This window comes from Sorex araneus, chromosome 11 (genome assembly GCF_027595985.1).
Source record: "Sorex araneus isolate mSorAra2 chromosome 11, mSorAra2.pri, whole genome shotgun sequence".
Classification (NCBI taxonomy): Eukaryota; Metazoa; Chordata; class Mammalia; order Eulipotyphla; family Soricidae; genus Sorex; species Sorex araneus.
Window position 1 is genome coordinate 722,564 of NC_073312.1, and position 55,644 is coordinate 778,207.

Here is a 55,644-nt window from a genome sequence, read left to right on the forward strand (position 1 = left end):
AAGAGTAATTCCTGAGTGCAGCGCCCTGTGCATCGCCGGGTGTGACCCAAAAAAAAGCGAAAAAGAAGAAAAAGATTCTGGAGATGAAGGTGCGCAAGCTGGAGCGCCTGGTCAGTCTGAAGGACCGGCGGGCTGGCGAGCTCCTGGGCCGGGCAGGCCAGCCCAGCCCAGCGGCCAGCCCCTGCGGCCCGGGCGGCCGTGCGCTGGGAGCTGCACAGCCCGGCGGCCAGCTTCGCTCCGCATGGTGCCGGGGTGGGTCCAGCAGGGCAGACCGGGCCAGGACCCCCAGACGGGCTCGGATGAGGACGCAGCTCCGCCCCCAGCACCAGTCCCAGTCGTCTGGGCGGCCCGCGCGGCTCTTCACCCCCGACGTGAAGACGCGGAGGTTGCCGGGGTCAGGCTGTGTCCTGCCTGGCTCCCGGCCTGGCACAGGCCCCGCCGAGGGGCTGCCCGCCCCGCCCGGTGCCCACGGCGCGGTGGGCGTCAGAGTCAGAGGGGCGCGGCCGCCCGCGGCGAGGCCACGCCCCCGCCGAAGACCACGCCCACCGCGCAGCCGCCCGCGGCGGGGCCACGCCCCGCTCCTGTCACGTGACTCCGCAGCCAGGCCTCTACCCCAGGTTCCCATCCGTCTGGGGAGCCCGGGAGGGGCGTTGAGAGGTGTCCTTGTCGTCTGTGGAGGGCTCGGCCACACCCAGCGAGGCCTGGGCGGCCAGACAGTGAGGGGGCCCCGGGGGTGTCACGGGCCTGAAGATCCTCCCGGCCGTGGGGAGGGAGCCCAGATCCCAGGCGTCTGAGGGCTCCACAGCCCACACCCGAGAGTTGGGGATTCCCACAGCCCAGCCCAGACCCCGGGGCTCCCACAGCCCAGACTGAGGGGGTGTCTCACAACCCGGACCCAGGGGGCTCCCACAGCTCAGACCCCAGGACCCCCACAGCCCAGACCTGACCCCGGGACTCCCACAGCCCAGACCTGAGGGCTCTCCCACAGCCCAGACTGAGGGTGCTCCACAGCCCTGACCTGAGGGGGTGTCTCACAACCCGGACCCAGGGTGCTCCCACAGCCCAGACCCGGGGACCCCCACAGCCCAGACCCAAGGGGCCTCCACAGCCCAGACCTGAGGGGGCGTCTCACAGCCCAGACCCCGGGGTTCCCACAGCCCAGACTGAGGGGGTGTCTCACAGCCCAGACCCCGGGGCTCCCACAGCCCAGACTGAGGGGGCTCCACAGCCCAGACAGGAGGGCTCTCCCACAGCCCAGACATGAGGGGGCTCCCCCAGCCCAGCCCAGACCCTGGGGCTTCCACAGCCCAGACTGAGGGGGCTCCACAGCCCTGACCTGAGGGGGTGTCTCACAACCCGGACCCAGGGGGCTCCCACAGCCCAGACCTGAGGGGGTGTCTCACAACCCCCAACCCAGGAGGCTCCTACAGCTCAGACCCCAGGACCCCCACAGCCCAGACTCAAGGGGCCTCCACAGCCCAGATATGAGGGGGCTCCCCCAGCCCAGCCCAGACCCTGTGACTCCCACATCCCAGACCTGAGGGGGCGTCTCACAGCCCAGACCCAGGGCTCTCCCACAGCCCAGACCCAGGGGCTCCCAGAGTCCAGGCCTGGGCATGAGTGTTGGGGGTGGGGGTCCTGCAAGCACAACCCGCGGCTCTGCCCCAACCTACACCCATCCTCTCCCTGCACCCCCAGTTGCAGTGACCAGCAGGGCAAGGGGTACATGAAGCAGAGGAGGGAAGTGGGGTGCCAGTGAGAACCCAGGCCCTGCCACCGCATGGGGTGCCAGGAGTGTCCCCCAAGGCCAACTCTGAGTGAAGATGTGAAGAAAATGTCTACAAGGAGAAAGACTTGCCCGCAGAGGGCCCCTGGGAGTGGGCAGGGAGCTTGCCCTGCAGGAGGCTGACCTGGTGCAATCCCCAGCATCTCACACAGGTCCTCTGAGCCCTGCCAGGAGTGATCCCTGAGCACAACCAGGTGTAGTCCCCAAACAAAAACCAACAAAACAATTTACTTAGAAAGCAGTACAGGGAAGGGAGTTCCTGGGAGGGCAGAGCCAGTCCACAGGTGGCAGTGGGGTCTCTAAGGTGGAGAGTGATGGAAGGGGCAACCGTGTGTCCAAATAGAGACAGGGCAGGTCAGCAGGAGGCCACCCAGGAAGCTGGCTTGTGTTCCGAGACCCGGGCAATCCCTGGGGTTCAGACATGCTCCGGCCTTAGAGAATGGCTGAGCCGCTGGGCATGTGTCTTTCACTCACCTACCTGCGCTGGGGACCAGCCATGCAGGGTTCCCAAACTGGGCTCCTCAGTCCTGTCTCAGACCCCAGGAAATATCGTCTCCAGGTCTCACAGGGCAGGGCTCAGGGGACCATGCAATGCTGGGATCAAACCCGCGCCTCCAGCTCACAAGCTGCTCCCGGCTGCTAAGCATCTCTCCCACCCCGGAAGGCTTTGTAAGAGAAGCCCGTCTCCAGCACAGCAATAGGGCACGTGCCCTGAGCACACCAGCCCTGCTGACCCGGCACCACCTGGCCCGGAGCACTATCAGGCAGCCCTGGCCGCTACAAGGCACTGCTGGTTGGCCCCTGGCACCCCGGGGTCTGTGTGGCATCGTGTCCATGGGCCCCCGCATTCAGCCGGCCGCCCTTGCTGGGAGTCGTTCCAGGTGTCCTGAGCACCGCTTGGCATCTCAGAAGAGAGAGAAGACTGAGGGCTGCAGAGAGCTGGAGGGGAGCTGATCCCCAGGGACACACCCACTACTTTGGGCATGTCCCAAAGCACAAACAGAAAAAGTATTCAGCCGCAGGATCAGACGCACTGCTGGGGGCCCGCACCACCACCCCGAGACAGAAAAATGGCTTCCCACAGAAAAGCTCTTTCCCAAAGCCCAGAACCTCAGTGCCCATAGGGAGTCCATAGGGATGCCAGCACGGAGCTGGGAAAGGAGGGGGCCAGGCCACGTCAGAGCAGGCCTGAGCCAGGTGGGCCTAGCCCTGCCGCAAAGGTGCCAGCACCCCAGGGGCTTGTGGGGGGCTGCACTGGAACCCACGCTGCAGTGGTCAAGCGTCTTCCAGCAAACTAGGGCTCAGGGGCTGTTGGGAAGACAGGCGCTGGAGCCCGAGCGGCAGGCCAGCAGGCCTGGATGTGGCTGACCTGGCTTTGATCCCCGCCACCCCATCTGGTCCCCCAGTACTGCCACCTTGATCCCTGAGGACAGGACCAGGAGGCCAGGAGTAAGCCCTGAGCATTGCCAGACATAGCCCCCAAATTTAAAAAATAACCAGAAGAGGCAGGCACTGCTGCAGAAAGGGGGCAGGCACGTGTGCGTGAGGGTGGCACACGTGTGTAAGAGCAGGCACATATGCGTGGAAGGCAGGTCCACATATATGAGCAGGCACACGTGTGGAGGGCAGGCATGTGTGTGTAAGGACAAGCACACGTGTGTGGAGAGGTGATGCCTGGTGTCTGCACCTCTCCCCTTAGCATTCTGGCTCTGGGTGGGCACCAGCTCGCCCTTGCCCAGCTTGGCCATGGGTGCTGGACTCTCTGAACTGCCAGGGGAGGTGCCCACCCTGGCCCTTGGGAACCAAGCCCTGGGGGCAGTGCCAGTCAGGGCTGGTTCCCCTTAAAGAGCCCACACACCTGCCTCCTGCTTTCTTGCCCGTGGGTTTGTGACTGGGGAACTCCACCCCCACCTCATATATCTCTGCCCCAACCCATGGCCACCCAGCCAAGCCGCATGCCCCCAGTCACACACACTCATACGACCACACTCATGCCCCACAGATACAGTGACCCCCCTGAGTCCCTGTGGCAGGGCTGGTCAGCACCCCCACGCCTGACTGGCCCCCAGGTCCAATGGGCAGGCCTGCCCACGGGGTTAGTACTGAGGCCCGAGCTGGCCATGGGAGAGTCAACAGGGCTCCTGCCTGTGGGACAAGGGGGTGCAGTGGGTCCACCTGGGGCCGCCCCTCCCCAGGAAAGAGAGACATCTGGGCCTGGGACCTGAGGACAAGTGCCGCCCGAGTCTGGGAACAGGCTTAGCTCTGGGGCAGGGGCACCCCTGCCCACTTGGGCATCTGTGGTGAGCCTTGGGGAGGGCCTTGCTCTTTGTCCTTGCAGAGCACAGGAGGGTTCCCAGCTCCGGGGTGCCTGCGTGATAAGAACACGCAGAGAAAGGAGATATCAAGCCCGGCCACTATCTGGGAGGAGACACCGGCTCAGCCTTGAGCCTGACACAGAGAGCTGTGCAGACCTTGCTCGCCTCCCCCACCTGGCCCTCGGCCACAGCCTTCCCTGACCTCCTCCTGCCGTGTCCCCCGCCCCTGCAACCCACACAGGGCCTACCCCCGTCTTCCGTCAGACACCACCTGTGAATGTGGTGGAGGAAGGGGTGCACACCCTCTACCAGTGGCGATCCCGTACGGAAATCTCACCATGCCAGTTGCAGGGGGCTGGAGGGGGATGCAGGACATTTCGATCCTGCCCACACCCAAACTCTCCATGGGAGTCCTGTGCCCCAGTCCTCCATATGGCAGAGCTGATGCCCATCTGGGCCACTGGTGGCCTCCGAGTCCCTGCATGCCCTGTCTCCACAGTGCAGCAGGCTGTGGGAGCACTGTCCTCTGGTCAGCACCATCCTGCCCCTGAGCCTGAGAGCCACAAGACACATGGGCAAGTGGCCGTGTGCCAAGACCACTCCAGGGCATTGCTGGCAGTGACCAGCACCCAGACCCCTCAGTCCTGCCCAGGCAGAGAGGGATGTGCTCCCACGTCACCATCACCCACCTCCCTGCAAGGCCCCAGACCCCTGCTGGTGCTACCAGCACCCCAGAGAGGTCCAGCTTTCAAAGGCAGGTGAAGAGGTCACATGGTCCCCATGCGGTGGGCAGAGGGCTGAGGGCACCAGGACAGGGAGTGACAGCCTCCCTTCCATGATGGCTGGGCTGCCCAGCACTTCTTCCTGCAGCGAGGACCAAAATGCGGAAAGAAACGAAGGGACTTGGCATCCATGTGAGGTCTCTCTACTTCCCCGTATCTGGGTCGCTGTCTCTAAGTCCCCCTGGCCCTGTTTCTTCCTGCCCCTCTGCCTCTGGCCAGCCCTCCTCCAGACCAGAGGCCCAAGGAGACCAAGGTCACTTTGATCTTTCTCCCAGCCCCTGTGAGGAGAACTTGGTGGGGGAGGATCACGGGGCAGGCGCAGGATAAGAAATGCCTCAAGGGGGCTTACAGAGGCAGTGGTCACTAGAGATAACCCTGAGGCTGCCTCGTCACCCACCCCTGGGTACAGCTTGCTGTGAAGGCCCACCTGCTCCCTGTGGGTTGTCTCTGGCAGGGCCTGAGTCTGGTTCTGAGGACTCTAAGGACTCTGACCCATGCACGTGCATACATGAATGTGTGAGTGTGAGCAAGCTTGAGTGAGTGTTGTGTGTATACAGGATAGTTATAAATGTGCACATGTGCGTATGTGTGAGTGTTCATACATGAGTGAGCACTGTGAACGTGAGTCAGTGCACATGAGTGAGTGTATCATGTGCTTCACTGGGGCAGGCCTGTCACTTCATTATCCTCTGGGGGCCTTTGTGCCCCAGTCCACCATAGGTGTACCCTGTGCATCCAGGGCCCGGGGACATTGAGGACAAGCCCTGGGCAGGGGATGCTCACCTGCTGTCCTCCCAGCTCTGTCCTTTCCATCTTGTCCCCAAGTATCCAGTCCCTGTGCAGCGTGAGCACGCACGTCCTGAGACCTGCCTTCTGAGGGGTCCCGGGTCTCACCATGAGCTCCCTCCCTGGGAGACGGGGCACACCAGTCCACGGGCTTGCTGCATGGCACGGAGAACCTGGGGCAGCCACACACAGACACAGACACAGCACAGATACGCGCGCGCACACACACACACACACACACACACACACACACACTCACAGAGGCACTGACGTACTTAGACACAGCCACACATGTACACACAGAGCAGAGACCTCAGGATGCACAGGAAGGGAGGACGCTGGGGTGCAGTGCTGAGGGGGCAGTGCTGAGGGGGCAGTGCTGAGGGGGGCAGAGTTGAGGGTGCTGAGAGGAGGCTCACGGGACCCAGGGCAAGTGGGCCCAGATGTGCAGGTACCTGCCACCCAGGGTCTGTCTGAGACGCCCCCCGGCACTGGTGTGGAGATTACACATGGAGTAACTGTCACCTATTCTGTCCCCAGCATTCTGGCCCTGGGAGCACCTCTGTGAACTCTGGACCCTAGGCCGCCTCTGCCAGAGGGGCTTCTCCAGTGCCGAGACCCCAGGCAGGATGGGTGGGGGCACTGCCAGCTGGGTCCTGGTGGGGATTGACCCCACTTGCCACCTCCCCCCTTGCTGCAGGCCCTGACGCTGGGGCCCTGGGCGGCTGGAGGAGGGGTGGCTGGGCTGGCCTGGGAGGTTCCCGGGGCTGAGGGAGGCTCTTTGTGCCCCAGTCCGCAGGTGCGGGGGTGGACAGGCCTTGGCAGGGAGCGCCTGGGCTCACATGTGACAGGGGAGCTCCAGGCGCCGCGCCAAGGTCTCTGCCACCCATAAATTGGGTCCGGAGGAGAGAGGATCCCAGTGGCTCTGGCAGGAGGAGACAGGACCTCAGTGGACGCAGCAGGAGGACACGGGACCCCAGTGGCAGCAGCGAAGTGAGGACCCCAAAGAAGCGGCATGAACACGGGCCGTCGGCAGCGCGGCGGGAAGATGCAGGACGCCAGCGGCCACGGTGGGAGGACGCCGGGCAGGGGCAGTACTGGCGGCCCGGGGAGGCCGGCCAGTCCTGATGAGCGCTGCCCCCCCAGACTCTCTCCTGGGAACCCGCTGGCCACCGGCTGCCGCAGCACGAGGACAGACCGCCCTGCTCGCTGGACCTTCTTCCTATGCACATACTTCTTTGAGGGTCTGGCCTAAAGAGGTGTGGACATGGGAAGGAGGGGCAGCGAGGTCCACCTCAGCCCCTGGCCTGGGGTCTACGAGGGCGGGAGTGGGCGAGGGACCCCCGGCGGGGGAGGGGCGGCCAGGTGTGGCGTGTGGGGGAGGGCCGCGGGGATCCGCCCAGCTGGGGCTGGAGCGAGGGGAAGTAGCAACAAAGTGACTCTCTATAACCTTAATCGCTGGAGCTGAAACAATAAGGAGCGAAACAAAGCCGCTGCCGGGGTCCCTGTGCTCTCGCGCTGGGGGTCTGCGGGAGGGGCAGGATCAGCTCCGAGACTGCTGACCTTCCTGGGGCTCCCAGGCAGGGCCAGGGGGGGGATGCTGGGTGAGGGGCAGCGCCCTGGGCTGGGGCTCCGGCTGCTGTCTGTGCCGCTGCCCTCAGAGCACTGGGGAGCACGGCTGAGACAGAGCTGGACTGGCAGCCCCGGCCTGCTCTCTGCCCACCTGGCCACACAACAGGCTGCAGACAGGGGCATCTCGCCCTGCCCTTGTTCTCGGGCCTGTGGGCGGCTCACAGGACCCTGGGAATGGGAAGCAGGAGACCCCCGCAGGGGCCCTCGTGCAGGACTCAGAAGAATGCGGGGTAGGGGCAGTGGCACGTGTGAGCAAGTGGGGACAGCATCCTGGCCACAGGGGAGCGAGACCCTCGGCTTTGAGAGCCCCGTGAGGGACCTGCCAGAACGAAGCTGTTTCTATCTTGTTCCTCCGGCCCCTTCCTGACCAGGCCAGCCACAGACAGGACGGTGCCCGAAGGTGGGGCCCTGGGATGGCATGTCCAGGGCCTGTGCAGACACTGTGCTGGCCACTGACACAGTTCTGCTCACCCGACCCACACTGCTGCAGCAGATGCCCTCTCCGTGGCTGCGGCTGTTTGCCTCTGACCAACACCCCTGTGGCAGGAGGCGGAGGGAAAGAGGCGTAAGCGAGTCACACCCACAGACCCACAGACCATGCTTCTTGTGGGCCAGACATGGCCATTCCACTGGGGCTTCAGAGCCCACGTTGGTAACTGACCCGTCCCTGTGTGGCACCTCCTGGGCATGGGCCCACCTGCCTGCTCACTCCTGAGGAACAGACAGAACTTTCCAGAAAGGCTTTGCAGGCCTCTGCTCACAGCACTGACAGGCCCCAGGAATCAGATACCGGCTGCTCTGTGGGGAGGCTCTGACCGGGCCTCTCCGGAGGCCAAGGCTAGGCCCCTTGACGTGGGGTTCAGTCCCTAGGTGTCCCTGGTGCGGGGTACTCAGCCCTGCAGGTGTGGTGTGGCCACCCCCCAGCGTGGACCCACTCTTCTGTGGACAGGGGACTAGGCTATGGCCCTGGCTGCTCCCCAGCACAGGGTCCCTGCAGAACACAATCTCCCAGTCAGCAAAACTTAGGAGCAACGGCCGGAGAGCCCACCTGGAGGAGGGTCCCTGTCCTGAGCAGAGTCCTCCACACCAGCCTGGAAAACACCCAACCCTCACCTCTGAGGATGGTGAGAGGCTTGGGTTTAAGGGGCCTCCTGCGTCTGCTCAGGACCCGCACCTGTCCAGGCTGTGACATGAATGACAGTTCCCTCCTAAAGAGCCTGCTGGCTCTGAACACACACACATACGTGCATGCACATGCACACACATACATGCATAAACATGCGCACACACATATGTGTACACATAACTGCACACACAAACACATGCACAAACACATGTAAGCACAAACATGCATGCACACACATATATGCATGTGCACACACATGCATGCAAACACATGCACAATACACAAACACATGTGCACGCACATGCATGCAAATGCGTGCACACATGTAGGTGAGCATACACACATGTGCACATGCACATGTGCGCATACACACACAGTGAGGTCAGTGTCTACGCCCCTGGGATGGGGGGCTGGGAGCTGGTCCCACTCAGCAGAAGGCCCAGGAGGGGCAGCAGGTGTGGCGGAGCCTGGGCCCCGGGGAGCAGAGGGTGCAGGGCAGAGTGCAGAGCCCAGGGCTGCCAGAGAGCCCAGAGCCAGCATCTTCCAGCGCAGGCCTGGAGGAACGCGACAGGCTGCCAGAGCGGCCTGGCTGGCCCCGCCCAGCACGTACCTGCTTGCAGCGCCCAGGGCTAGGAGGAAGGAGCTCTCCAATGTGCTGACATGCCTCCATGACCCTCGCCTGAGTGGGCCGCTCAGGATTCTTAGGGAAGGAGAGGCCAAAAGTGCCTCCCCAGGGGAGACCTCCGCTCTCCCAGGTGCCAGCTCTGCTACTGCAAGTCAGTGCTGGAGACCCCCACGCCCACCCTGCACCTTGGGCCTCTGCTTCCCCAGACTGGACACAGAGAGGTTGCTGGGAGGGGCAGAGGCCCCACCTTACACTCTTCCCCTCACCTCCCAGAAACCAGTCTCTTCCTGCAGATAAGGAGGATGGGGGGTGAGGTGGGTGTAGACAGACTGCAGATCACTCTTCTCTGGGGCCCCTCATGTTCCCTCATCAATGGCAGGCACTTGGTTCCAGCATCGCTGAGCACCCCCAAGGGGAAGGGGCCATGGGTAAGGGTCACCTCGGCCGTTCCAGCAAGCAGCATGGCTGTGCTGGCGTGTGGGAGTGCCCAGAAGCAGCAGTGTGGGAGCCGGGCTGAGGTGGGTGCAGGACCTTCTCATGAGGTCTTCGGGGGGAGGGCTCCCCAGGGGTGCCCAGTGACCTCCTTAGCCAGGCTGTCAGGCCAGTGACTGGGGTGGAGCTGGGGTTGGGATGAGCAGGGCAGCACTGCCCCCTGCTATCTCCGAGCCTGCTGAAGTCTGGTGCAGGGCTTGGCTTCTCTGGGGAAGGTGGGTAAGTCACAGAGAATGAGCCAGAGTTCCACCCCCTCACCGGGCCATGGCTCAAAAACATACCAGTCTGGCAGGTGCAGTGCCCCAGGTCCAACCCTGGTACCAGTGGCCGAAGTTCCACTGGGGTAGGCCTGGTGGTTCCCAGCACCACCTGCAAGGCCCCAAACATACAAAATACTGGAACACTTTCACCCCACCAGTGTATAAAGTTGTTGAAAAGATTTAAGCAGAATTTAAAATGTCCTCACATTTTTGGGGGGCCTCCCAAGGTGCTTAGGAGTGGGGGGCCATCAGCCAGGTGCCGTAGATTCAAAGACGTGTTCAAAGATGTGGTGCTGTGTATTGCCCGGGTACAGCCTGTGACATTTGGGGGACCAGGTCAGGTGACGCAGGCAGGACCCCCACGCCCTGCACTCACCCCTCTGACCACACAGCATCAGCGGCTTTTGCTTCCGGAGTCCCATTCCCATGCAAGAAACAGGTGGGTTTCACCGGAGTGAAGCCAGCCTTGTAGGCTCCCTAGAAAGGGAAACCCTGCTCCTCCCGCTGTCCGGAGCTGGGAGTGGACACCACACACACACACACACACACACACACACACACACACACACACACACACACACACACACACACACACACACACACACACACACACACACACACACACACACACACACACACACACACACACGACAGGGTCCCTCGAGGGCTCAGGAGTAACCAGGCTGCATTTATGGCTGAGGGCCAGGGTGGGGCAGCACTCAGCTCCATGCCCCTAATGGAGCGGACGAGCCCACTCACCCCCAGTCCACCTGCGAGAGCTTGTCCTGGGATGCTCCAAACCAAAGCCCGACAGGCGCAGTGGCAGCTCCAGCGCTGGGGCAGGTGACCCCGAGCAAAGGGCCTGCGTGCAGGCTGCACACGCCCTTCCCGGAGTGGCTTGTACACAGTGGGCTTTTCCTTGGGAACCCCCAGTTCCTCTGGGGGTTCTATGCTGGAAGGAGAGGAAGGAGAAGCATGCCCAGGGCCTAGACCCCCGCTGTCCAGCTTTCTGGGCACAAAGGTAGCTGGAGCGACCAGGTGCCACCTTTGGGCAGGACTAGGACCTGGAGGTTATGGGCTCACTCTGAACCCATCCGACAGCGCGACCCCCACCTCCGCCCCATCCTGCTCACCCTCCGCGGCAGCAGAACCCCCTGCACCCCCTGAGCTCAAGGGTCGGCTCCAAGGCTCCCTGGAACCCCAAACCTCCCGCAGGTCTGCTGCGCCCCCAAAGGCGCTCCCCAGCCCCCGCCTCCTGGAAACCCCAACAGCTCATCTGAGCATTGGTGGGAAGGACATAGGTGTAACCCTGGGGGGCAGGCATACGCGCCCGCTCCAGAGGATGAATGGGCGGTCCCTGGCTGCAGAAGCGTGTACGCAGGGCCCGCGGTCGAGCCAGTCTGCAAAAGGGCGCTCTCCCAAATGCTAGAGACAGGGCGGAGGCGCGGCCAAAGGCAGGGGTATGAGTTGCCTGGACCGGGTGAGGTGCGTGCAGAGGTGATTCTGAGCGAGGGGTCCAAAGGTCCAGCCCGCTCCCTGCGAGCTCGTCCCGTGTTCCACGTGCCTCCACCGGGGAAGCAGGCCAGGATCTCCAGAACCGAGGGGAAAGGCCCCGACCAGCTCCGCCCGGCTTGAGGAGGCTGGGGGAGGGGCGGGCAGGCGGCCGGCTGCCCACTGCAGCGCCCAAGGCAATCCCGCCGCTCCCAGGGCGTATTGTTATGCGGCGCTCGCCCGGGGCCACTTCCTCAGCGGCTGCGGCCCCTCCTCCAGCGGCCAGGGGTGGGTCTGGGATCCCTGGAAAACGCTCCCAAGGAAGGCAAGGGGCTGGAGTCGAGTCCGAGCGCCTGCCAGGAACGCTTGAGCTGGTGGGTTATTTCCTAGACGCGCAAAGTAAAAAAGCTGCGGGACCCTGGGTTCAGCAAAGGTGTAAAATCTCGGCTCCAGGGCCCGCTGAGCCCCGCCGGGCCGGGGTCAAGGGTGTCCCTGGGCGACCCTCCCCCAGGGGCCCACCTCTGAAGCTGCTGGCGCAGGAATGAGAGGAAGGGCCTGCTGGGCTCCCGGTTCCCACCCCCAGGTCCCGGGGCCCGGTCCCGCCAGAGAATCCGCACGCAGAGCAAAGGCGGGAAAGCCAAGTTTTTTCCCCTTTTATTCAGCGTCAGAAGGTTTGAGGGACAGTGGGCCAGAGCCGCAGGCCTGAGGTCACTGGCGAGGGTCTCCCAGGACGCCCCGCTCGGCCGCGGCACTGCCCAGGATGAAGCCCACGGCCAGGGACACGGTCTGGTCGAAGGAGCCGCGGAGCTGCTCCACGTGCTGGTTGAGGGTCAGCAGCTGGTCGCGCAGCGGGCCCAGGATGGTCACGATGTCGCCCAGGTGGCCCAGGGTCTGCAGCAGGGCGGCGTTCAGCGTCGGGGGCGCGGGCGCGGGCTGCTCCGGGCTGCCGGGCGGCAAGGCGGGGTCTTCCCGGGCGGGGGACGGCGGCGGCGGCGGCGGCGGCGGCGAGCTGTCGGGGTCTCGGAGGGGCGCGTGGCCCTCGGGGCGGCCGAACGTGGGGTCGAAGCTGGCGAGCGCTGGCGGGGAGCCTGGGGGCCTGGGGGCGTCCGCCTTCAGCGGGGACGCGCTGAACCTGAGCGTCCAGGACGGGTCCGCGTCGGCGTCCCGCGCGCCGGGCGACAGCGAGGCCCCTGCGAAGGCGGAGCGCGGCCGCGTGAGGTGGGGTCCGCCCTCCCCGGGCCCCGACGCGCCCCCCGGGCCCCCACCCCCGCACCTACCCGGCTCGGCGGGCGCGTTGCTGGCCGGGCGGCGGGCGCGCTGCGGGCGCCCCGGGGAGCGGCGGCGGCTGCGGGGCTGCCCGTGGTCGCCCAGCAGCTCCATGAGCTCGCGGATCTGCGGGTCGAAGGGTCCCGGCGGCTGGTCGTGCGCGTCGCGCAGCTTGTCGCGGAGGAACTTATAGCGGCGGCGGCACTGCGCGGGGGTGCGGCGCACCTGCTGGCGGGCCAGCGCGGCCGACACGCGGCGGTAGGTGGGCAGCGCGCGGCGCCGGTCCAGCAGCAGCGCGCGCCACACGGCCGGCTGCAGCAGCGTGCCCAGCAGCAGCTCCGTCTCCCGCTCGCTCCAGGGCGTGCGCTGCGCCGAGCCGGGGGACACGGGCGAGCCGGGGGACGCGGGCGCCGCCGACGGCGCGGGCGAGGTGGGCGGCGCGGGCGAGGCCCCCGGGTCCGCCTCGAGGTCCGGGCGGGCGGGCGACGGGGGCGCGGGCGGGGGCGGCCGCCGCGGCCGGAGCAGCATCCCGGGGACAGGTGGGCGCGCTGGGATCTGAGCCCCGCGCGCGTCCGTCCGCCGTCGAGCTGGCTCTGCCCCGCCCCGCAACGCCGCGCCCCGCCCCTCGGCCGCCGCGGTCCGGCCGCGGGGGCGCCTGGGACGCGGGTCCGGCGCGGGGGTCTGGGCGCGAGGCGGGCCGCGTCGACGGGACGGACCTGCGCGCGGGAGCGGCGAGCCGGCCGGAGAGGGCGGGGGCGCGCCGGGCCCGGGGTTTATAGGCACGCGCCGCGCCCTGCTCCGGCGCCGCGGGCCCGGGGCCCTGAACGCCCCTGCGCCTCCCCGCCCCTCCCGGCGCCCCCCGGCGCCCCTGTGCGTGCTGCGCTCCCCGCCCCGGGAGTGGGTGGGCTCCGCAGCGAGCGCAGGAAGTGGCGGTCCGAGCGCCGAGGGCGGACCCTGCTCTCGGCCCTTGGACCGCCCTCTGCGCCACCCCGCGCTCGCTCCGCCCCGTCCCGCCCGCGCGCCCCCAGTGAGACCTTCAGCGCACGACCCCCTCTGCAGCGCCCGCTGCCCAGACGGCGCGCCCCCGGCCCGAACTTCACCTGGCGCCCCAAGGCCAGCCGCAGGGTGACCTTGTGTGGTCCCCTAGGTTAGGAATTAGACAACTGTCTTGCATCAATGCTTCGCGCCGACTTTATTCGAGAAGCCCTGGTTAGAGCAATATGACAAGAAAAAGAGAGTGCAGAATGGACCGCGAGCTTCGGAGCGCGGGGGTCTGGGAAATACCGCACAGACGCAGGTACAGCTTGAACGCGCATCGCGCAGAGTCCACACACACCTGTATTTCCGGTCAGGCAGCCTTTGAAGACGACCCCCTACCAGCCCTTCCTCACCGCCCTCCACCTGCTTTCTTCCTGTGGACACTGCCCTCGGCTTCGCCCTGGTCCCAGGATGCTGTTCTCACGTGAGACACTGAAATGCTGCCGTGGAAAATCCCTCCCGGCCCCCTCGATCGCCTCTCCTGTCCTCTGGTCATGTTGCATCCCACCGGGTGTCCATTTCCTCATCGGGCACTTTTGAGGACCCCTGGCCAGGTACTTGGTGGGGTATTCAGTTGGGGTATGCCTGGTGTCTCGGTTCCGTGCGGCTCTGGATGGTCCACTACCATTCTGCCCGGGCCTTACCGGCAGGATCAGACACTGCACAGTGCCTCCCTGTGTCCTCAAGGGTCACTGGCTCAGCCCATCCGCAGGCACACCCATCCCTTTCACTCCACCATCCGGTTCTTGCTCCTCCCTCTGTGGATGCAGAGTGGACCTGGCCCTGTGACAGCCATCCCCTCTCCTGTCCATGTCCCTCGTGTGGCCGTCTCCATCCTTCAGTCCTTCCTGACCCTGCGCTGCCCCTGATGCAGTCATGCCCTGTCCCCCTCACTGCTGCAGCCTCCAGCCAGCCTCTGTCCAGCTGCAGGGGGTCAGGCGAGGCTGGCACTACAGGCTCTCTGCTTCCAGGCTGGGGGCTGGGAACCCCCCAGGGGGTCAGCAGCGTCTGAGGTGCTGCTGGGGGCCACAACGAGGGCTTCTTGTGGGTGAAGATCAGGGACACACAGTGGCCCTCCCCCATTCTCTGGCACTGCCCTTGTGTGGCCCACATAGCTGCCACCTCTGTTTACTTGTTTCCAGCCCTCACCCAGTGGTGCTCAGGGCTTCCTCCTGCCTCTAGGCTCAGGGATCACAGCAGTTGATGCTCGGGACTCGTGTGCCAGGGGTGAGCCAGGATTGGCTACGTGCAAGACAAGTGCCTTTCTTGCTGTCGTCTCTCCGACCACCCTACCCTCCTCTGTAGCTGATGCTTTCAAAAATTATTTTCTGGCCATCTCAGCAGTGCCAGGGTTGCCCCTGGCGGGCGTGGGGAAGTCGAGTCTCTTGCACCAAAGCCTGCCCCTGTCCCATAAGCTCTCCCTCCTGCCACGGAGGGCCAGAAGCGCTGGAGCCGTCTCCACTCACGACCTCATGGACCCTCCTCCTCAGCCTGTCCCGGGAGACCCTCAGATGCTCGTGCCCTGAGCCCCTGTCCCCAGACCCTGAGCCCTGGTCTCTTCCCCTCCTTGCGCAGTGCTCACTGACCCTGTGAGACCCTCTCTGGGGCAGCAGCCACAGATAGCCTTGCCAGCCAGTGTGAGCTTCAGTTCCCGAGGCCTTGGCCTGAGTCTTGTCCCACTCGGGACTGCACCTGTGTCGTGGGGTCTTTCCAGGGTGGCCATGTGTCATTCACTCAGGGCAGACACGCGGAGACGAATGGTCGGGCTCGGGTGGTGACCATGGGTGGTGCCATGAGGGTGGCATGCAGGGCCCCTCCCCACGCTGCTCTGTGCTGGGCACTGTCACCTCAGACTCTGACACTGAGGCTGAGCAGAGCCCCCTCGGCAGCCCCTTGCAGTCAGCTGAGCCCACGTGTGGTGGCCGTGCTGTGTCGCCCGTGGTCTTCAGCTGAGAAGGCCCAGCTGGGTGCCCCAGGTGGGTGGCTGTGGCCTGTCCAGGGTGCTCCCCTGAGCACAGCTGGCCTGTTTGGGGCAATAGTGCTGGGTGCCTGTGTGGAAGACGCCTTGGTCCCCTCGGGTGATGCAGTGCAGGGACGTGTCTCCGGAGCCTGGTGCTGTGGGTGTGGTGTGGGCTGGCGTGGGTGCTGTGGAGGCACAGGGTTGTGTAGCATGGACGTGGCCTGGGCGTGGGCACGTGTGGAGGGTGGCCAAGGCCAAGGCCAGCGCCGCCGCCGCTGCTGCTGTCCCACGCCCTTTGCTGGGCCCCCTCTCAGCCCTCACTGGACTCGCCCCCAGCTATTCGGAGCACTGGCGCCTGGGAGTGAGGCCTCCCTGGTGGCAGCAGCAGGAGGAAAGGCTGGGTGGGGCGTCTGGACTAGTGAGGTGGGACGTAGGCACCAGGTCAGGGGTGGGGCCTGGGGTCCCGGGGAGAGTCCCGGACCTCGTGGCTGGTAGTGGGTCACTTTGGCCCTTGCTGTTAGACTCACAAGCTGTGGTGAACACTGGGTGGAGGGCGCTGGGGGCTGGCGGGGCCCGGGGAACCGGAGGGTCCAGCCTAGTCTGTAGAAGCTGAAGGCGGCCTCTATCTTTTTAATACTTGATTTTGAATTTTTTACATCCTACCAGAAATGCCCCAACCTGCACTTGTGCTGCCTGTTTCGAGGCAGCCCGGCCCTCCTCCTCCTCCTCAGGAGGGCGGGGCTGCACTGCCCACGTGGTGCCCGCCCGCGGGGCCTGGTCCTGCCCCTCTTGCCCTGGGCCGGCCCGGCGGCAGTCTCCAACCTGTGCCGTCACTGGAACGTGGCTCTCATCCTCCGCAGCTTGTCCTGAATCCTCCGCGAATGCTTCTCGCTGCCCAGCTGGCGCGAGTCGGCCCTGCTGTCGGCCGCCAGGAGGGAGATGTCGACCCCGCTGAAGCGAGCCATCCTCTGCTTGAGGTGGGCTTGCAGCTTGGCGTCGGGTGCGAAAGTGTAGGGGTTCTCCTGGAAGGCGCAGACCTGGCTCGCCACCCTGGCGATGTTCCTGCAGGAGTGGGGGCATCAGCCTGCGGGCCAGGGCCCTGACCACGGCTCCCAGGGCAGAGTCCGGAGGTGGGCCTGCTGATCCTTGAGACCACTCTCCTTCACTACTCCGACCGATGGTACACTGACCCCTTCCACTCACCCACCCTCCACTCATTCTACCACCCACCCATCCACCCACCCACCTGTTAAACACCCAGTTTCCATCCATTCACCCACCCATCTTCTCGTCCACCCATCCACCTGCAAATCCATCCACTCATTTATCCATCCATTCCTCCATCCTTCCACCCACTTATTCTTCCGCCGTTTACCCACCCATTCGCCTCTCTCCTTTCACTTTCAAGTCCATGAAGGTCCACGTAAGTGCAGTGTGAGACCCCAGTGCTCAGGAACTGAGAATTTTGGGTTGAAGGAAACCCAGGGTCAGCTGTCCGGGTGCAGAGAGGGTTTGTGAGTGGGCCTGAGTCCAAGGGACTGTGCAGTGTGAGCGGAGGCTAGTGAGGACTCTTTCCCCTGGGGCATCGAGGGGCTGGCGCACAGACACTGCCCGTGCTCTTCCCCGACCCTGAAGCAGTCAGGGGCCTGCAGCAGTCCGGGAGGCGTGGTCGCCGCCCCAGCCTGTTCCCCATTGTGTGCCAGGCTTTGTGTGTGTGCCTGCTTGTGCCAGCAGTGTCTGTACGTGCATGCATGCCTGTGCACGTGTGTGTACGTGCATCTGTGTTTGAATCCGGGCTTCACTTGGGAAATCACGCACTTTCAGTTCATTTTACTGATAGGGATTTTCTCGTCTCTTTGATGCAGTGCACTGTCTGTTTCTGGCGTTTGGGGCCCATCCAGTGTTTCTCAGGGCTCACCCCTGACTCTTTTGGCAGGGTTCGGGGGTCCTGTGGCTTTTGGGATGAAACCTGGTTTAGCCAGGTGCAAGGCAAGTGCCCTACCTGCTGCCATCTCTAGCCCTGAAACACCTGTTTTGTGTGGCCGGATAGTGTAGTGGGATGGGCATTTGCCTTGTACTTGGCTGACCGGGGTTCGATCCCCAGCTTCCCATATGTCCCCCCAGCACGGCCAGGAGTAATTCCTGAGTGCAGAAGCAGGAGAAATCCCTGAGCATCACTGGGTTTGACCCCCCCCAAAAAAAAAAAAAAACCCAAACCCTGTTTTATTTGCTTGTTTTGGGCCATACGAGGTGGTTCTTCGGGGCACTGTGCAGTGCTGGGGATCCCACCCAGGTTCCCGTGCCGAGCGTGTGTCCCAGCCCATTGAGCTGTCTCTCTGGCCCCGGAAAGGCTATTTGAAAAATCACTAAGTTCTTATTGGGGTCATACAAGGCCTTTCGGCAGAGCGTGGCTGGGCAGCGTGAGGGCCACAGGAGTGCCCCTGGCGGTGCGTGGGAGTCCTGGGGCATGGGGTGGAACCCAGCCCGGCCTGAGCTCCACCACTTAAACCAGCTCTGCCCACAAGACTAGGTTTTTATGTTTTTTTTTTTTTCCTGATGGGGGGCTGGAGCGATAGCACAGCCAGTAGGGCGTTTGCCTTGCATGCGGCTGACCCGGGTTCGATTCCTCCGTCCTTCTCAGAGAGCCCGGCAAGCTACCAAGAGTATCCCACCTGCACGGCAGAGCCTGGCAAGCTCCCCGTGGCATATTCGATATGCCAAAAACAGTAACAACAAGTCTCATAATGGAGATGTTACTGGTGCCCACCCGAGCAAATTGATGAGCAATGGAATGACAGCAGTACATGATACAGTGATTCCTTTTGGATCACATCTACCAATGCTCCAGGGTTACTCCTGGCTCTGCACTCAGGAATTATTCCTGGTGGTGCTCGGGGACCATATGGGATGCCAGGGATTGAACCTGGGTCGGCTGCGTGCAAGGTAGACGCCCTCCCCACTGTGCTATTGCTCCGGCTCGGACTGGTTTTAAGCTGGGCACTGGGAGCCAAAGGCAGTTCTCAGGGGCATGCACGTGCTCCAGGAGTGACCTCCTCAGACTCTGAGTCGGGGTGGCCCTGTCACCACCCTGCGGCCCCCACACTACAGAAACACCCACAAGGCACCAAGAGCAGGTGGGACTGTGGCCCCCCGGTCCCTGAGCTGTGCTGGAGAGCAGGGCTGTGGGCTGCCCAGCAGCCCTGCCTCTGACACGCAGGGGAAGACCAAGGGGGTGCCCGGGGAGTCTGGCTGCACACGGGGCCCTGGACCACAGGCCTGTGTGGCCCTCCAGGCCACATTTGACCCTGGGAGCATCAGCAGCCAAACCTGCCTGTCCTCCTAAGGGCACTGGACTCCCAGGGGAGTGTCGTGTGTCTGTCCCACATGGACAGCCCTGGGGAGGCCCAGAAATGGGGGGTGGAGAAGGAGGGGGTGGGGGAGTGGAGTGGAGAGGGAGTGTGGGGGAGGGAGGGAGTGGGGGAGGGGAGTGGAGAGGGAGAGTATAGAAGAGGGGAGGTGGGGAGGGAGGGTGTGGGGGAGGGGAGGTGGAGAGGGGGTGTGGGGGAAGGAGGGGGTGGGGGTAGGGGACGGGAGTGGAGAGGGGTTGTGGGGGAGGGAGGGTGGGGGAGGGGTTGTGGGGGGAGGGAGTGGTGGGGAGGGGGTGTGGAGGAGGGAGGAGGGTGCGGGGGAGGGAGTGGAGTGGAGAGGGGGTGTGGGGGAGGGAGTGGGGGAGGGGAGTGGGGTGGCAGTGTGGGGGAGGGGAGTGGAGAGGGGTTGCGGGGGAGGGAGGGTGGGAGAGGGGAGTGGAGAGGTTACCCCTCACCTGCCCTGCGCTACTCTGGCCCCTCCCCTGCCCTGCCCTGCCATGACCCCTCCCCTATGCGGCTCCCTTTTTGGGGGGCACGTCTGGTGGTGCTCAGAGCTCACTCCTGGCTGGCCAGGGACCATACGTGGTGCCAGAGGTGGAACCAGGACTGGCCACGTGCTGTCGCTCTGGCCCCACGCGCCCCGCCCGTGCCCCCTCACCTGAGCTTGCTCCACCGGTGGGCCCCGTTGGTCATGGTGAAGCCCCCGGTCTCCAGCTGCTGGACGTGCATGGCCAGCAGGCGGGCAGAGGGCAGGGTGGGCTGCGCCCGGCAGCGGCGCCCCTCCATCAGGCACAGACTGTCGCTCTTCAGGAAGACCTGGGGGGCGGGGGCGGGGGTTGGGCTCGGGTCAGAGCAGGGCCAGGCTGGCCGCTGCCGCAGGGCCCCTGGCCACGGGCAGCCTCACGCCGGGGCAGTGGGGTTGGGCTGGGGAGGGCAGTCCTGCCACTCAGGACCTCCTAGACGTGTGTCCTGCCTGGGCCCCGCAGGGGTGGGGTGGGACAGGCTGCGTGCAGGGTCGCGTCCTGCTGCTGTCGCAGGGACTGCCTCTGGACTGGGCGTTCCCTCCCCAGCGCCTGCAGCCTGTGTGGCCAGCGGGTGGGCCCCTGGGCACCCAGCCCACACAGGGGTGGACGCCCCTCTGCCTCAGGCACAGCCCTGGGGTGTGAGCAGCTGTGGCAGAGGCAGGCGGGCCCCAGGCTCACCTCCACGGCCTTCAGCTCCTCCAGCACCTCGGCCACCTTTGCAGGCAGGACTCTCCAGGCCTGGGACAGAAGCGTCCGTGAGACACCACAGCCTCGCGCCACCCCCCGCCCAGCGCCCGGGGACTCACGGGGGACTGCCTCACGGCCGTGTGCTCCAGGCCGCCCAGGATCTGCATGGCTGTGGCGAAGTTCCTCTGCTCGTAGCAGGACTTGGCGATCAGGAGGAATTTGGAGAGTAGATTCACCTGCAGCTGAACCGGGGCTGCTGTCAGGGGCTCCTGCCAGCCAGAGGCCAGGACTGGGTGGTCCCTGCTGCCAGGGGTGGGGTTGGCAAGAGGGCAGCCCCGTGGGTTCATGCCCACTGGGCCTCCACAGATGCGCACATCGATCATTCCCGTGAGTCGACACCGTGTACCTGTGTTAGCACGCACCAGGAGAGCCCTGGCAGCATGCTGGGCGCACCTTTGTTGGGCAAACGTGGGTGAACCCTGGGTCGGCACACAGGGCACTCCTGTGGGCCAGCACGCAGGGGTGTCCTCTGGGTTAGCACACTGGGTACCCCGGTGAGTGAACACACTGAGTGTTCCTGTGAATAGTCACACGGGGTGTGCCCTGGATCAGCACACCGGGCACTCCTGAGGAGGAGTACATCGAATAATCCTGTGGGTACTCCTGTGGACTGGCAGATGGAGTACACCCAACTGGCTTTCTGTTTTGTCTTGGGCCGCACCTGACTGCTCAGGGTTTACTCTGGCTTTGCACTCAGCGATCATTTCCGGCGGGGCTTGGGTTGCCCTATTCGGTGCCAGAACTGAATCTGGGTCCAGTGTGTGCAAAGCAAGCTCCCAACCTGCTGTCCTAGCTCTCTGGCCTAACACACCCAGTTTCCAGTGCTCACGTCCTGGCTGAAGAGGAGGGTCGTCTGTCAGCAACGCCCTGAAAACCCAGACCTCTCGCTGTTGGGAAAGAGCAGCAGGAAGCTGTCACTAGCAGGCTAAGGCTGTCCCGTGGGAAACAGGCACGGCAAACGCTGCAGTGGGCCCCACATGCATACACAGGGGTAGTGTGCCTCAGCCTCCCCAGGGGCCAGGGGGGCCGGCTGGGCCAGGGCGGCAGGGACCCCAGCCACCCAGAGTGAGTGGGAGCCGGGTTTGCTCGGGGAGCTGCCGCTCAGAAGCCAGGCGTCTGCTGGGGCAGAGAGGGCCCATGGCCCAGTGGCGGCCTCAGCCTCCCCTCCTCCCCTCCCGTACCCCACACAGCTGACAGGATGCTCCCAGATGAGATGCAGAGCCAGAGTCTGGAGGCCAATGGTGGGACCCTGCAGTGGGCACTGACGTGAGGCAGGAAGCTGTCCTGGGGACCTGCTGTGGTCCTTCAGGCCAGGGCTCAGGACAGCTGGAGGTCCCCCCTCCTGGCTGCAGGCCTGTCCTGCAGGGTCACAGGGCCAGTAGCACTCAACATGTTTCGTCCTGGCAGGGAAGCCTGTGGGGTCTGCAGGGAAGGAGCCCAGCCTGAGTCAGTGAGGCAGGACTGAGGGGCAGAGGGCTGTGAGCACAGGACCCCCAGTGGGAGGGGTCTGAAGGGAGTAGGCCCAGGCCCTGAGCCCGTGTCCTGGGGCTGAGGGAGTGAGTCCTGGGTGCGCATTCAGAGCCTGGCTGCATGTGCCCAGCAAGAATGAGGTTTGCACACATATGCCGGCTTGGCGCACACGCACTGCAGCACCTGCATGCTCACGAGTGATACCTCCGTGTCTTTCCATGTGTGACAACTCTGTATCTGAGCACATGTGTGTGACAGCCTCGTCACTTCACTCACGAGAGATGCCTGCCAGCACACGTGAAGACTGTGTGCACATCTGTGAAACCCACCTGTGTCTGAAGGAGCAGTGTGAACACACATGAAACCTATCTGGATGCATGTGAAGGCCCTAAAAACACATGTGAAGCCAACTGCATGTGTGTGAGGGCTCTGTGCACACATGTGAAGCTGCCTGCATGTGTAACCTCCATGTGCACATGTGTGGAGCTGTCTGCATGTGTGTGATGGCTCTGTGTGCACACGTGATCACAGGCTTCATGGGTTGTGGCCTCAGTGAGTGCGGGGCAGGCTTCTGGTGAGCTGTGGGGGTGTCTGACGTCACTGATGGCAGAAGCTGGGGTGTTGCTGGCCCTTGGCCTCTAGTGGCCCCAGGACTGCGATGAGGGGTCACTTGCTTGCCCAGTGGAGGTGCCCACCTTGGAGCCGTGGCAGGTGACGATCTCTGCGGCCACCCAGGTGCTGACATCGTCCCCGTGTCTCAGTAGCTGAAGCAGGAAGGGGTCCTGGGTGCAGTCGGGCAGGAACAGGCTGCAGGCCCTGGCCGGCACACACTCGGAGCTGCTGGACCTGCAAGGGGCCCGGCTCAGCACGCTGGCCACTGCGGCTGGCCTTCAGCTGCCCCTCCGAAGTGGTGCTCGGCCCCAGGACTCACCGGGGCAGGGCCGTGCTCGTGTCCGTGATGCCCAGGGACCGGGAGTTGAGGAAGTGGACAGGGTGGCACTTCTGGAACAGCTCCTGCCGGCAACCATGCCCAGTGTCTGACCCCCACAGACTGCACCAGGCAGCCCTGGGCTGGGGTCCCCTCTGCCTCCCGGGCTCCCTACCTCTGCAGCCACGAGCCCCAGGACCCAGCCTGGGGGGAGGCCTGGGACCACCCGGCCCAGGGGGCAGCAGGCAGGGGCCTGCTCATCAGGGTCTGCGGGGGCTCGGCCCCGCCCACCTACCTCCTGCAGCAGCGTCAGCTGGCTGGAGAGCTGGGAGGTGCTGTACTCAGTCAGGAAGAAGGATCCCTTCTCGCTGGCCCCCGTGCAGGGCCCGTAGAGGCCCTCGAAGACACAGGGCTTGGGCAGGGCGGACGCAATGCTGTACTGCCGCTCTCTGTGAGGCGCGGCCAGGCCGCTGGCCCTGGACAGCCGCCAGGGGAAGTTCTGCGGGCAGCCAGGTTCCACTGAGGGCCCGTCCGGCCCCGCAGCCTGCTAGGTGAGCGCAGAGACCCCACCCCATGGCCGTGCGGCCACAGCTGGCTCCCTCAGGGCAGCTCAAGTCTGGGGACACACACACTGGACAGGGCCGGGCTCCTGCCCCTCCCACCAGGACTATGGGGGAGGACCTGGCCGGGCAGGGAGTGCGCGTGTGCCTGCACTCGTGTCTCCGCACACACACGGTGTGTGGTGGGCATGTGCACAGGACAGGGCACGTGAGCACACGGGCATGTGTGTGCCTGTGTATGTACATGTGTGTGTGCATGTGAGGCTGTGTGCCTGCTTCTGTGTGTACCCGTGTGGGTGCCCCCCTACGCCGGGCTCAGGGAGCTGTTCTGTCTGTGGGTGCCCCACCCTTCCCAGGCCTTCACCTTCCGGGAGATGCTGTCCTCCGAGAGCCTCTTACAGAGGGCGTTGAGGGGCCCGGCGTCCTCCTCAGCCTCCTTGGGGTCCTCCGTGTCAGTGCTGCGTGGGGGCCCCTCTGCCCGCTGGTCTGCACCCACTTCCAACAGCCCCAGCAAGTGCTCCACGGAGCCGTCCCGGGGCAGGATCTGGACAAAGGCCAGGAGGTCGCTGTGCCCAGCTGGTAGGGTGGCTTGTCCAGTCGGCCTGGTCCCGCTTCCACAGAACCTGCGCCGCTGCCCCGTCCAGTCACTAGCCCCGCCCCTGCCCTTGGACCTGCCCCGTGGGTCTTCTCCCCTCCCTGGGCCCGGCCCCGCCCCCGCCAGCCCCGCCCCCCACGCGGGCCCCGCCCACACCACGGAGCCCCGCCCGCCGCGCCCCCCAGCCGGACCTTGGAGACGAAGTCCTGCAGCCGCCCCCGCAGCTCCGCGTTCCTGGCGAAGTCCACGGCGTAGCAGTCCTCCACCCAGGCGTGCAGCAGGCAGACGCTGCGCCTGTAGATCTTGGCGAAGGTGGAGGCGGGGTCCTGGAGGGCCCTGGAGGCAGGCGTGGGGGCTCCCTGAGAGGCCTCGTGAGCTCCCGCGAGCGTGTGTCGGCAGTTGGGGGCGAGGCCAGCCGTCCCCCCTCCCGCCCGCGGCCCCGCCTCCCCGCTGGTTCTGGCCCAGCGGGCCGGCCCTGGGCGTACCCCGAGAGGGTGCTGCTGATGCGCTCCAGCAGGAACTGCAGAAAGTCCTGCGGCGAGCAGAAGTAGCGGAAGGTGTAGAGGAACTGCTGCACGTAGCCCTCCAGGAAGGCGTCGCTGCGGTACAGGCGGGGCGAGGCTCAGGGCGCTGCCTGGGGGAGCCTGGCGGGTCCCCTATGTGGGGGCTCTCGTGCACGGTTCTGGAAGCTTCCACGCATGCCACGACCCCACTCGGTGTTGGGAAAGCTTGTCCCACCCCAGGTTCTGTTTCAGTCCTGCCAATCACCCGAAAGTCAGGGGTCCTCAGGACTCCCCAGTGACACCACATCGGAGTGTGGCAGAGAGGGGAAGGCCTGTGTGTTGGTGGTCCTGAGGTCAGGTGTCCCCCGAAACTCTGGGCAGGGTTCCAGGGTGAAGACACTGTGACGAGGCATGAGGGCACGTGGTGGCCCGGTTAACCGGACCTGCTCACACAATGCACACATAGGCACACAAATGCACATGTACACACATACACAGTTGTACACAAGCACACCATACAATGCACATGCCATGCCTCACATACACGCATCACACACATTACACAGATACACACCCCACATTCATACTGCATGATACTGCACGCCACCTACATGCACATACCATGTGACATGCACTATAAATATAAAGATATATATGTTATGCACACAGGCTGTATCACACGCCATACTGCCACACCCACACAACATAGTACACACTGCACTACATAAGCCACACATACATGCCACACATTAAACACCACACAAAGCGTATTGCAACTACACATGCCATGTAACGTGTCATACATCACACACCATACATGACCTACAACAGATATGACACAAAGGGGAAAACAATACATAGTGCAGGATTTTCATTAGGCTCCACACACGCACCACATGTTATAAGCTGCCCCTACACGCCACACACGCCTCCTGTCACACACTGTGCCTGGGACTCACAGCACACCTGTGCATGACAACACACGCCCATCACACATGCACACACCTGTCTGGGAGGGAGTGGGGCACAACCCGGCCGAGCAGGAGGTGGCCGAGGCCGGGGCATCTGGAGACCCCCCAGCTCTGGAGCAGCCCCTGGAGGGGGGGAGCCCTGGGGTTGCTCCTTCCTGGGCCCTGAGGGCTGCCCCAAGCTCCCTGGAGGAAAGGCGGGGTGCAGGGAGCCTGCTGTGGGTAAGCGTGCACCCCTTTCACCAGTGGCCAGTGACCCCCGTGGCTGCATCCAGACATGGCATGTGGCCTGGGTCTCGGAGCCCAGCAGAGCCCAGAGACAGCTGGAGGTGCAGGGAGTCCCTGCGGCCAGGAGGGGGCGCCCCGCCCCTGCCCCACTGCTGGGTTCTGGGTTTCCTTGGGCTCGCCAAGGCTCGGGCAAGGGGCGCTGGGCACCTGGAGTAGAGGAAGGCCATGAGGCCCAGCGGCGTCCCTGCCTGCAGGGCGCGGGCCTGGCGTGGCCGGCCGCTGCGCGGGTGCTTGGTGACGTTGTAGAAGATGAGGGACGAGGACTCATCCAGGGGGCTGAAGTCCAGCGAGTCACAGGGGGCCGAGGCGATGGAGACGACCATGGGCAGCGTGCATGGCTCCAGGCCCCAGCGCTCCGCGTGCATCACCTGGGGGGGCAGCGGGTCAGGGCCGGCAGGGGGCCTGGGGGAGCCAGGGCGGGGCTCCCAGGCCAAGCCTGACCTGGGGTGGGGGTGGCCACTGTCCACTTGCCTGCAGGTACCTCTGGACCAGCCTGAGGAAGTGCACCCTGGACCTCATGTCCTCCAGCTGCCCCTTGAGCTTGGCGAGCATGGTCTTCACCTCGGAGCCTGGGTGGGGGTGGGTGCTGAGCTGGGGAGGGCGCGCGGCCCGGCCACGCCCCCCGCCCTGCCTACCTCTGCCTCGCTTCTCCTTCTGCAGCAGCTTCTGATAGAACCGGAGGGTCTTGCGGAAGTTTCTCTGCTCCATCAGGAGCTGCTGCTCCACCTCCTGGGGAAAGAACCGGGTGCGTCAGGCGTCCACTGCACCACACACGGGCACCAGCAGTGGTATGTGGGGAGCATGGGGCACAGGGGGCTGAACGCAGGGCACACGGGGGGCACAGCACAGGGGACGCAGGCACGTGGAGGCCAGAAACAGGGACAGACACGGCGGCAGCAGTCCACGGGGAACAGACAATGGGTCTCCCTCCCTCCTTGGTAGCTGGGGGTTGGCACCCAGTACACCTCGGTCCTCGTGGCGGGGCCCTCAGGAGGGGGACAGGGCGTGGTTCTTGCTTCTGAGGAACCCCCAGCGCCTGTGCCCCAAGTCCTCAGCAATGCCTGGGGCTGCAGTCCGCAGGATCCCCACGACCCCTGAGGAGGCAGTGGGTGCAGTGCTCGGCATCTGGCATGCTGGCCGGTGTCCTGAGTCTGCTGGGGGCTAACACAGCCTGTGCCGAGGCGCCTGCACCAGGACCTCCGTGTTCCCGCAGCAGGCCAGGGGCGGGCCCTCCTGCGACCACGCCCAAGGACGGGCCTCCTGTGACCACGCCCAGGGGCAGGCCTCCTGTGACCACGCCCAGGGGCGGGGCCTCCCGCGACCACGCCCAAGGGCCGGGCCTGCTGTCTTGCGGCCACGCTTAGGGCGGGCCTGCCGGTCCCTGAGCTCCTTCTCTTTCTGCATTTGGCCCCTGCGACCTGAGAGGTGCTGATCTCGGTGCGTGTCTTGTGCGCTGTTTCCCTGGAACGTGCCTGGGATGGAAACGGGCCTCCCGCCTGTGATGTCCATGCTTCCACCCTGACCACCACCTGAGGTTGCTGGGCCTCACCCAGGGGTGCTCAGGGGTCGTGGCTGGCAGTGCTCAGGGCTGCTAACCCCGCTTCCCCGCCTGCTGTCTCTCTAGCCCCCTTTCCCCGCAGGGCTCTTCTGACGCGTTCGGAGTTCTGGGGGCTTTTGTGTGGGTTCCCCCGTTCTGTGGAACCACCCAGAGCTGCTGCTCTCCAGCTCTCACCGTGGGGAAACGCAACCGTCATTGCGGTTCAGGGGCCCCAGCCCAGCCTCCGTGACTTCCGGTGCCTGAAGGCCTGAGTCATGTCTTTCTTTCCCAGCCCTGCAGGAGCTCTGGGCTCACGTCTTCCCTTTTTGATGTCCTCTGCCCTGGGCTGCCCACGGCCTGGCTGGGGTGGCCCGTGCAGGCTGCGGTGCCCCTTCAGCTCCGTGCTGGAGCTCTGGGCTGAGGTCTGGGTCAGCCGAGGCCGTGCTGGCGCTGGTGCTCGTGGCCGTGTGCACTGTGGGGACGCACACACACCCGGCTGCTGAGGCTGGAGAGCTAGGGCGCAGGCCACCAGCGACTCTGACTTGTGACTGTGTTTGCCAGGCAGCCCCCAGCCCCGGCTCCTGGCGGGAACCAGGAACAGCCTTTCCTGTCCGCAGTGGGGCTGCTGACGCCTCGACGGGGTCACGTCAGAGCCTCTGTGCTGCCTCCAGGGCCTCAGCGCCACTCAGCACAGACCAGTGCTCGGTGCCCTGGACACCACCAGTCACAGCTGCCCTGGGCCGCTGTGCTCGCTCTCTGCCTGCACTGGGCTCTGCACCCTGGGAGGCCCCCAGCCGGGTGCCGGCACAGCAGGGCCCAGAGGGTCCCCACGCACCCCTGTTCCTGTGAGGTCCGAGGCGCTGGGGATGGGGTAGGAGCTCCCAGGACAGAGGTCAGACGGACACTGCCCCTCCTTCCAGGGGGCTGGGGCCTGTGCCTGCCGCACCCTGAAAGGGCTGGACTCCTTGGGGTCCTGCTAACTGGGCCTCACAGCCCCTCCCAGCACAAGATTTCCGGGGATGCCCAGGAAGGGGCCTACTCCACCTGTCCCTCCACCTGAGGCCTCCCGGGCCCCATCTCAGGACCCGCTGGGGCCGGCCCTCCTTCCCACTGGGAGCTGGACAGCTGCAGCAGGTGGAGTGAAGTGGGGACCCTGTGGCCTGGAGACGGGAGGGAACTGACCGGCACCTGGGCTGCGGAATCGTGCGGGGTGGGGGGCAGTCGCAGGCAGGCTGTGGCCTCTGGTGCCGGGGACGGACAGCTTGTCCCACATCATGTCACCCGCGACCAGGTGGTGTGGGGTTTCTCAGGGAGAGGAACCTGCTGGCCCCGGGCTTGTTGCATTTCTGCATGGACAGTATAGACACTGTCCCTTGCCACCATGGACCCTGGGACAGGCCCCCGCTCGGGTCTCAGGGCCGGGAGGCTGGCACTGACAGGAAATCATGTGCTCTCGAGGGGACGGCAGTCAACTTGGAGCTGGGTCCACTCTCCTGCTCCACCTGACTGGCGTGCACACGCGTGACCCGTTCCAACACGTGTCTGTACTCCTAGTGCTGCCGGTCCCCCGTGTCCTCTCAAACACCCCTTTGTTGGAGCACAAGCTTCCTTGTGTGGCCAGTGGACAGCAGAGCTCGGGCTGTCTGGGGACCCCCTGGACAGAGCTCACTGCCCGCAGAAAGGCCATGCAGGGCCCCGAATGCTCTCTGGCCTCAAGGCTGGGAGTGGGTGAGCCGATGGCTGAGGGGCTACACTTGCCCCCACAGGCAAGTCTGACCTGACCAGTGGCCAGGATGAGCTGAGCTCTTCCACTGTGACTCAGAAGTGTCCAGATGACCAGCCTCTGGGAGGGATGCAGGGGTGTGCCCAGGCTGGGGCACCAGGAGAGCAGGGCGCTCTTGGCCTCTCTCCTGGTTGGCCCGAGCTGCTGCCCACAGGTCCTGGCACGCATAGCAGAGCACTCACCGGGTTGTGGGCACTGGTGTCGGGGGACCCGCTGGCCCTCTGCCGGGACAGCTTCTCCGCATAGCTGGACACGTCGGCTCCAAAGCAGTCGGCCTCGTAGAAGGCACTGCGCCAGCCCGGGCAGCAGCTCCGGGACTCCGTCGAGCCGCCTACTTCGGGCCCAGAGACGGCCTCTGCTTGTGTGTCCACTGCTGGGCTGGTCCAGCTCTGCGACGACTCGTCTCCCACCACGGGCGGCGGCTCCCGCCCAGCCTTCACCGATCTCTGAGGCCGGAACCCCACCTCGAGGTTCCCCTGGGACGGCTCATCCGAGTCGGCATGGGCCAGGGACCCGGGGGCACAGGAGGCCCGGGGGCCGGCAGCATGGCTCTCCTTCCCTGGACACGGGCCACGGGGAGGGTTGCAGGGGGCTGCGGACCCCACGCCAGGGCCCGCTCGAGGGCCAGTGTGGCCAGTGGGGCAGCTGGGAAGGGTGAGGCCCTGTGTGCCGGGGGAGGGGCTGGCTGCACCGCCAGCCCTGTGTGTGCCCCGCCACCCCCCCCGTCTGTTCATGAGGGGTCACGGCCTCGGGCTGGCACGACAGAGGCTGCGGGATTGGCCTCGGGGCTTATTAGTTCACAGACTGGTCTGGCTCTGGGCCACTCTGTGCCGGGGTTGGTACCTGGGGCTGCATACGTAGCTCGGGACGAGGTGCCCCGGCAGCGCCAGGACACCCCACGCTCAGGGACAGTGCGTCTCCGCATTCAGGGTCCGCCCAGCCCCCTCGCGTGCACCCTCACCTGCTCTGTGCAGGGGGCCGAGTCTGTGGCTCGGGGAGCCTCGGAGCAGATGCACGCAGCTGCTGTCCTTGTCCCGGGGCTGGGATGGAGCCTGCTCTGCAGCCCTGCCGTCAGAAGGGGGCGCTCCAACTCGCTTTCCAAGGGGCACTCCGGCGCCCCCTGCTGTCCGCGGCGGGCACTGCAGCTCCCCTACAGTCCGAGGGGCTACTACAGCGCCCCCTACTGTCCGCGGTGGGCATTGCAGCTCCCCTTATAGTCAGAGAGGCTACTGCAGCTCCCCCTGCTGTCCGCGGTGGGCAGTGTGGCTATCCCTACAGTCCAAGGAGCACTGCAGCTCCCCCTGCTGTCCGCAGTGGACACTGCAGCTCCCCTACAGTCCAATGATCACCACAGCTCCCCCTGCTGTCCGCAGTGGACACTGCAGCTCCCCCTACAGTCCAAGGAGCACTGCAATCCCCCTGCTGTCCGTGGTGGGCACTGCAGCCCCCCTTATAGTCAGAGAGGCTACTGCAGCTCCCCCTGCTGTCCGTGGTGGGCAGTGTGGCTCCCCCTACAGTCCAAGGAGCACTGCAGCTCCCCCTGCTGTCCGTGGTGGGCAGTGTGGCTCCCCCTACAGTCCAAGGAGCACTGCAGCTCCCCCTGCTGTCTGCAGTGGACACTGCAGTTCCCCCTACAGTCCAAGGAGCACTGCAGCTCCCCCTACAGTCCAAGGAGCACTGCAGCTCCCCCTGCTGTCCGTGGTGGGCACTGCATCCCCTTTCCCTCCCAATATGTGCACCCTTCTTGGGGCTTTGCCTCTTTCTCCTGGTCTTCTCAGCCCTGGGCTCCTTGATGTAGCCTTGTGGGAGCCCCAGGTTTGGTCCTGAGTGAACCACAGAGCGTGGACTGGATCTCCTGGCCTGGGGCCCTAGCCTGGCTGCTGACCCCTAGCTCCTTGGCGCCCAGATGGTGCTGTGTAGGTGGCTGTCCAGGATCCCTGAGCTGCTGTGTGGTGGGCAGGGAGCCCCTTCTGGGTCAGTGGTGACTCCGCCTTGATCCTGAGAGCACTGGGTGTGGAGCTCTGCAGTCACTTGGTCCACATGGAGGGGTGCATCACCCAGCTCAGACCTGTAGGATCCTGTCACTCAGTCCCTAGTACCCCAAGCCTGGGTCCCATGCTTCCTCTGACCTGTTCCTCTTCCTTCTCTGGGAGCCGAGCTGTTGGGATGGGGGCACTCACCCTAGGGAAGCCGGCTGTGGTCCATTCACCACTGAGAAGAGGCCACGTAGCAGCTTGTCCCCCCAGTACAGGTCACAGAACTTCTCGGAGACGGCCCCGCAGAAGGTGGGGTACGTGAGGTCCTTCAGGCCCTGGATGTACTCCCCTGGGGCACAGCAGGACCGGTATGTGATTGGTGTTGGTACCCAGGAGAGGTGAGGGGCCCAGCTCTGCCCCTGGTCTCGGGCGTTCAGGGTGGAGTGGTCCTTGGGGTGGTGGCCTGAGTGCCCTTTTCCCGGGCCTGCCAGGTGTGTGGGCCCCATCCCAGGGGTGCGTACCCATGATCAGAGCCTCCAGCCCGTTGTCCAGGTAGCCATCAAAGGCAAACTCGTCCTGGATGAGACGCATGGCCTCCTGCAGCGCCGGGCAGGCTGGCCCTGTTGGGGCGTCCACACTGGACAGACAGAACTTGCACTCTGGGGCCTGCTCACTGTGCTCCTTGACACGGGTGCCCCTGGGGCTGTCAGGGCTCGCTGCAGCCCTGAGGGTGTCCTGGTGCTCCTGGCTGGGGTGCTCAGTGATCCTGTTTCTGGGCATCTTGGCCACCAGCTGGCAAGAGCCGAGACTCAGGTCTTCAGGTGAGGGTCCAGGGGGCTCCTGCTCCTCTGGCCCTTGATGCAGGAGTGCATTTGGGGGTGGGCTGGGTTCAGGAGAGCCAGACACCACTGGTGAGGCTGCCTCCTCCAGGGCCGGTGCTGGGCAAGGCACTGGGGGGCACCCCTGGGCCAGTTCCCTCGGCTCTGGCTCTTGGTGCGATTCTGGTCCTGGGTCCAGTGCTGGCTGCTCAGGGGTCCTTGGGCTGGCGACCACCCCATGGGCCACAGGACTCTGCTGCCCTTCGTCCTCCCTGTCCAGGAAGCCTCTCTTCTTTGGACTTTGGGCTGGCTTGTCCCTGCAGGGAGAGTACAGTTCCAGAGTGGGGCAGAGACCCCACTGAGGGGAGGGGAGCACTCCCCAGGAACCCCTGTGCTGGGAGGGGGGCACCCATCTGGGCACCCCTGTGCTGGGAGGGGAGCACTCACCTGGGCACCCCTGTGCTGGGAGGGGAGCACTCACCTGGGCACCCCTGTGCTGGGAGGGGAGCACTCACCTGGGCACCCCTGTGCTGGGAGGGGAGCACCCATCTGGGCACCCCTGTGCTGGGAGGGGAGCACTCCCCTGGGCACCTCCGTGCTGGGAGGGGAGCACTCCCCTGGGCACCCCTGTGCTGGGAGGGGAGCACTCACCTGGGCACCCCTGTGCTGGGAGGGGAGCACTCACCTGGGCACCCCTGTGCTGGGAGGGGAGCACCCATCTGGGCACCCCTGTGCTGGGAGGGGAGCACTCCCCTGGGCACCTCCGTGCTGGGAGGGGAGCACTCCCCTGGGCACCCCTGTGCTGGGAGGGGAGCACTCACCTGGGCATGCCTGTATCTGCAAGGAGCATAATGGGCTTGAAGTGTGTGGCAGCCGAGGTGAACTCCACTGGCAGCTCTGAGGCCCCTGGGCTGGGCACAGGGCCCTGCCTGGGGACAAGCCCAGTGTCCCCCATGAGCTGAGTGAAGCCTGGAAGGGGTGGGGTGGGCTGGGACTCAGCGACTTCTCCAGTGGGGTGCTGTATCCCCTCCCACATTCCCGTTCATCAGGGAGGAGAGTGGGGGGTGGCCTGATGGGTCTGGGTGGGGGTGGGGAAGGAGAAGGGGGTCCCCGATGGCACCTGGTGGGATAAGGGTGGGCAGAGGTTGCAAGCTGGGATGGGGGTGAATCTGGAGCTGCTGAGTCAGCAACCACGTGGGGCCTGGAATCCACGGGCGGGGCCTGGGGAGGGGGGCCCAGGAGGGGTGGTGGGGCCCACCAGAGCCAGGGTGAGATGCCGGTGCCGTGCAAGGGCTCGGGTCAGCCACTGAGAGGGTGTTCTGGAGCCTGATGGTCTCTTCCTTCTGGTCGGCCTGGGGCAGGACGGACCCCAGTCAGGGGGTGGGGGTGAGGGAGAGGCCACCGCAGCTGGGGGCCCTCAGGACACTTTGCCTCCCCACAAAGGGAGGTGGGAGCAGAGGGTGGTCCCCAGAGCCCAACCTCCCTCAAGCTGGCTGGGACCCGTGCCCCGATGTGGCTCTCTCTGGCCGGCTGCTGCCCTCTCCCCGGCATGCCCAGCCCGGCTGGGTGAGGGGCTGCGACTGTGGGCAGTGGGGCAGGTCCCGGGCCCCTCCAGCCTCTTGCGGCCGCCCCCTCTTTGCCCCCCCGCCGCCCCCACCTCACCTTACAGGCAGAGGCCTGCAAGCGGGCCAGGATGTCCCTGCCGTCCAGGCCGCGCTGCAGCAGGTAGGCCCCGCAGATCTGCAAGGAGGGCAAGCTGGTCCGCACGCTCCCTGCTGCTGGCGAGGACCCCGCGCCCTGGGATGCTTCCAGCGTCCTGCCAGCATCTCACAGTGACAGAGGACAGACAGGCCACACCCTGCCACTGCCCCCTGGCCCACAGGCCCTGCCGAGGCTCGAGCTCAGGGGCACAGCAGACACGTTTAATCTGTTTGCTCATCCCTCATAATCCACAGGAACCAGAAACTTGTCACCCACACTGCAACAAGCGAGAGAAAATCCACCAAGAGCCCCGAATGGAGCCAGCACCGAGTCAGCAGCCCTGTGAGCACCGACCCACAGGCAGACACGGCCACACACAGGCACACGGGGCCATCACACTCACACCTGTGTGCAGTCACGGTGGCAGCCACTGTCACCCCAAACTTATGTGCAGATACCTTCACACTCACACAGGTCACGTGTGTGGTCACACACAGGTCACGTGTGTAGTCACACAAGATCACATGTGCAGTCACACAAGGTCACGTGTGTAGTCACACACAGGTCACCTGCATGGTCACACAGGTCACATGTGTGGTCACACGCAGGTCACGTGTGTGGTCACACACGGGTCATGTGTCGGTCACACTCACAAGGTCACGTGTGTAGTCACACACAGGTCACGTGTGCGGTCACACAAGGTCACGTGTGTAGTCACACACAGGTCACGTGCACGGTTACTCCTGCACTAGAGCACACACCGCCACACTCACCCTTGTTCACACACCGTGATAGTGCCCATGCACACACACACTGAAAGAACTCTAGAAGTCGTGACCTAAAACCAGACAAGAGGAAATGGGAGTGGGGGGGGTCGCCTCCTTGCCCGGAGTGTGGGGCTCCCTTCTGTCAGGGACCCCGAGGGCGCGTCAGGCTGGGCCCAGCAGGCCGAGCTCCGTCTCCGAGCCCCACTACGTGAACCTGTCTGCAGCAAGGCTAGTGGCTCTTTCTTCCCTCTCTTTGGGTCCACCCGGCAATGCTCAGGGGCTACTCCTGGCTCAGCACTCAGGAATTACCTCTGGAGGTGTTTGGGGGATCCTATGGGATGCCGGGGATCGAACCCGGGTCAGCCGCATGCAAGGCAAAGGCCCTCCCTGCCGTACTATCGCTCTAGCCCTCTAGTTGTGCTTTGGGGGAGAGGAGACACCCTTGTTTAGCTACGTGGGGAGGTCACACGAGAAGGCAGGGGGACCCCACCTGGACCTGCTGGGCCCTGGACCATCTGCCCTTGGGGCTGCCCCCCAAACCCTCACCCTGACACCGGGAGGGGCTCGGGGGCCTGCGAGGTTCCTCGGAGGAGAGAGCACGTCCTGCTGTGCAGAAGGGCACCGGAGATGCACAGCTGTCCTCACAGCAAACCCCGCTCGGTCTTCCCCGGCCCCTGGGACAGTGGCTGGGCAGGTGGTCTCACACCCGGGGTCTGAGTTCAAGGCCGTCCTCGTGCCAGACCCAACACCCTCACTTGTCCAGCCCCCCCAGGGGCCAGAACCCAGCCCACTGCTCAGCTGTACCCCTGGGCTTGGAGACCAGCTGGGGACAGCGGGCAGGAGGCGGGTGGTGCTTCCTGGTCCCCCTGCAGGGCCTCCCCTGCAGCTGGTTACCTGGACGGCCTCGGCTGCGGACAGCCGCTCCTGGGCGCTGCGTCTCGCCATGTCCAGGAGAAGAGCCTTGAGCCGGCACGGCAGGGCCAGCTTGTGGTCGCGGGGCACGCTGAACTTGGCTGCTGCCCAGAGCACCGCAGCCACGCAGTACACCGAGGCCTGTGTGGAGGAGAGAGGCCACCATGCCGCTGGGCTTGCCTCGGCCCGGGGCCCCAGAGACAACAGGACAGTCCCCATCACTCCGGTTGGACTTCCTGGGCCACACAGTGCTTAACTTCTGGTCTGGGCCACACCTGCTGTGCTCAGGGCTCACCCCTTGGTGCTCGGGGGTCCACACATGGTGCTGGGAATTGAGCTGTGCTGGCCGCGTGCAGGGCAGCCCTTCTGCTGTCCTTCTCCAGCCCCACACAGTGTTTGACACCAGCCGGGGAACACACTTGCAGAGAGCTGCGCGCCCGGCCTCAGGTTCAATCCCTGCAGAGCTGCTTCTGGACTCCCACAGGATAGTGCTGTCACTGGCCACTGAGGCGTCCAGCCACGGGGCAGAGTGTGGCCCAGGAGCACAGCTCCCCAGCACCCCCAGCGCGTTCCCTGTCTCTCCAAAAAGCTCCTGGGTGCACAGGGTGGCGTGCACGGGCTCGTGCTGGACACAGGGATGATGGGCGCCTCTGGGTGTCCACTGGTTCTTGTCTGGCTGCCCAGGCTGAGCAGACATGACCATATGGGTGCCATGGGGGTGCCCATGGGATTGTCCCTGGGGTGTTAACAGGAGTGCCGAAGGGAGTGTCAAAGGGATTGTAACAGGGGTGCCCAAGGGAGAGTCCACGGGAGAGTGACAGGAGTGCCCACGGGAGTGTGACAGGAGAGTGACAGGAGTGCCCACGGGAGTGTGACAGGAGTGCCCGTGGGAGTGTGACAGGAGTGCCCACAGGAGTGTGACAGGAGTGCCCACGGGAGAGTGACAGGAGTGCCCACGGGAGAGTGATAGGAGTGCCCACGGGAGAGTGACAGAAGTGCCCAGGGGAGAGTGACAGGAGTGCCCACGGGAGTGTGACAGGAGTGCCCGTGGGAGAGTGACAGGAGTGCCCGTGGGAGAGTGACAGGAGTGCCCACGGGAGAGTGACAGGAGTGCCCAGGGGAGAGTGACAGGAGTGCCCACGGGAGAGTGACAGGAGTGCCCACGGGAGTGTGACAGGAGTGCCCGTGGGAGTGCGACAAGAGTGCCCACGGGAGTGTGACAGGAGTGCCCAGGGGAGAGTGACAGGAGTGCCCACGGGAGAGTGACAGGAGTGCCCACGGGAGAGTGACAGGAGTGCCCACAGGAGTGTGACAGGAGTGCCCAGGGGAGAGTGACAAGAGTGCCCTGGGGAGAGTGACAGGAGTGCCCAGGGGAGTGTGACAGGAGTGCCCTCGGGAGAGTGACAGGAGTACCCACGGGAGTGTGAAAGGAGAGTGACAGGAGTGCCCACGGGAGTGTGACAGGAGTGCCCAGGGGAGAGTGACAGGGGTGCCCACGGGAGTGTGACAGGAGTACCCACGGGAGTGTGACAGGAGAGTGACAGGAGTGCCCACGGGACAGTGACAGGAGTGCCCACGGGAGAGTGACAGGAGTGCCCAGGGGAGAGTGACAGGAGTGCCCAGGGGAGAGTGACAGGAGTGCCCGTGGGAGTGTGACAGGAGTGCCCGTGGGAGAGTGACAGGAGTGCCCACGGGATTGTGACAGGAGAGTGACAGGAGTGCCCACGGGAGTGTGACAGGAGTGCCCGTGGGAGTGTGACAGGAGTGCCCGTGGGAGTGTGACAGGAGTGCCCACGGGAGTGTGACAGGAGTGCCCACGGGAGTGTGACAGGAGTGCCCAGGGGAGTGTGACAGGAGTGCCCACGGGAGAGTGACAGGAGTGCCCAGGGGAGAGTGACAGGAGTGCCCACGGGAGAGTGACAGGAGTGCCCACGGGAGTGTGACAGGAGTGCCCAGGGGAGAGTGACAGGAGTGCCCACGGGAGAGTGACAGGAGTGCCCATGGGAGTGTGACAGGAGTGCCCAGGGGAGAGTGACAGAAGTGCCCAGGGGAGAGTGACAGGAGTGCCCACGGGAGTGTGACAGGAGTGCCCAGGGGAGAGTGACAGGAGTGTGACAGGAGTGCCCAGGGGAGAGTGACAGGAGTGCCTCCCATGCCCCCCCCCCCGTGTTCTCTCCTCTCTGGGGCCCTGAGGAGGGAGAGCACTGGCCGTCCCGTGTCCCCTGCTGACACGGCAGGGGCTGCTCCCTCCCTGTGGCCGAGCCCCATCCGCCCTCAGCACACTGCAGTCCACGTGGGAAGCTGCGAGCAGGAGCGGCAGGTGTGAGCTCCCGCTTCTGCCTGGGGCTTCTAGGGGGCCTCGGCCCTTCCCTCCTCTGAGACCCCCTCCTTGGTGGCCCTCTGGGCCCACTGCTGCACAGCTGCTGGGGACGGCGGGGAGGGTCGGGCTCGTCTGTCTCGGGAGCTGGTGCTCCTTCCAGGGCTTGTGGCAGTGCCTGGGCCCTCGGGGCCTCACCGTGCCCTGATCTCACACAGGCCCCCCCGCCCGGGGTGCCGCCAGCTGCCTTCTCCCCCGGCGGGTGGCGGCTGGGCTCCACGCCGAGCTGTGGCAGGCTGCCGGGGAGGCCAGTGCGCCAGGCTCTGCTCCCAGACCGCCCCTCTGCTGACCAGTGCCGGGGGCTCTCTGACCTGGGAACCCACTTTCCGCCCCGAGCCTTGGCACTCCCGTGGCTCTGCGTCCCTGCCCTTTTGTTTGCTCTCTGGGCTACACTCAGCAGTGCTCAGGGCCGACTCTGGCTCTGTGCTCAGGGATCACTCCCGCTGGGGTCTCTTACGGGGTGCCGGGATTTCCTGGCATTCCTCCAGCCGTCCCATCTCCCCGCCCCCCAGTTCTAATTTCTGCGGAAGTTCCAGGCCCATCTTCCCTGGTGTAGAAGCGTCTGCGGACCTTTCCCTCCTGCCTCTGACCCGGGTGGGCGCAGCAGGAGCGTGCAGGGGTTCCGGCGCGCAGACCTGCCCCTGCAGGCAGACCCACGTCCTTCCCCTGGGGCGGTAAACATTTAAACTGTGGCCACTTACCCACTACCAGGGAAAGAAACGGAATTGATTTTGGATACTTTCTTTCTCTTCTCCTTCCTTTTTGGTTCTGGGCCATCCGGTGCCTCCTGACTGCGCTCAGGGGTCACTTGTGCCTGGCTTGGGGGAACCCCAGGGGTGCGGGGGATCAAACCCAGACTGGCCACAGGCCAGGCAAGCACCCCGCCCACTGTCGGCTCTCTCTGGCCCCTGGGTGCTTTTCCCTGCGTTCTGTTGCCTTCCCCAGTGCCTGAGTTCTGGGGTTGGGGTAAGATCTTGAGCTCGGCAGACGGGCGCGTGCCCTGTGGTTCTCCTGCCTGCGTTTCCTCTCGTGCGGAGCTGGAGCTGCCCAGTGCCAGGCAGAGCCTCCCCCGCCTCCTGGGCTTGCCTTCCACTCTCCCAGTTTTCATCATTTTTACTTTTTAGTGTTTGGTTCGGGGGCCACACCTCGTCCTGGCTCTGTGCTCAGGGATCACTCCTGGCGTGGCCCTGGGGACCGTATGTGGTTCCGGGGATGGAACTGGGGTTGGCTGGGGCAAGGGAGTGTCGTGACACCTGTGCTCTCTTTGGCCTGCAAAGGAACCTCGAAGGATAGTCCTTTGACATGAACCTTCCAGAAACTCTACCTGCATTCCCCGGAACCTTCCATACGCCTGTGTGCCCAGAGAAGGGCCTGATCCTGCCTCAGGGGTCACACGTATCCCCTGCCCACCCATCAGGCTGAGTGGAGGGCAGGGTGGGGGAGGGGAGGGCCGAGGGGAGGGGGAGCGGGGGGGGCAGGACTCTGGGAGGGAAAGTGCTGTTACCTTCTCGGTCACCAGCCTCTGTTCTGTCACCTCAGGCGCCAGGAAGAAGGTGTCGTGAGCACCTAGGAGAGAGTCCAGTCCTGCGTGAGCTCCGTGGGCCGGGAGGACACTGCTCCGGCCCGAGCGAGTGGCGCGTACCATTGTCAGGGCCCGGCCCGAGCAGCACAGCCCCGTCCTCAGCGAGCAGCACCGAGTCCAGGCAGAGGCGAGCTGCAAGAGAGGGTCAGCGCCAGCCGCCGGGCTGCAGGGGCGGGAGGGGGGCAGGGCCAGGGCGGGCGCAGGCACCTGGGTGCTGGCGGAGGGTCCGCAGGGCGCTGAGGCAGGCGTGGGACAGGGCCCACAGCTCGTGCTCCCGGAAGGGCCGGCCCAGGGAGGACAGGACGAAGCGCAGGGACACTCCCTGGGGAGAGGAGAGGGCAGCGGGCAGCTCCCAGGGAGCCTCCCCCTGCGAGAAGACCCCCGAGCCCAGAGGGCGCCGCCCCGGAGACCGGACGAGCGACTCGGCCAGTGAATCAGGGTTCAAGGCCCGGCCCGGGGCAAGGCCCACGAGGAGGAGCCAGCTGGGAGGAGGGCAAGAGGCCAGAGGAGCGTGGTCCAGCCCACGTCGGCGCTCAGCAGGGTGGGGCGGGGGGCCGTGGTGCGAGTCCGAGGGAGGAGGTGACAGTATGGTGGGGAGCAGGCAGCTCGGCGTCCCAGTGGACTGGCGTGTGGCGCTCACGGGGAACGGCGTGCCGTGGGGCCGCTGGTCTGGTGACGGTGGCCTGACTCGGGGTCAGAGGGCCTGACAGTGGCCCCCCAGGGCCAGAGGGGAGCAGACCGTGTCGCTCGGGGCAGGGGGCTGTGGGCAAGAGGACGCTCTGGAGGGGAGGGTGGGACAGCTGCCAGCCGAGCGACGGGGCCACCGGCCATTTTGTTTCATTCTCTGAGCCATCACGGGGGGCCGTGGGGCGGGGGGGCCCAGCCCTGCGCTTCCGCATCAAAGCAAGAGTCAGCCACGGCCCCACGTGGCAGATCCACATTCTGGGCCTTTGCCCCCAGCCCTGTGCGGCCCCCAACAGAGGCCTGCACCGGAGCCTCCGTCACCTGGGGACAGTGCGGGGACAGGCGCCAGAGACCAGGTGTGTCCGGAGCTGCTGTGCCCAGCCATGGTGGGCACCGTCCCCGAGCTTCCCGGGGACGGAAGCACGAGCAGGTCAAACAGCGTGACCTGCCGAGGGTCCCACTCCTGACAGGTGAGGTCCCCGGCCAGAGGGGGCCCCTGGGTCAGGGAGACAGCTGCTGAGGAAGCTGCTCTGCTCCAGCCTCAGGCCACGCACCGGGATGACAGGCTGAGTGCCAGAGTCCAGGACAGAGACTTCCCTGCAGTGGTGAAGCAGAGCCGTGGGGACAGTGTCAGCTGGGGCCACGGAGGGGCAGAGCCTGTCGGGACAGCGTCAGCTGGAGCCATGGAGGGGCAGAGCCGTGGGGACAGTGTCAGCTGGGGCCACGGAGGGGCAGAGCCGTGGGGACAGTGTCAGCTGAGCCACGGAGGGGCAGAGCCGTGGGGACAGTGTCAGCTGGGGCCATGGAGGGGCAGAGCTGTGGGGACAGTGTCAGCTGGAGCCACGGAGGGGCAGAGCCGTGGGGACAGTGTCAGCTGAGCCACGGAGGGGCAGAGCCGTGGGGACAGTGTCAGCTGGGGCCATGGAGGGGCAGAGCTGTGGGGACAGTGTCAGCTGGGGCCACGGAGGGGCAGAGCCGTGGGGACAGTGTCAGCTGGGGCCATGGAGGGGCAGAGCTGTGGGGACAGTGTCAGCTGAGCCACGGAGGGGCAGAGCCACGGGGACAGTGTCAGCTGGAGCCACGGAGGGGCAGAGCCGTGGGGACACTGTCAGCTGAGCCACGGAGGGGCAGAGCCACGGGGACAGTGTCAGCTGGGGCCACGGAGGGGCAGAGCTGTCGGGACAGTGTCAGCTGGGGCCATGGAGGGGCGGAGCCTGTGGACAGTATCAGCTGGAGCCACGGAGGGGCAGAGCTGTGGGGACAGTGTCAGCTGGAGCCACGGAGGGGCAGAGCCGTGGGGACACTGTCAGCTGGGGCCATGGAGGGGCAGAGCCTGTGGGGACAGTGTCAGCTGAGCCACGGAGGGGCGGAGCCTGTGGACAGTGTCAGCTGGGACCACGGAGGGGCAGAGCCTGTGGACAGTGTCAGCTGGAGCCACGGAGGGGCAGAGCCGTGGGGACACTGTCAGCTGAGCCACGGAGGGGCAGAGCCTGTGGACAGTGTCAGCTGGGGCCACGGAGGGGCAGAGCCTGTGGGGACAGTGTCAGCTGGAGCCACGGAGGGGCAGAGCCGTGGGGACACTGTCAGCTGAGCCACGGAGGGGCAGAGCCTGTGGACAGTGTCAGCTGGGGCCACGGAGGGGCAGAGCCTGTGGGGACAGTGTCAGCTGGAGCCACGGAGGGGCAGAGCCTGTGGGGACAGTGTCAGCTGGAGCCATGGAGGGGCAGAGCCTGTGGGGACAGTGTCAGCTGGGGCCACGGAGGGGTAGAGCCGTGGGGACAGTGTCAGCTGGGGCCACGGAGGGGCGGAGCCTGTGGACAGTGTCAGCTGGAGCCATGTGCCTACAGCATTGTGTCAGCACGGGCCTGAAGGCGGCTCCTGCTCAAAAGCACCATGTTTCCACGCTCAGGTCAAGAGACAAACGTTCTGGCTGGAACCGGACTCCTGGGTCACCTCATCCTTCGCTTGCCCAGGTCCCAGCTGTGTTGACTTGGAGGAGCAACTTGCCAGGAGCCAGGGGAGAGCAGGCTTGCTCGGGGCCAGGTGACCCTTCCAGGCGACCCTGCCAGATGCCCTCTACAGGTGACTGCCAGGTGGCTCTGCAGGGGTGCGTGCCCTAGCAGCTGTAGGGGGGCCGGGCTGCTCATGCTGGGGCTGCCCGTGTCCGTGCAGCAGGCTGGCGGCGTCCATCTCCCATGTGAAGTCCTCTGGAGGCCCGAGAGGGCCTGAGGGGGCAGGACTGGGAGGGGTGCCATGGGCAGCTCTGTGAAGACTCGGGGCCATCGGTGTGGGAGGTCAGGGAAGGCGCCAGGCTGGGTCCCACAGGATGAGGCGACCGGTCAGGGCTGGGGCGGGAGGGGGCTTGTGTGCATGAGGCGCTGGGCCCACCCCTGCAGGAGCACCGCCGGGAGGAGGGCATGCCGCAGCCACACCCGCAGGGCTCTGGCCCCGAGGACACGGGGCTCCGGGCACTCAGCACAGGGGCTGCCCCTCCTCTGAGGACACGGTCACTCACCTGCTTGTGAGCAGCACTTCCTGGCACCCCTGCTCCGTCTGCAGCCCCCTCAGCGTGGAGCAGCCCTGCGGCTGGGCCTGCACCTGGAGGGGCCTGGGAACAAGGAGGGGGGCTTCCCTCTGTGGGGCGCCGGCCAGGCCCCTCTGCCCCTCCCTGATGTCCCTGGGGCTCCTGCTCCGGCCCCGGTGGACTCTGAGCCCGAGAGCCTGACAGGCCACTGGCCCCCTGCTCAGAGGCCCCCTGGGGATGCACAGGAGGGTCCTGGGCGCTGGCCAGTGGTGGGCCGGGGGCACCAGCCTCGGGCCCCTCGGGCAAGAGCCGGGGGGAGGTTCCCACTTTCCTCAGGTGGCTCCTCTCTCGGAAGCTGGGGTCAGCCTGGGCGTCCAGGAAGAGGTTGGCCAGACGGTCCAGGCTGAAGCTCTCCCCGTTCCTCACGGGGGCTGGCAGCAGAGGCCGGGGGGGCGGGGTCCCGGCATGCCCTGGGCCTGGGCCAGTCTGCTCGGGGTCCTGGGGGGGCTCCTCCGGGGCTGGCAGGTCCGTGGGTGCCACAGTCTTAGGCACGACTCTGCCCCTCCAGGGGCTCTCGCCGGCGTCTGGGCAGAAGCAGAGCCGGTCAGTGACTCCCGGTCCAGGAGGCAGCACCCCCACGGCCGCAGCCCAGAGCCAGGACCGCACCCTGGTTGCCCTTGCCTCAGCCTCTCCTCGGGACCAGTGAGGACACTGGCGGATAATCAGGCTGGTCAGTAAGTGACCCTCGGTCTCCCCTCCAGGCCAGCCGCTCCCAAGGAGGTTCCTCAAGGGAACCCAGAGTTTCTGCTGCACACACGTGAATGGACATGCCACTAGCCATGCACACACACCTGTGTGCACAACATGCATGCACACACGTATACGCACACAGCTGACCACAACGCATACACAGATGCACACATGTGCATATTCACACACACCCATGCAAACATAGGTGCTCCCACACATGGCCATTAACACACATGTTCATGTGCACACCCATGCATACACAAGCATACAGGACTCATAAGTGTATGCACACTTAGGTGGGTATACATGTACATGCATAAAGCCATGCACACGTGTGCACGCATACCTATATACACCTGCACACACAATGCACACACAAACTCAGGCACATGCAGTACAATCGCAGTGCAGGCACACGTGCACAGATCCATGAACACAATGCTTATAAGCACCACCTCATGTGTGCTCACAGATGCACAGTGCTTATTCATATGTGAATACACATATACACAATCTGCTTAAACACGTGATCATGTATGCACAGATACATAAGGAGACCCCTTTACACGAGCACGATGTGCAGATGCAAGCACACAATGCACTCACATTCCCAAGCGTGTCCCACGTGTGACTGCACACATGTACAAACATAGTCTTTGTGGCAGTGCTGCTGCTGGCCTAGGTGCCTGTGGTCAGCCATGCGGGCTCGTTCAGAACTCGAGCTGAGGCTGCCAGGGCCCTGCTCATCCGGAGAGGCCGGGTGCCCTGCCCAGCACAGACACGGGCCTGGCCTGCAGGGCGGGCTGTGCTGGCCAACGCGCCTGCGCTACGCCTGCCCCAAAGGACTCCGACCCAAGCTGCCCTGAGCCCACCCCCTCCCCTGGGATCTGAGCTCCGAGCTGAGAGTGAGTGTGTGTTGTGTGAGTGTGAGGGGCAAGCCATGCGGGCGAGTGCCCGTGGCCAAGTGTGGGGGACTCTGGAGTGTGTGTGCTGTGTGGTGACTGAGTGTGTGCCTGTGACGGAGTGTGTATGCTGTGTGGTGACTGTGTGCTATGTGGTGACTGAGTGTGTACCTGTGATTAAGTGTGTGTGCTGTGTGGTGATTGAGTGTGTACCTGTGGCTGAGTGTGCTGTGTGGTGACTAAGTGTGTGCACTTGTGTGTCCAAGTGGGTGATGACTGGATGTGAGTGTGCGTATGCTCATACCACTGAGCATGTGTGTAGGGGAGTGAAGGCCCGTGTGATTTCTGAGGGGTGTAGTTGTGAGCGAAAGGCTGTATCTGGTCTGTGAGCACATGGTGTGAGCATGTGTCTTCCTTGTGAACGCCTCACACATGGCATGTGTGAGAGACTGTGTGCCTGTGGGAGCATGCACACGTGCAGGTGTATATCTTCATGTGCTTGAGGCCTGTGCATGTGAGGTACACACATGTACATGTGCTTGCACTTGCATGTGAGCAAGAAGCACATGTGGGAGATCACAGTTCTGCCTCGTGCCATGCATGCCTACTCACCTGGAAGTGCTCCGAAGGACTCGAGGGAGAGCACCCTCCTCCCGGCGGCCGAGAGGCTGCGGCACAGGCGGCAGGAGGACGTGGGCTGCAGCTTCTCCTCGCACAGGGCCATGATGCTCTGCGGGAGGGACAACGCCGTAGCAGAAGCGCCACACAGTCACCACACCACACTCTGGGCGGGGGGCCTGGCCCAGCACCCGTCCTGGGCTGCAGAGAACCAGGCTACCGAGCACTCCGGGGGCCTCTTTGTCACTGACCCCGGGGGGTGTGGGCTTGAGGCCAGGGCTGTGGCAGGCCCTGAGCTGGGGTTGCGCCGGGGCCCTGCTCCGGTTACCTGGAGGTCGGGCCGGTCCGCGGGGTCCTCCGCTTGCATCCGGCCCAGGAGCGCCTCCAAGTCCTGGCTCAGCTGGGGCGCTGGTTCCGCCACGTACTCCAGGGCGGCCTTCAGGGTGGCACCCAGGGAGTAGACGTGGGCCTGTGAGGAGAGCCTCCTTAGGGCTGCAACACTCCCTGCGGCCTCTGCTCCCCTGGCCCAGAACTGCAGTGCCAGGGCCAGCACGTGTACGGCTGCGTGGTGGTGTGGCAGTGTGGCAGAATGGTGGTGTGGCAGTGTGGCAGTATGGCGGTGTGGCAGTGTGGCAGTATGGCGGTGTGGCAGTGTGGCAGCGTGGCAGTGTGGCTGCATGGCAGCGTGGCAGTGTGGCAGCATGGCAGCGTGGCAGCACGGCAGCGTGGCAGCGTGGCAGTGTGGCAGTGTGGCAGCATGGCAGTGTGGTAGTGTGGCAGTGTGGCAGTGTGGCAGTGCGGTAGCGTGGCAGTGTGGTAGCGTGGCAGTGCGGCAGTGTGGCAGTGCGGCTGTGTGGCAGTGTGGCAGCGTGGGGTGTGGCAGCGTGGCAGCGTGACAGTGTGGCAGCGTGGCGGTGTGGCAGCGTGGCAGTGTGGCAGTGTGGCAGCGTGGCGGTGTGGCAGTGTGGCAGCGTGGCAGTGTGGCAGTGTGGCAGTGTGGCAGTGTGGCGGTGTGGCAGTGTGGCAGTGTGGCAGCGTGGCAGCGTGGCAGTGTGGCAGTGTGGCGGTGTGGCAGTGTGGCAGTATGGCGGTGTGGCAGTGTGGCAGTGTGGTAGTGTGGCAGTGTGGCAGTGTGGTAGTGTGGCAGTGTGGCAGCGTGGTAGTGTGGCAGTGTGGCAGTGTGGCAGCGTGGCAGAGTAGCAATATGCCTTGCTACTGTCTAGGTTATCACTATCCTCTGCTTATTACTGTCCAGGCTCTGGGCTAGTGCCACCCCTGCCTCCCCCTCACCTGCTCACCCATGCAGCCCCCACCCCACCGCACTCCCCACCCCGTCTGCATGGTCCTCTGGAGGACGAAGCGTTTGAGGCGGAACCTTCAGAAACTGATGGAACACAGGGAGGGTGCTTCACCTGCTCTGGACTCGGCCCACCCTGTCTGTCCGTGAACACGTGAGTGTGTCATGTGGGGTGGGGGCTGAAGCCTCAGCCTGGCCTGGGAAGGGCCGCCCCGGCTGACCTCACGATCCCTTTGTGCTACATCCCAGCACAGCCTCAGTGCTGGGCCTGAGTGACCCGCCCGGCCCAGACTCCTGGGATCTGTGTTAGCAGGGCGGGGGGTCTTGTGTCTTGAACTCAGCGCACTTCTGCCCCGAGTCAGGGGGAGCCTCGGTGGCTACAAACACGGCCTCGGGTCACTGCCCGGTCACAGGCCCTGCCAACCTCTCCATGGGTGAGCTGGCAAGGAGAGGCAGCCCCTGGTCTGCGTGTCAGGCCACACACGTCCTCACACGGCCCTGTGGCTCGTGGCACATAATGTAAAGTACATGTCTCCCAGGGGAGGAGTTCTGGAAGGAGCGCACAGTGGGGAGGGAGAAAGCTTCTCTAAAGACACAACGGTTGAGAGGAGCGGGGCTGGGAGATGCGCTGTCCCCTGTCACCACACACCAGGAGCAGCCTAGGTCCTCCCGCACATGGTGCCAAAGCAACAGAAGCACCGAGTCCGCCAGGCGCAGGGGTGAGGGGCACAGAGCACTCGCTGCCCGAGGCCTGCTCTCCAGGGCGGCCCTTATGTTCCGACTTGGCAGACTTAAGGTCTGAGACCATCCCCAGTACCTTTTCTGGCCACCCGCTGCATGAACCCAGAAATCAGTAATAGGCGTTAACAATGAAAAGTACACAAATGTTGGAAATGAAGCAAGATTCTCCTCGACAACTGGTGCGTCGAAGAAGAAATCGGGGACCAAAACAGTACGACGGGGAGGGTATTTTCCTTGCATGTGGCCAATTTGATCCCTGGCTCCACATACAATCCCCTGAGCCCACCAGGAGTGATCCCTGAGCGAAGGGCCAAGAGTAAGCCCTGAGCACCTCTGGGTGTGGACCAAAAACAAACAAAAAGAAATCAAAGGGGAGATAAAAATACCCTGAAGTTAATAAAACTTCCAAAATGGATGGGATGTGGCAAAGGCTGTTCAAAAAGGGTAGTTTCTAGCGATGAATATCAAAAATATCAATTCAAAGAAAAAGATCTCAAGCAAACTGTCTAACAGTATCCCTGAAGAAACTAGAAAAAGAAGAAAAAGCTAAGCCTAAAATTAGCAGAAGGAAGTCCACAAAGCTCAGAGCTGAACTGAATGAAATGGATACAAAAAAACAAAGATTAATGAAACTAAGAACTGATTCTTGAAAAGATGCACAAAAACTGACAAACCGCTAGTTAAACTAAGAAAAGAGTCAAATAAACAAAACCACACACACACAAAAAAGAGGAGACTTCCTAACAGACAGACTCAGTCACAAGGCTGTGATGTAGGATTATACAACAAAAGATCAGAGAACCCAGAACAGATATATAATGTACCTAAAGATATATGGCCTACCAAGACCAAATTGTGAGGAAATAGAAAATCTGAGTATACCAATAATAAGTGAAAGATACTAAGTCAGTTATCTGAAACCTCCTAACGGAGAAAAGCTCATGGCCAGATGACTTTCTCCAGTGACGTCTCTAAATATTTAGAGGAGCACCAATACCGACCCTTGTCACAATCCTGAATATTGAAATAGAGAGATGCCACCACCAACTTTTAAAAATGATACCAGCATTATACCCTAACATCAGTGTCAGATAAGCATACAATAAGAAAATGACTTGCCTATATCATTGATGAACATAGATATGAAAGCTTCCAGCAAAATATTAGCAAACCGAATTCAACAGCACATGGAAAAGATCGAACGCTGAGACCACGAGGGCCCCAGGGCACGTCGCTGCCCTGCACGACAGTGAGGTTGTAGCAATGAGGCGGGAAGAGAACGTCACCACCCCAGGAGAGATAGAAGAAGCACTTGAAAAAATTCAAAATCCAAAGGGAAGCATCTCATCATAATAAAGGCATTTGTGGCAAGCCCACAATCAATATCACGGCCAGTGGTGGAAATCTCTAAGCTCTTCTCTGACACTGGGACCCAGGAAAGGACCCAAGTTTCAACAGTCCTGTTCCATAAAGTTTTGGAAATTCTACCAGAACATGAATAAAAAATAAAAGGAATTCAAATCAGAGAGAGAGAGAGAGAGAGAGAGAGAGCTTTCAATTACAGATGATATAATCTTACATAAAAAAATCTTAAAAATGTTAACAGATACTCAGAATTCATAAAAGAATTGAGTAAGGGTTTAGGATTTAAAATTTGCATTCAGAAATTAGTGATATTTCTATATACTAACAATAAAATATTTAAAAAGGAATAAAGAAAACAACTCCACTCAAATAGAATTGTTTTATTAAACACAATTAGGAAAACATTTAACCAGGAAAATGAAAGATCTGTCCTCACTGATATAATACTTGGACAAAAGAAATGAAGAAAGAATAAATGTAAGGTATCCCATGTCCAGGGACCAGGGAATCAATGCTGCTAAAATGTTCACTGTCTAATTTCCTCTGCATCCCTCACAGAACTATGAGAAAGTTAGAAGATTCCCACTGAGGGGCTGGAGCATAGCACAGTGTGGGCGGAGCTCGCCCCACATGCTGCTGACCTGGGTTCGAGCCCCGGCATCTCATGGTCTCTGGAGCACCGCCAGGAATAATTCCTGAGTGCAGAGTCAGTAGTAACCCCTGGAAATTGCCAGATATGTGCCCCAAAAAAAACCAAAAATAAAATGATTCATACTGAACCCTGAAAGACCCCAGATAGCAAGCCCATCCTGAGAAAGGACGAAGCTAGAAGAATCACATTTTTTTTCTTTTTTTGTTTTCGGGTCACACCTGGCAATGCACAGGGGTAACTCCTGGCTCTCCACTCAGGAATCACCCCTGGCGGTGCTCAGGGGACCATATGGGATGCTGGGAATCGAACCCGGGTCGGCTGCATGCAAGGCAAACGCCCTCCCCGCTGTGCTATCACTCCAGCCCCAAAATCACATTTCTTAAACAATACTGAAAGGCATTAGCCATCAAAAATGCAAAGGTGCTGATACAGGGCAGAGGAACAGGTCAGTGGGGCAGAGCACGGACCAGAAATGACGCCTGTGTGCGGTCAGTGAACGCTGGCACCACGATCAGGGGCCCTCTCCAGCCTATGGTCTGGGAGCTTTGGCTGACCACACTTAGAATAATGAACAGCCCAGACACTGCCCGGCCCATGTCCAGTCACAGCCCAGACACTGCCCGGCCCAGGGCCAGTCATAGCCCAGACACTGCCCGGCCCCATGTCCAGTCACAGCCCAGACACTGCCCGCCCCAGGGCCAGTCACAGCCCAGACACTGCCCGCCCCAGGGCCAGTCACAGCCCAGACACTGCCCGGCCCAGGCCAGTCACAGCCCAGACACTGCCCGGCCCATGTCCAGTCACAGCCCAGACACTGCCCGGCCCCATGTCCAGTCACAGCCCAGACACTGCCCGGCCCAGGCCAGTCACAGCCCAGACACTGCCCGGCCCCATGTCCAGTCACAGCCCAGACACTGCCCGCCCCAGGGCCAGTCACAGCCCAGACACTGCCCGGCCCAGGGCCAGCCACAGCCCAGACACTGCCCGGCCCAGGGCCAGTCACAGCCCAGACACTGCCCGGCCCAGGCCAGTCACAGCCCAGACATTGCCCGGCCCAGGGCCAGTCACAGCCCAGACACTGCCCGGCCCAGGGCCAGTCACAGCCCAGATACTGCCCGGCCCCATGTCCAGTCACAGCCCAGATACTGCCCGGCCCCATGTCCAGTCACAGTCCAGACACTGCCCGGCCCAGGCCAGTCACAGCCCAGACACTGCCCGGCCCAGGGCCAGTCACAGCCCAGACACTGCCCGGCCCATGTCCAGTCACAGCCCAGACACTGCCCGGCCCAGGGCCAGTCACAGCCCAGACACCGCCCGGCCCCATGTCCAGTCACAGCCCAGACACTGCCCGGCCCAGGGCCAGTCACAGCCCAGACACTGCCCGGTCCCATGTCCAGTCACAGCCCAGACACTGCCCGGCCCAGGGCTGTGCTGCACCTGTCCCTGGGTCATGCCAAACCTTGACCAGTCTCCCAAGACCAGGACCAGTAGGAGAGGGGGCAGGAGGCCAAGGAAGGGCCATTCAGACCTGTGACGTGAAGGACAGGCAAAGTCCTGTCGGACACCGCAGAGAGCTGCAGGGTGGCCAGTGGGGGCAGCGTGCTGGGCAGCAACTCCCCACAGGGGCAGGGGCAGAGCAGCCTGGCCATCGGCCTGAATCAGAGCCCAGATGGCCAGGAGCCCCGGCCCCTTCCCCGGCCCCTTCCCCGGCCCCTTCCCCGGCCCCTTCCCCGGCCCCTTCCCCGGCCCCTTCCCCGCCCTGCCCAGACGAGACCCCTGAGAGCTGCTGGGTGTGTCTGGCAGAGCAGCAGGTGCTCGAGGGACGCCCAAGGGTCCCGGTCACTTCAGAGCAAAGCAAAGAGAGAGGTGGGCCTGTGGGGTCAGCACAGCGGGAGGGACGGGGTGGGGGACCACGCCTCAGCCCGTGCTGCTGTGCACCTGTCCCCACCTTGGCCCCAAGCCCCCGTCAGCCAGGGTCACCTGCAGCCCCGAGAGGGGGCAGCCCAAGAACACGCAACACGCCTGTGTCTGAGCACCTCCCTCCCGGCGTCCCCCCGGCCCCCTGGACCCCCAGTGTGGCTCCCTCTCCGTCCCGCCCCCTCCGCACTGCTGCTCCCTCGCTCCAGGCCAGGGCAGTGGGGCATGCAGGCGCAGGAAGCGGGTGGGGGCAGGGGTGTCGGGCGGGGACTGGGCCGAGCCGGTGGCCAGGAGCCAGACTCACCTCAAACGTGTTCCCAGTGTCATCGAACTCCGGGGGGACGAAGGCTCCCTCAGGGTCGTCTGGGGAGAGAGTGTGGGCTCTGCAGACCCGCCACGGCCGGGCCCAGGGGCGAGCCGTGCCAGGCTCATGCCCAGGTGCCACCTGCCATCCCTGCCCTCTGCCTCTGCCTCTGCCCTCCACCCCACCCCACCCTGTCCCTGCCCCGTCTCCTGTGCCCGTTGATTCTCACTCCCGAGCCCGTGTCCTCCCTGTCTCCCCACCCCCCAGTCCCCTGTCCCCATCCCATCTCCTGAGACCCCGTCCTCGTCTCTGTCCCGCTCCCCCTGTCCCCCATGCCCGTCCCTGTCCCCGGCCCCCCATCCTGGCTCCCGCCACAGTGCTCACCGCTGAGCTGCTCCATGAAGCAGATGCTGCCATTGCTGTTGAAGGCCAGGGTGTCGGGCGTGATGCAGAGCGTGTGGAAGAGCCCCGGGGCCGAGGCCGCCACGCTGCGCAGCGCCAGGCCACACTCCAGGCACACGGCCCAGGCCTCCTGCTCGCCCAGGCTGCCGTCCCGCAGAGACAGGACGTCTGCCAGTGACACGTTCTCCTGCCGGGAGGGTAGGCTGAGCCGGCCCCGCCCCGGGACCTGGGGGGCCACTTGGGATGGGGCCAGCTCTGTCCCGCCTCCGTTCCTCTGGGCCTGGCCCCCATCCCACGGCCTGTGGTCGGCCCGTGCTCCTGGCCGAGCCCCTCCCGCCCTCCTCCGCGGCCCCCACGGAGCCCGGTGCTCTGAGGGCTCCCCAGTCACACCGTCCCGCTCCTGCGGGGCTGGCCCCAGGCTGAGTGGGTGCCTCTACCGCGGGGAGCCACTTTGGCGCTGTGCCTACACACGTGCACACCAGTGACACGGTACAGTCACACGTGCACATATGGGCATGCCAACGACACACGGCACATCAGGTCACACATGCATACACTGATAATACCAGCATGATCACACCTGTGTATACATGCACGGCTATGACACGTGACGCAGCAAGTCACATGTCTACAGACATGTGGGGCTGGAGCGATAGCACCGTGGGTAGGCATTTGTCTGCACACGGCCGACCCGGGTTCGATTCCCAGCAACCCATCCCTGAGCACCGCCAGGAGTAATTCCTGAGTGCAGAGCCAGGAGTAACCCCTGTGCATCACCAGGTGTGACCCCAAAAGAAAAACAAACAACCAACCCCCCCCAAAAAAAACCATGTATACAGACACGCATGCCCTTGACAATGACACCAGCACGCCACTGACACACAACACCGGTACAATCTCATATGCACACATGGCACATAACTCCAACAAGTCATGTGACACATCTGCAGGCACACACATACACACATGACAGGCTATGACAGGGCTCCAACGCACAAGCTGGATGGTTCTCTCCAGGCGTGCATGAGCATAAGCATGCACACACACACACACACACACACACACACACACACACCAGCTCTCTCTCTCACACACACACACACACAGACACCAGCTCTCACATACACACACAGACACACACAGACACCAGCTCTCCCACATACACGGAGACTCACACTGGAGCAGGCATGTGTCCAGCAGACACACACACACCCCCCTCAGCTCTTCCTGTCCCCCCCACACGGAGACTCACACTGGAGCAGGCATGTCCAGTGCACACATGCAGCTCTCTCACACACACTCCAGAGAAGCACGCTCCCGCCCCTGTAGCACACCCTCAGGCACAGACCCCACACACATACACAACCCCCCATACTCGCGTGTGCTCACATCACACATCAGGCACCTGGAGCTCAGGGGCTCTCTCCTGTCGCCTCCGTGCTGGGGGCAGTCCGGGAGCCAGCCTGGTGGAAGCAAGTACGGGGCCAGGCAGGGCCTGGGTCCGGGGGTGAGGATGAGTGGCCGGTGCAGGAGCTGAGCCCGGCCCTCCTCGGACCCCGTGCGGGGAGCCTGCACACAGGAAGCCGCCTCCTGTCCAGGCCTCCACCCTCACAGGTGACCGGGCAACTGGGATGCCACGAGGAAGGAGCGTCCGGCCCGGCCCGGGGCACTGGGCGGGCCTCGGGCGAGGGGCTGCGAGGGGGAGGCCGTGGACTAGCTGGGGCCGCCTGGAGGTGGAGCAGGCTCTGGCCCAGAGGGGCTCGGTGCGGTGGTCCCGGGCCCTCCAGCTCTGGGCCGGCAGGTAGGGGAGGGCCGTCCGGAGGTGTTCTGGGGGGTGCAGGTCTGTGCGTGGGGCAGAGGGGACGGTGAGCCCCGGGCCGGCTGAGCACCTGACTACCGCAGAGGAGTCCAACTCCTCGGGCTCAGGGAAGCTGGTGCTCCCGGACACCAGGCCAACAGGCACCAAGGTGCAAGCACCCCATGCACACACACACACTCACACACCTTTACATGCATACATACACGTACATGCCTATTCCTGCACGCAAATACACTCACCTCTACACGCAGGCAAAGACATGTACACACATAGACAGGCATTCTATATATGCACACACAAATGCACACGCATGCACATACCACACATGCACACACTGCGCATACAAGCATGTGTACACATTACATACATGCACACACCATAAATATGAACATACACACCAGACACATGGCCAGACCTATGAGCTCACATCACACACGTGTTTCAAATATCACACACAGACACACGCATGTGCACTACGTACTTCACGCACCTGCCTGTCCCTGGGAGTCCCCCAGGCCCGTCCCTGCTCTAGCTGTGGGCTGAGCTGTCCCCAGGGGCCCCTGCAGGCAGCCCACAGGGCACCTTGGCCCAAGCACCCTCCGACCCCAAGCCCTCCAGCCAACTGGTGGGGGGAGGCTCTGCCTAGCACCGCCATACGCCGGGGAAGCTTCCAGAAGAGCCCCGGGTACCCTGGCTGCAGTGGCCAGGCTGGACACCGTCCTGTCTCTGAGCTGCCGGCTCATTGCTGGGCTCTTCCTGTGCCGGACTAAGCTGACCGTGCACAGCCACGTGCTGGGCCCCCCAGCGCCCCCCGCCCGCACAGGGCTGGCCCAGGAGGGGCCCCCCGCCTTGTGGGCACCCAGGCAGCCCCACACCCACGGGGGGCAGGAGCTCGGGAGCCTGACCACCCCGGGGCTCTGACACACCCCGGGCTCAGGTCCCAGGGACCCGCTCTCAGGCCCCCACCCGCCTTCCTGAGGGGCCCGGGGTCCAGCGCAGGGAGGCCTCTTCCCGGGCACCCTTCAGCGGCCACTGCTACCTCAGGACAGGCCCCTGACCCCGTGGGGTCTGCTCCCTGGGCCCCCGGGGCCCCCAGAGCCCGTGGCTGGACACTGGCCGCCGGGCACCCGCCTGAAGCTGCTTCTCACAGGACGCTCGGGCTTGGCCAGGGGCCAAGGAGGCCTGGACGCCTGTGAGCGCTGCGGGCAGTGGGGGCAGCCGCCGGGCCACGACCCCCGCTGAGGGGCCTCGCGCTCCTGCATGAGGAGGAAACTTCTGGCTGGACACGCCGGCACCTGGGGAGGGGGACGCCCCAGGTGACCCCTGTGGCCGCTGCGGCAGTCCCCGCCCCCCGCGGCTCTCCGGGGCGCCCGCCGGCCCCCGGCCCCCCTGCGCAGGGGCTCCGAGGGGAGGGGAGGGTCCGGCTCACCTCGTCCTCGGCCAGGGTGGGCAGCGGCTCGAAGTCGTACAGGTCCAGGTCGCTGCTGTCCCCCCGGCAGAGCCGCGCGGCGCCCGCATTGGTGGCCTGCATGGTGCCCGCGTCCAGCGCCCCCGCCCCCGCCTCCACGCGCCCCCTGCCCGCGCCCGCGCCCCGCAGCGCGCCCCCGCCGGGTCCCGGTCCGGTCCGGCGCGGCGCTGGGTCCCGTTGCCCGGCGCGTCCCGGCTCCGCCCCCGCCCGCGCCCCGCCCCGCCGCCGCCGCAGTGTCCGGCGGGAGGCGGGTCCGCGCTCGCAGGCGCGGGGTCCGGGGCGCGCGGCCGGCCGGGCGGTCCGGAGTAGGGGCGCCTGGCCTCCCCGTGCCGGGGCTGCAGTCCTCCCGACACGGCTCCCAGGGCGCGCGGGGGCCACCAGGCTCTGGACACGTCCCCCCAGAGCAGGAGCAGGGCAGACACTGACCCTTCACCACAGCGACGGAGGCTGCCCCGCACCCCCAGGCGCACAGGAGCCAGGCTGGCCTCTCCCCACCCAGGGCACCCGCAGACCCATTTGGTTCCACGTGGCTATGCCTAGGGAGCACCCCTGGCCTCGTGCTCAGGGCTCAGTCCTGGGGCCCCGTGGGGTGTTGGGATGGAGCACACACAGTGCCTCACCCCTGTGCTGTCTCTGGTCCTGGGTCTCCCCCAGGGTGATGGGGCACCCCCGTGCCCACTGTCACTGTGGGGGATTCCGGGCACCTTATGCCCCCGTTTTGCCAGTGGGCTCCTCCCTCTCCACGGCTCCGGGGTCTCTCAGTGGGGTTCAGGTTGTGGCCGGGGTCCCTGCAGTGCCAGCCCAGCTCCAGCCTGGAGCGGCCAGGGCAGCCACAGCCGCTCCCGACACACCCCTCTGGGCCGGCTGGTGCTGACTCACTGGAGCAGGGCAAGTGAGAGCACGACACTCCCCTGCACCCCGGAGGGTGGGACCCGTTCCCCCCTGAAGTTGCTGAGATGGGGTCTCCTCTGAGAGGCCCCTTCCCTGGAGGGAAGCTGGTCTGCCCCTCTAGGCTCCGGCCCCACCCGCGCCGAGTCCCGCTTCTCAACCTCTGCCCCGCGCAGGCGGTGGCTGGAGGGTGGCAGGCATAGGGGTCTCTGATATTTTGGGGTCGTCTGTTTCAGGCCCTCTGCCCTGAACTCGTGCACATGGTTCCCTCTGTGGGTGTCCTGTGGGCTCAGCACTTCCCAAGGCACCCCCAGTTTCTGCAGCACATGCCTGAGACTTCACACCCCCTC

The 55,644-nt window shown here is 64.3% G+C and overlaps 2 protein-coding genes across 2 annotated transcripts; both read right to left on the reverse strand.

Annotated features, from left to right (window-relative positions):
• Positions 1-12,003: 12,003 nt before the first annotated feature.
• Positions 12,004-13,121, reverse strand: UTF1 (undifferentiated embryonic cell transcription factor 1). Its single transcript, XM_055119658.1, has 2 exons — positions 12,573-13,121; positions 12,004-12,485 (listed from the first exon to the last, which is right to left on the reverse strand). The coding sequence occupies exons 1-2, from the start codon at positions 13,087-13,089 to the stop codon at positions 12,004-12,006; spliced, it is 999 nt and encodes a 332-aa protein (XP_054975633.1). The 5' UTR covers positions 13,090-13,121.
• Positions 13,122-13,729: 608 nt separating this feature from the next.
• KNDC1 (kinase non-catalytic C-lobe domain containing 1) lies at positions 13,730-54,587 on the reverse strand. Its single transcript, XM_055118887.1, has 30 exons — positions 54,368-54,587; positions 51,102-51,306; positions 50,718-50,776; positions 44,770-44,910; positions 44,436-44,553; positions 42,163-42,755; positions 39,171-39,285; positions 39,024-39,095; positions 38,886-38,947; positions 34,987-35,145; positions 33,287-33,364; positions 32,883-32,976; positions 32,446-32,593; positions 31,328-31,941; positions 31,011-31,155; positions 29,792-29,895; positions 29,013-29,389; positions 26,146-26,239; positions 25,982-26,079; positions 25,658-25,878; positions 24,237-24,350; positions 23,943-24,087; positions 23,521-23,700; positions 22,892-23,095; positions 22,600-22,682; positions 22,364-22,514; positions 20,258-20,380; positions 20,130-20,189; positions 19,586-19,743; positions 13,730-16,621 (listed from the first exon to the last, which is right to left on the reverse strand). The coding sequence occupies exons 1-30, from the start codon at positions 54,467-54,469 to the stop codon at positions 16,390-16,392; spliced, it is 5,049 nt and encodes a 1,682-aa protein (XP_054974862.1). The 5' UTR covers positions 54,470-54,587; the 3' UTR covers positions 13,730-16,389.
• Between the last annotated feature and the right edge of the window lie 1,057 nt (positions 54,588-55,644).

What these genes read in the sequence shown, in the direction of transcription:
- UTF1 (XM_055119658.1), bottom strand. Translation starts at nt 13,089, where the DNA reads ATGCTGCTCCGGCCGCGGCGGCCGCCCCCGCCCGCGCCCCCGTCGCCC. An exon ending in CAACGCGCCCGCCGAGCCGG is followed by an intron (nt 12,486 to 12,572) that starts GTAGGTGCGGGG and finishes CCGCCTTCGCAG; the next exon opens with GGGCCTCGCTGTCGCCCGGC.
- KNDC1 (XM_055118887.1), bottom strand. Translation starts at nt 54,469, where the DNA reads ATGCAGGCCACCAATGCGGGCGCCGCGCGGCTCTGCCGGGGGGACAGC. An exon ending in CTTCATGGAGCAGCTCAGCG is followed by an intron (nt 50,777 to 51,101) that starts GTGAGCACTGTG and finishes CTCTCTCCCCAG; the next exon opens with ACGACCCTGAGGGAGCCTTC. An exon ending in GTCCTTCGGAGCACTTCCAG is followed by an intron (nt 42,756 to 44,435) that starts GTGAGTAGGCAT and finishes GCTTCTGCCCAG; the next exon opens with ACGCCGGCGAGAGCCCCTGG.